Below are 72,089 nucleotides of genomic sequence, written 5' to 3' on the forward strand. Positions count from 1 at the left end.
ACCCAATTCCCATCTAATGCAATATTAGATGTTGAATTCAATGTGGAAAGCTTGATATTTGAAGATTGGAACACATTTTATGATCATCCCAAGGTATGTGTTAAGTACTGCAAGTTAAGGAGGTTGAAATTTTATTTCTTAATAGTTCTTTGAAAAATTGCATTTGCAGGTGCAAGAACAAAAGAACTACATATATAAGCATGAAGTTTAGCTGCTTCAAGAAGTTGAGACTTGGCTTGATATGCTTATTGAAGGATGGGACACAAGCTAGTAAAATATAATGTCAAGTTAGAACTTTGAGAATGAAAACTGTTGTGTATATTATCTTCATGTATTCACTTAGAATAGAAAGGGTTCAATCCTTAGTGACACCCTGATATTCGAATATTTGGAATGAATAATATACTAATGTGAAATTTAATCGTCACGATATTTCATTTATGCATAAGTTTGTTGTTGTTATGATTTTATTTTAAGTTAATCAAGATTACACTTAAATGGGGGAGGTTTGCTGGTGATTTTATATCACTGATATTATTTAAGTGTAATGGGGTTAATTTGTTGATCAATGTCACTTTGACAATAATCGAACAAATTAGTATGGTGCGAAATGCACATTTGTTTGATTTTGTCATTGTTGAAAGTATACTGCTATTTAGGGGCGAAGCCCCTGAACTAACGGGGGTCCGGGGGCAGCGCCCCTGGGAGCGGGGTCCAAGGGGCAGAGCCCCTGGCTGGGGTCGAGCTGGTAATATGAGTTATGTTACTATATAAAAAATGTCTCAGAATTCCCGTATTTTTGTAAAACACCCGGTTTTGTGATCCATTTATAAACCCGGTTTTATGTTAGTTTTGACAGGTAATATGACCGTTTTTTGGACAGGAAGTTGTTTTCCTGTAACTACCATATGACAGTTTTAGGACAGGAAGTTAGTTTCTGTTATATGATCAATTTCGGATTCATTTTGGGTACATATTTCATAACATATTCTTCATTCTCCCTTCTAGAAAAATAATGAGTTTCATCCGATTAGAGATTTCGAGTGTACCCTCAAAATGTTTTAATATGAAAGTGTTTCACAACTCTCACTGATCCAAGTATATCTATATCCCGTTTTTCTAACAGATGGGCCAAGGGTAGAAACATTTTTTTCTTTTGTTTCTTTCACAATCCGCCCAAACATAGCGTAAAGAAGCTAAACCTTTTTCCTTCTTCCCTTTCCCTCTCAATCCTCTCCTCTCCTCCCATTTCCTTTCTCTCTTAAAAAAACACCCTCTTCCCTCTCAATCCTCTGCTTTCCTCCCCTTTCTCTCCTAAAAAAAACTCAAGAACAAGGTGTAAAGGAGTCAGAGTGTCTCAGACTACATGTATTAAGATAATTAATTGTATCTAGTTTAGATGTTCGCTCTTAAATACAAGATAAACATAATCGGTATGTAGAATTATAGATAGCTTATTAACTAGGCTTTGCTCCTCTCATTTGGTGTTAACTTTAATATCATACTAGGTTATAACCCGTGGAACCACGGGTAAAATAATTGTAAACTTTTATTAAACTAATAAGAGTATATGAAGACGTTTAATATAATTATGATTTATAAAAAAGAATATAAATTTGAATAGTGTGTAAACAAAAACATAATTAATAGAAAGAAGTAACATTAAAGATTTTACAAAGTATACGTCGTTGTATTTGGCATTTACAATAACAATGTAAGTCCCCAATCTGCTTGAGTATCAATCAGATCCGTTTGATGGTGCGGAATCCCAATCAAACGGATGATGCCAGATCAAATGAAGAAGAAGGAGAAGAAGATGATGATGAATCTTGTATGATTTGCTTAGAATGAAGATCCAAATACAAGATTCACATACAAACACACATACTTAAGCTCCTTTCTTCTCTCTAACTTTCTCTCTCTACAATATGCTCTCGCTCTTAGCCTTACATCTATTTATATGATGGAAATGGGCCGTGAACAGGTTCACGGCCGTGAACCAGTTCACGGCCGTAAACACAACCGTAAACACATATACAACCGTAAACACCAAGCTGTTTACGGTCCTAGACATAAAAATACATTTTCCTAGAAAAGTAAAGTATAAACCATATTTTTGACCCAACAATCTCCCCCTTGGTTTATAGCTTTCTTTTCTAATTGACCCAACAATCTCCCCCTAAAAAAGTAGCTGGCCTTTCTTGTTAATCTTCATTTGGAGCTTGAGTTCAGCGTTTATCTTCGATTTCTTCACAGCTTCAAGATGAACTTGATGAATCTTCAATGAATGAATTCATCTTGAGCAGTTGGGATTTTCTTCAGAATTTGACATTGAACGCACATTGGGTGAGGAGGCTTTTTGTAGAGATTCTTGAAAGATAGCGCTTTCAGCTTGAGAATCTTCAGAGAGAATATCAGAGAGAACGAATCTTCTGGATCACTTTAGCAGGTACATAGATAGCAACAAATTGATTGAGGAGGCTTCAATGCAATTTGTCACATAATCTTCAAGAACAGCTTGACCTTGCTTCTAGGGTTGAAAGATTGAATGTTGAAAGAATAATCTTCATTTCTTGCTCCTTTGAATGAAAATTCTTCGACACTCACGGATGAAGTCTTGGCTCAGAAATTCTTGATACAGTCTCCACGAGTCTCATTTACATCTGAATTCACTTTTCAAGACAAACAAAGCTAAAAATAGAAACAAAACTAAAATAAAACTTAGCACACAATATTTTTGGATTTTTCATATTTTCTGAAAAAGAAATAAAACAGAAATAACACTATTTTTTGGATTTTTTTAATTTTCTGATTTTTGTTTGGTTTTTAATTTTTTTTTAATTCTCCCCCTAAATTTGTGCATAGAGGAAAACTTTGAACAAATTTAACAAAAACAAAAATATTTGGGATCAAAGTTGTGAGACATTCTTAACTTTGTTTATCAGTACCTTCACCTTCATGAATAAATCTGGTCAATTGCCGGTATTGTGGTCCACTTAAACACGAAGAATATTGACAAACTTTTCCAAATATACCATTCAGCTGACGACGACCACAGGTATTGTTGTCCACTTAAATTAAGCAGCGAGATGTACAGACAACCTCTAAATGGTTCAATTTTAGTTGCACTAGAACATGTTCCCCACTTCCCGATATACCCTGGTTATCAAGAACTTCCTAAGGACTCCTTACTTTAGGTGAGTAAACAATTATTAAGGAGGAAGTCAGATTTAGAAATAGGAGCATATGTTGTGTCCCAGGTCAGATCTCTTTCAATCACGTAGAGGGGACAACATATGGCTAACTAGGATAAAGGGATTGAGAGGTAGAATGTTGCATATGCTGTGTTCCAGGTCGGATCATTTCAATCACGCAGATGAGACAGTATATGACTAACAGATAGAAAGAATTTCATAGATAAGGAGGTGCGTAGAATTAGAGTTGCATATGTTTCAATCCAGGTCGGATCTCTTCCAATCACGCAGAGGAAGCAACATATGACTGACATATAGAAAGCAAGAAAATAATTTCCTACAAACCTACTTTATCAGAACCCCCCAGTTGCCCTATCAGAACCAGAATTAAGGACATAAGTTCGTACATCAAGGAAAAGTTGAATCATAGTTCTAGATGCATATTAATTTAGTGTATCCCGTGGGTTCCCATGTTTATCCCACTGCTCAATCTGTAACGCCCGTAGATCCGGGCTAGTCAATTTAGAGGCAATGAGTGTCGAAAACGAATTTTCGGCAAAAGATTATTTATAATAAATAATCTTAACCAAGGTGTAGAATATTTCTCAAGGTTTCCGTACATATAAAGAACTCCGAAATCCGAGTTATAACGAAGAAGTTATGGCCCGTCGAAGTTTTACGGCAAAACCGGCACGACAACGGGAAGCGTAAATAGTGAATTTACGATGGAGCGACTTTTAGCCTTAGTGATCTAAACAAAAGTCATAGAAAACGTTAAACCGAGAGCGTCCATAAAAAGAAACGCCTAAATCTGACTTCGTATGAGGAAGTTATGATTTTTCGAAGTTTCGGCTTAGTAGTGTACAGCCCGAAATTCGAATTTTAGATCGAGCTGTTTTTGGCCAACGGGACCTAAATGAGAATTGAAGATCTCATTAATAGGAACTAAACGGTAAAAAGACAGACAAAAACGGAGCTCGTATGCGAAAGTTATGGACGAAGCTTAGTCCCTACTTTTCAAGCGCGGCGAATTCGATACAGTTTTGTAAATCCGAGATAGAATGAGAATTAGCCAACGAGGTCTAAATGAGAGTTGAAGATCTCATTAATAGGAACTCAACGGTAAAAAGACAGACAAAAACGGAGCTCGTATACGAAAGTTATGGACGAAGCTTAGTCTCTACTTTTCGAGCGCGGCGAATTCGATACAGTTTTGTAAATCCGAGATAGAATGAGAATTAGCCAACGAGGTCTAAATGAGAGTTGAAGATCTCATTAATAGGAACTCAACGGTAAAAAGACAGACAAAAACGGAGCTCGTATGCGAAAGTTACGGACGAAGCTTGGAGACTACTTTACTATACAATTCCTATAAATAAGAGATGAACTCTTCATAATTTCCTCACACCTTCAAACCTTTCTTTCTCTCTCTAACTTCTCTCTAACCTCCCTAAACCCCTCCCAAGTCTAGGGAACCTCCCTAGCACGAGAAGAAAGCCCCGGAGCGCCCGACGGCTCCGAGAAGAAAAGCTTTCGGCTCGGAAACGCTGCTCCAGCGAAGCCCGGTTTTTAATAAAAACTCGTTGTAAGTGAGCTACGCCTACGCTATTTTTAATATAACTTCTAATTAATTATAGTAACATTATTAGGACCTTAAAACAATTATTTGGGATATTATTATGAGTTATATAAGAGTGTTGTTTAACGCTTATATAATAATAATAATAATAATAATAATAATAGCTAGACTATTAATTAGTCGCGGTTAACGTTAGACTAAACCCTAGTGGTATTGATACTAGGTTTTGTCGAAGGAAATTGTTTTAAGAGTAACGAAGCGCTGTCTGAGTTTGGAATCATCACTTTAACAAGTGAGTGCATGGTCCCTTTCATCTTACACATAGATATGAAGTATTTTATATAAATTACGTGCTATGTGTGCATATTATCTGAATACTTGCTGTCTATGATGGATGAATGATTTTATACATGTTTTAAATGATTTAAATATATATTTATTTTATATCTACAAATACGTTGGGATAAAACATGGGTAGATGAAATAGTTGGTGTGTGATGAAATAAAATGATGAGAGATAGGTGGTGATAGGAAGGTGATGATAATTAGGTGATGGATAGGTGATGTAGGATGAAAGATACTATAACCTTGTCCGACAATTTGGAGATGTAGTCATCTACTAGAGTATAGATGGCGACCACGGAATATTCTAGACAACCCGTGGAAACACCAGCAGACTTATAACCTGTAGGTGATGAATTACGAGTCCAGGTGATGTGGTGACTGTATATTCATGCGATGATACTCTAACCCTTACTATGAATTACGAGTTCAGGCGACGTTGTAACTACGTATTCATGCCTTAGGAACGAGCATATAAGGAAATGTGAGGTAGAAAGATGAGAGGTAAATATGATATAGGAGATGACCCTTAAGATAATTCTTTAAGGAATATTAAAGAAGATAACGGGGATGGGTAATCGGGTTGATTGTTTGATGTTTAAATATAATAATTATATTATTGTGGGTTGAAAACCCTATGTACTCACCAGGTTTCCCAACCTGACCCACTCCAGCTTATTTGTATCACAAGTGTCGATACGAAGCTACTTTGCACTGAGAGATTTAAAAGAGATGTAGATCACTAGTGTAAATGAATGTAAGTTCTGTTTATGCTTATGTTTCTATATTGACGATGACATCCCAAATGTTTTAAATGAATAAAAATACATTTCTTCGGAAATGCTTTGATAACGTATTTATCATGTTTTTCTAGGAACAAATTCCGCAACATTTTTATTAAAAGAAGTACTCTGATTTTTATAAAGCATAAACAAAAATCGGTCTTTTCTGGCCGTGAAAATGGGGATGTCACAGTTGGCATCAGAGCATTAGTTTAAGCGAACTAGGAATATGGATTTATTTCTAGACTTAAACTTAGAATGCTAAGCAATGATTGTGAGGAGTGTGTCTTAGGTAATACACCTGAATAGACACAAGCACTAGCTTATTTAGTGAAAATGCCTAACATGCTTTTATGTGATAAATGATTTATGATGCTAAATGTCTGAACGGATCTATGGTCTGTTGCCGACCGGATCTGGAAATTTTATGTGTTCAGATTTCTAAACGTTTAGATACGGTATTAGAACTGCCATGTAACTTTTCGGAATAATAGGAAGATTTACACGTCGATCGTAAATAAAATCTTTCCTATCTTAATTATCGTCATTATACACCAAACTTCTATAGATCGAATGTCTAGAACCCGAAGCGGAGTCGTGAACGCAAACGGAAATGGGAATCAACATCCCCCGGTGATTGAGCAAATACCTGTTGTAATGGGAGCTGCGCCTGAGCCAGTCACCATGGCTGGAGTACAAGCCATGATTCGGGCTATGTTAGCTGAACAAAGGGAGGAAATGAGACAGATATTGCATGAAAATAGGGACGAACCTACCATGCCCATCGAGCAAACCAAGCCGATTCCCGAGCAATCGGAGGAAGGGAACTATAGCCGCCAAGTGAGTCAAGTAGGGACTCAAGGTGAACAAAGGGATGACCCGGAGAGGGGAAACGACAAGGATGGGCGAAGGTATAAGAACTTCTTGAGTGAAAAACCACCAAGTCTTTCCGGAAGCCCGAAGCCGGTTGAGATTATGGACTGGATCTCCGAGATGGAGATGGTGTTTGAGAGTTGCGACTGTAGCAACAAGCAGAAAACCGTCTTTGCGGTCTGGCAACTGAAGAGCGGAGTCTTGAGCTGGTGGAAGATATTGGCAGATACGATGCCTAAGGGAGAAGCAAGTAAGATGTCTTGGGAAGATTTCCTGGTGCAACTGAAAATGCAGTACTGCTCTGAGTAGGATCTACTAGAGATCAACAACGAGTTTCAGAACCTAAAGAAAGGAAAAATGAGCATCACCGAGTACGCTGCAAGTTTTACGGAGAAGATGAAGCTTGTTCCTTATTTAGTTCCAACAGAACTTTCCAAGGTCAACAGGTTTGCCAATGGATTACCAGCGGACTTTGGTCCAATGGTCAAACAAGCAACCACTTTGAAAGCCGCCATCTGGGCAGCTAAGAATGTTGAGACCCAAATAAGAGAAAAGGGTCTGGAGAAAGTTGAAGTTGGCGAGAAGAGGAAGCTGGAAGGATCCTCAAGACCTGATAATAAGGGAAAGTTCTCGAAGTCTAACCTGGACGACCGAAGGAATGGAGCCAAGTGGTGTGAGAAGTGCAAGAAGAAGCTCTTCGGAAGATGCGATGGAGAAGTGACGTGCTATAAGTGTGGTAGGACCGGTCACTATTCCAGAGATTGTACATTCGACAACAAGAAGTGCTACGAATGTGGAAATGATGGGCATATTTCAAAGAACTGTCCAAAGAAAAACAAAGCTGCAAGACCAAATGCACCGCCGAAACCAAGGGCATTCCACATGATCCTCGATGAAGCAGACAACAACGCGAGGAATCAAGAATGAGGACTTCTTACCCGAAGATCGGATTATGCAGTAGCCATAGTTTCGTATGATGTAGCCTAGTAGAGGCATAGTCTAGGGTGAACTTGAACACCTATGTAATCGTTTCAAGAAATAATATAAAACCTTCGTTTTGTTATCTGATGTGTTAAGTTATTGTGTGGTTTTCTTGTATGGTGACTTGGAAAAACTGCGAGACAATACTTGGGACGAGTATGAATAGGTGTGAATGGTAGTAGAGGCCTATACTACCGGAAGCACATGACTCACGCTTGGATCAGGGAAAGTCACAAGGTTACCAAGAAGCTAGTAATTGATTTCGTTTTATTCGAGTATGTCGTTACCATCGAAGATGATTGTTATTCCGACCCTAGTGGTCATATCAAATTAAGTTCGACTACGATAAGTAGGTTACATGGTTCAGAGAACCAAGTTTGATGTAGCGTCCGACTTAAACCAAAAGATTGAAATCAAAGCGATCAATAGAAGTATCGCGATTGTCGCTAAAAAGGCTTGTAGCTAGAGATACTAAGTTTTAAGATGTGATTATGTCACATTAGAACATGAAGGAAGGTATAGTCTGTTCTGGAATTTAATTCTAAGAGATTTGAGTTTAAGCACACGATGAAAGGTCATTAGAATATGACACATCGGTACGTTGTAGTAACAGAGGAGCTTATCTTAAGCTTTCTAAGAAGAAGAAGGAGTCTCCATCAAGGATCGATATTGTGACTCGAATGTCATAGTTTGGAGTCTAACGAGCAGGTGCAAGTTCGAGCACCGCTTGCAGTCAAGAAGACCAAGAGTTAGATACACATTTGAAGGAACATAAAAGTTACGATTAATACCTAGGATGAAGAGATAACGTATAGAGTCATTATACAACCCTGTTTCGTTGATGATTCCGGGACGTAATCATCCTAAGGGGGAGATAATTGTAACGCCTGTAGATCCGGGCTAGTCAATTTAGAGGCAATGAGTGTCGAAAACGAATTTTCGGCAAAAGATTATTTATAATAAATAATCTTAACCAAGTTGTAGAATATTTCTCAAGGTTTCCGTACATATAAAGAACTCTGAAATCCGAGTTACAACGAAGAAGTTATGGCCCGTCGAAGTTTTACGGCAAAACCGGCACGACACCGGGAAGCGTAAATATTGAATTTACGATGGAGCGAATTTTAGCCTTAGTGATCTAAACAAAAGTCATAGAAAACGTTAAACCGAGAGCGTCCATAAAAAGAACGCCTAAATCTGACTTCGTATGAGGAAGTTATGATTTTTCGAAGTTTCGGCTTAGTAGTGTACAACCCGAAATTCGAATTTTAGATCGAGCGGTTTTTGGCCAACGCGACCAAAATGAGAATTGAAGATCTCATTAATAGGAACTCAACGGTAAAAAGACAGACAAAAACGGAGCTCGTATGCGAAAGTTATGGACGAAGCTTAGTCTTTACTTTTCAAGCGCGGCGAATTCGATACAGTTTTGTAAATCCGAGATAGAATGAGAATTAGCCAACGAGGTCTAAATGAGAGTTGAATATCTCATTAATAGGAACTCAATGGTAAAAAGACAGACAAAAACGGAGCTCGTATGCGAAAGTTATGGACGAAGCTTAGTCTCTACTTTTCAAGCGCGGCGAATTCGATACAGTTTTGTAAATCCGAGATAGAATGAGAATTAGCCAACGAGGTCTAAATGAGAGTTGAAGATCTCATTAATAGGAACTCAACGGTAAAAAGACAGACAAAAACGGAGCTCGTATGCGAAAATTATGGACGAAGCTTAGTCTCTACTTTTCGAGCGCGGCGAATTCGATACAGTTTTGTAAATCCGAGATAGAATGAGAATTAGCCAACGAGGGTTAAATGAGAGTTGAAGATCTCATTAATAGGAACTCAACGGTAAAAAGACAGACAAAAACGGAGCTCGTATGCGAAAGTTACGGACGAAGCTTGGAGACTACTTTACTATACAATTCCTATAAATAAGAGATGAACTCTTCATAATTTCCTCACACCTTCAAACCTTTCTTTCTCTCTCTAACTTCTTTCTAACCTCCCTAAACCCCTCCCAAGTCTAGGGAACCTCCCTAGCACGAGAAGAAAGCCCTGGAGCGCCCGACGGCTCCGAGAAGAAAAGCTTTCGGCTCGGAAACGCTGCTCCAGCGAAGCCCGGTTTTTAATAAAAACTCGCTGTAAGTGAGCTACGCCTACGCTATTTTTAATATAACTTCTAATTAATTATAGTAACATTATTAGGACCTTAAAACAATTATTTGGGATATTATTATGAGTTATATAAGAGTGTTGTTTAACGCTTATATAATAATAATAATAATAATAATAATAATAATAATAATAATAATAATAATAATAGCTAGACTATTAATTAGTCGCGGTTAACGTTAGACTAACCCTAGTGGTATTGATACTAGGTTTTGTCGAAGGAAATTGTTTTAAGAGTAACGAAGCGCTGTCTGAGTTTGGAATCATCACTTTAACAAGTGAGTGCATGGTCCCTTTCATCTTACACATAGATATGAAGTATTTTATATAAATTACGTGCTATGTGTGCATATTATCTGAATACTTGCTGTCTATGATGGATGAATGATTTTATACATGTTTTAAATGATTTAAATATATATTTATTTTATATCTACAAATACGTTGGGATAAAACATGGGTAGATGAAATAGTTGGTGTGTGATGAAATAAAATGATGAGAGATAGGTGATGATAATTAGGTGATGGATAGGTGATGATGAATCTGTGATGTAGGATGAAAGATATTATAACCTTGTCCGACAATTTGGAGATGTAGTCATCTACTAGAGTATAGATGGCGACCACGGAATATTCTAGACAACCCGTGAAAACACCAGCAGACTTATAACCTGTAGGTGATGAATTACGAGTCCAGGTGATGTGGTGACTGTATATTCATGCGATGATATTCTAACCCTTACTATGAATTACGAGTTCAGGCGACGTTGTAACTACGTATTCATGCCTTAGGAACGAGCATATAAGGAAATGTGAGGTAGAAAGATGAGAGGTAAATATGATATAGGAGATGACCCTTAAGATAATTCTTTAAGGAATATTAAAGAAGATAACGGGGATGGGTAATCGGGTTGATTGTTTGATGTTTAAATATAATAATTATATTATTGTGGGTTGAAAACCCTATGTACTCACCAGGTTTCCCAACCTGACCCACTCCAGCTTATTTGTATCACAGGTGTCGATACGAAGCTACTTTGCACTGAGAGATCTAAAAGAGATGTAGATCACTAGTGTAAATGAATGTAAGTTCTGTTTATGCTTATGTTTATGTATTGACGATGACATCCCAAATGTTTTAAATGAATAAAAATACATTTCTTCGGAAATGCTTTGATAACGTATTTATCATGTTTTTCTGGGAACAAATTCCGCAACATTTTTATTAAAAGAAGTACTCTGATTTTTATAAAGCATAAACAAAAATCGGTCTTTTCTGGCCGTGAAAATGGGGATGTCACACAATCTACCCGAGCGTCGTATGGTCAGTCCAAAAAAATCCTATCTAAATCCACACTGTCAAATCCTTCGTGCCTACCAGCACATTGAACACAGAGTCTAGACAATTCAGATTCAGTCCCTTACACAGGTTTAGACTGCCCGTTATCACTTTATAGATATCACTTCCCAACACATCACCTGCAAGCACATTCCATTAACAACTTATTTTTGGATTTTCTGATTTTCTAATGTTTTTGGATTTTTTTAAAACAAAAATTTGTCTTTGAAGCGAATCAACTTAAGAAAAACTCAAGAGTATCGAGAAGAAAAGTCAACTCGTAAGTCACCGATTGAATTTGCATCCAGAAGGTCTGAGAACAGCACGCATAATCTCAGAACAGATCCGAAAATTATTCATGTCATTAAGCACAACCCCCATGTGTGATCCTTTCCTTTCTTCCCTTCCCGCAAAGGACACATACTCTCAAACAAAGTTCTGAGTGTTGTACAGTTGAGAGATGTATCCGATCATGTGTCTGGAACAGCCACTACCAACAAACTGAAGTCTGATGATATGCCTCCATAGCTGCTCCAGCACAGAGCGGGATCAGTTGGTCTTTGGAACCCAGTCCATTTTGAAACTGGGTTGACCTTTGTCATCCTTACACGGTACTCTCTCCCATGACATATCCTGTTTATCACAAACAGAAGATGAAGAAATATTAGAGTCAGTGGGTGATTTGGGAGATTGAACCTTTGGTACCCATCTGTAGTTGGGTTTAACCCATTTCTTTTTCGATCCGATGGGTGCCTCGGTACTTGATTTTGAACTTGAAGCCGATCGTCGAGATGTCTTTGACCTAACCAGTCTTGATTTCACTGGAGCATCTCTTGGATTGGACTTTTTGGCCGACATTCCCTTCTTTCCTGTGGGAGTTGATTTCTTGGCCTTGGGAGTTGAACTCATGCTCTTCTAGGCATTCCAGTCGCCATTATCTGATCGTGACCTTGAGGGGTTTCTTTTGGAAAATCTCCCTCCTGGCGCGTTTTGCCAGCCTTGTGCGTAGTAGGGAATGTATGCGCGATTTGGACAATTTCTGGCAATGTGTCCAGGTGTTCCACAGTGAAAACATGTCTTTTTCTTCACTAGGAAGTTGTTTCTTCCTGCCCCTGGTGGCGTGTCCATGCCTTGTCTCTTGTTGTTCCCACAAGCACAATTACAACAAGCACTCTGCTTTGTTTGTTTTGGTGGCCTGTATTTCTCAACAGCAGGTTGATCAGAAGCAACTGAGTTCGAAGCAACAGATTCAGAGTTCAAGGAGACATTGGTTTCTTCAATAGTTTTCTCATTGTTCTCATCTTTCGTTACTTTACCTGCACAAGAAGTAGAAGCATTAGAATCGTTCAGCTCAACACTTTCTGGCACAACCACGACAGAATTATCAAAGATATCATCAAATATATCGAAAAAATTTAAGTCATCAGACTTTGACACAGAATCAGCACAAGACAAAGCATTAGTTTTAGAGTTAGAAACAAGAGTAGCATCGTTTGAAACAAAAACATCAGACTTTGAAACAATCTTATTATCAGACACACTCTCTTCAGCTGCTTGCTTGCAATGACTTAGTGGTTGGTCTGCATAAGAAGTAGAAACATTAGTACTTGCAACCTGAGGACCACATCCCGACACAAATACAACAGGTTTTCCATATTTGAGATGTGCCTCTCTGTCCATTTCCTCTTTTGTCAAAGGGTTATACTGATAGGTGTGATTAAAGTGAAGAGGCACTTTATCATACCCTAAACCCTTTGACTCATTCTTTTTAAATCTCAAACTATTTTCCATCATTGACTCAACTACTTCACTCGACACATCAAATTTTCTGAAATTAAAATCTGCATTTTCATACTTATTTTTCAATGTGTCAAGTTTGCAGTTAACTCTGCAAGTTGTTCTGTCACAAATCTATAGTTTGCACATTTATTGCTATACTCTTCCTGAAGTTTCCTATAATCTTTTGTTTTGGCTTCTAGTTGTGCTTTTAGAGGTTTCTGTCCTTTCCTGAGTTGATATCCTTCGTATTTTAGGTCCTCGTTCTCTCTACGTAATAATTCGATATGCTCAAGTAAATTTTTAACATTATCAATGCATGTTTGAGAACAAGAAATTTCATTGACTTTGGTGTTTGAAGAACTCATTGTTTACCAAAAATGCTCTTTGACTAAAAACTCAAAAGTCAACCTTAAAAGTCAAATTTAAAAAAGTCAAACCGAAAAGCTAAATTTGAAAATTTGAAGGTTAAACGAGAAAGTCAAAGTTTAAAGTCAAAAGTCAAACTTGAAAGTCAAAGTCAAATTTAAGGTCAAAAGTTAAAAATAAAAGTCAAAAAATAAAAGTTAAAAAACTTTGGGTAGAAAATGAAAATTAAAAATAAAAGAAATTGATTTTTGGGTTAAATGTGTTAAAAATGCGAAATTAGGAACCGAAGATATAATATTTGAATTAAAAAGGGAAGGAAAGAAACATCTAGCAAGCTAGATCAAGTGGAAAAGGCGCTGGGGTGTTGAAGCGAGGCACCAGGGTTCGATCCTTGGCAACCCCCAAAATCGATTCCTATTTTTGCTGATGCGCATGCGAGGTTGCTGAGTACTGAACGAAGTGGAAACCGCTGCTGAGCCTTAAACTCCGAAACCGGACACACGAGTCTGGCCGTACACCGAAGACCGCAAACCCCCGAGCCGTAAACGTCTGTGAACCGTACACGTGCGAGGATGCTGAGCCGTAAACCGAGGCTGTAAACTCACTTCGGGCCGTAAACCATTCTTGGGCCGTACACCCTTTAAGGGCCGTAAACCCTTCAACAGATGCGAAGAAAAACGACGTTTTCACCATTTTTGCTCCAAAACTCGATCAAAAACTCGTTTTTATCAAAAATGAAAAGAACAACCCCCCCTAATTTTCAGAGATCTATCCAAAAACGCAAAAATCCTTTAAAAATAAGATCAAATAAGCTCCAGATCTGGAAAAATTGATTGATACAATCCAAGCTCTGATACCACTTGTAAGTCCCCAATCTGCTTGAGTATCAATCAGATCCGTTTGATGGTGCGGAATCCCAATCAAACGGATGATGTCAGATCAAATGAAGAAGAAGGAGAAGAAGAAGATGATGAATCTTGTATGATTTGATTAGAATGAAGATCTAAATACAAGATTCACATACAAACACACACACTTAAGCTCCTTTCTTCTCTCTAACTTTCTCTCTCTACAATATGCTCTCACTCTTAGCCTTACATCTATTTATATGATGGACATGGGCTGTGAACAGGTTCACGGCCGTGAACCAGTTCACGGCCATAAACAAAACTGTAAACACATATACAGCCGTAAATACCAAGCTGTTTACGGTCCTAGACATAAAAATACATTTTCCTATAAAAGTAAAGTATAAACCATATTTTTGACCCAACAATCTACTTGTTTATATCATAAATCCAAATTTAACATTGAATTAAATCCCATAGCTAAAATCTATATATTAAAATAGATAGTTCTATGTAATTCTGGTGGTAGGAATGATTATCGGCCAAGCATCATCCTTAAAAGCCATCCGAGCCAAATAATAGATCGCTTAATCAACAAAATAAAATACCATAATCGTATATGATAATCCAGTTAGAACATCTTTTTCTAAAAAAAATCAAGAAAATGACAGTTTATTAGAATATTTATCACGTTGATAAAAGTCATAACAAAGTGCAATAGATTAAATAGATAGTTTAAAACAAATATAAAAAAACGAAGCCTTGATTTTGAGATTAACAAAAGGAAACAAAATTCAAAAGGATTGAGAAGTTTTAAAAGTAACATATCTAAAAAACAGTTGAATAAAATCTAAAAATAACAAAGTTTTAAAATTAACCCATGATTTTCGAAAGTTTGGATATAATTTTGCAAAACTTCTAAATTTACTGTTTATTTGCATTTTGCAAGTCAACCCTATAAAAAGAATATTCTTAATTTTATTTATTTATTTATTTATTATTATTATTATTATTATTTTGCATTTACATGATTTTTTTTTCAAACTGACTGACATTGTAACATCCCAAATTTCGAAGCCAAAAAGTTTCATTTTAAATTAAGCATTTCACAACTCAGTTTACCAAAACATTTCCCATGCCAAGTCGTTGTAAAAAGAAACATAACAAAGTGTCTGAAAATCATATCGTCAAAGTAAAATAAATCAGAGTTCATTCCCAGAAAACTCTATGTGGAAACCATGTGTGTGTGTGATGCGCTGCTACACCGCCGACTCCTTCACCTTGGATGAAGAGGTACCTGAAACCAAAACTGAAACTGTGAGCACAAAGCTTAGGGAGTTCCCCCATCATACCACATACCATACCAACACATAGCATACATACTATCGGGCAATTCTGGGGCGCCCGTCCTACCCATGTCAAGCCATTCTGGGGTGCTGACCTACCCATGTCAAGCCATTCTGGGGTGCTGACCTACCCATGTCAAGCCATTCTGGGGTGCCGACCTACCCTCCGGTCTATCTCAACCGAACACGGGGACTATTTCACCCCTACTACTAACACATAATATCATATCATAATCATGCTGTCAGACATATCTGGGGTATCCGACCTACCCTTCGGTCCTAAAAACCGAACTAGGGGACTATTCCCCTCCTACTACCACTATCACATATAACATATCATGCCAGCATATAAACATATCATCACATACTGTCAGACATATCTGGGGTGCCTGACCTACCCTTCGGTCCTAACAACCGAACTCTACTACTATCACATATACCATATCATGCTAGCACATCAACATATCAGGTAGTAGCAAACCTAGATGAATATCACATAAACAATCATCTAACATACAACTCCTACTGGTGAGCTGGCATTGTGGCCGTAGACCCACCACTACTGGAAGGTAACTCACATCGATGTCGTGTAGCGTCTGAACTGTCCTCGGCGTGAAGGTCGGCTCTCCTCGACTCCTCAATCCCTACACGACAACCTTCAAGTCATCAAACCGAACATACAATCCAACCAGGGTCAATACCAAAACCAGGCAAAGTCAACATTGGTCAAAGTCAACATCCAGTTGACCTGACTCGCCGAGTTGGTCTACCAACTTGTCGAGTCCATGCTCCAATAACCCGATCCAACCCCGACACCACTCGTCGAGTCTAGCGAGAACTCGTTGAGTTTTCCTTCATTCAAACCATCGGGACCATCTTCATCCGACTCGCCGAGTTCTTCCTTCAACTCGCCGAGTTCATCTCCCTCATAAAAACGTGTCCAGTCTATGACTCGCCGAGTTGTATGAACAACTCGTCGAGCTCATCTTCAAAAGTTGGGAGATTGCCTTGGACTCGCCGAGTCTGTTCATGCACTCGTCGAGTCCCATGATTCCCAGGTCCCTTTACGAGTCTAAACATTTACGACACTTCCTTCCCGAACCACTGGTCCAACCACAGAAGGGATTTAGTGGTCATTACACACCGACTCGCCGAGTTCCAAGAACAACTCGTCGAGTCCCTTCTTGACCCTTACTATACAGTCGATTTAAAAGGGTCTTAACACGTCAAAACCATAGATCTGGCCTCCTAATGACCATTTTATACGTAAAGTTCCAAACTTGGTGTACATGCATGGGGTTTTTGGCTCAAAAATCCATAAAAGGTGCTCTACAATGTGCATGGGGATCTCATGGCCATAGAGTTGGCACCTTTATGACATGAGACCCCTCCAATGACTCAGATCTGAAAGTAGAACCCCATGAATCACTTCCCAAATCCGAAAATGGCTTAGAAAGCCCTAAATGCACCCAAAATCTAAGCCCTAAAGATGAACAACCAAATGGAAGACTAAAACAGGGGGCATTTACCTTGATTGAGCTGAAGATGGAATAAGTGATGGGTTTTAGGTACAACAAATAAACTAGAAAAACAATTCCTAAGTTCACATGCAACCTACTTTGGATCTATGTTTTAACTATTGAACATATAACTTTGAATTGCAAAACAAGAACCCTAGAGGAGAGAGGCTAATTTCGAAATTAACAAACTAGGGTTTAGGGTTTACATACCTTTCAATTGTTATAGCAAACAATTGATAATCCTCTTGATCTTGATCTTGATCTTCTTGGAAGCTTAGCACCACAAATGTAATGCCTCTAATGGAATCACACCCAAGAACTAGCAAGAAGGAAACTTGGAGGAGAGAGGATGGAGAGAGTATGCAATTTCGGCCTTAGGGTTTCTTCCAAAGAAATCAGTCCCAAAAACATGAACCAGGAGGCTCCTTATATAGCTGAGGGATCTAGGGTTTAAGGGAAACCCTAGTTATCCTTTGCTTAGGGCCTAAGCAAACCCAAGGGCCTTATCCAAGCCCCTATGGACGAAATTATTAGGGTTTCCCCTAAAGATTTCGTCCACCCTCTTCCAAGGGGGTTCTAGAGCCTTCCACTCAACTATTAGATAATTGCAAACTAGTCCCTGCACCTTATAATTAATTCTTTTAACCCCAAAATCAATTCTGATTAATTTCTGGTTAACAATTAATTAAACATAATGATTTCTTATTAATATATTAATCTTTTAACATATTAATAAATCATTTATATTAATTCATTAATCTTATAAATTAATATCTCTCCTTTCATAATTTCCTTGTCCAGTTGCTAGGTTGAGGGCAACCCAAAAGGACTGTGCTGCTATCAATTCAAGTACATACCAATTATAGTTATGGGCTTAGACACCTAATCCAACAGTCTCCCACTTGGATAAGTCTGTAACTATAATTGCTAGTATGCCTTCTAAATTTGACCAGCAAATTGTAGCTTCCAAAAGCTGCTGCCGAACTCTGACCCAGTCAGTTACGTGTCCTAAGATAAGTGATCATATAACCCTTCGTTCTGCTTGATATCCCCAGACAAAAGACATGGAATGTAATCAATCTGTTTATCCAGAATCTATGTTTCCCGATTCCTGATTTGTGATGATGTAGGACTTCTAATCGAACACATCAATTTAGTCCTGGCTGGGCCCAGCACATAAGTCAACACCAAATCATCGAGGGGCCCACAGATATCGCTTTTCCTGTTAGGGCAAAAGGAACGAATAAACGTTGACTCATATGCTTGTATCTTTTACTCATCAAATTATGCATGACAATACGTTTTATAACACCAAGTTACTGATGCGTTTTCGTATCACCAATGCACAACCGACTTGTAAATTACAACTCATATATCTTCGTTTCAAGATTATAGGATATTATCGTCTCAGTATTACTCGTGATGAATTCCATGAAGTAATACTCTGAGCGAGGGTTTATCCAATACTCAAATCTCAATTTCTGAGTACTCATGAACGTTGCAGCAATTCTATTGCCATGTCTATCCTTAGACAATCTGCAATCCAATTCATGACAGTCTTAATTCACTACTTACTTCCAAGAGTACGAGCGACTGTGGAGTTTGAATAATCTCATTATTCAGGAAGTAAAACATGCAAAATATGAAACACAGTAATAAACAATTGACAAAAGGTAGTAGCCAAACTTATAAATAATACTTTATTATTTAATCACCAAAAGTCAATTACATTTACTTTGTTACAAGTTTCAAAAACTAATCTAACTACTAAAACTAATATCATCTTTCAGTCCTATGCTCCGAGCATGCTGAATATGCTTAGCCCTACTCAGACCCTTTGTGAGGGGATCTGCTGGGTTATCTTCAGATGACACCCTCTTTACTATAAGATGGCCTTCTTCAACTCTATGTCTAATGAAATGGTACTTTCTGTCGATATGTCTGGTCTTACCATGATCTCTCGGTTCCTTTGTCAAGGCAACTGCTCCTTCATTATCGCAGAAGAGTTCCATAGGCTCCTGGATGGTTGGAACAACTCCGAGATCCCCGATGAAGTTCCTCAACCAAGCTGCTTCTTTCGACGCTTCACTTGCTGCAATGTACTCTGATTCACAAGTAGAATCAGCCACCGTATTTTGCTTGGAACTCTTCCAAGTAACTGCTCCTCCATTCAGTAAAAATACCCAGCCCGACTGAGAACGGAAGTTATCTCTATCCGTCTGAAAGCTGGCATCACTGTAACCATCTACTCTCAAAGTATCACTGCCACCAAGCACAAGAACCCAGTCCTTTGTCCTTCGCAAATACTTGAGTATATTCTTAACTGCTATCCAATGAGCTCTACCTGGGTTTCCCTGATAGCGACTGACCATGCTCAAAGCAAATGCCACATCAGGGCGAGTACATGTCATAGCGTACATGATCGATCCGACAGCGGAAGCATAAGGTACACGACTCATGTCATCTATTTCAACATTTGTACTCGGGCATTGAGTCTTACTCAATTTGGTATTGCTCTGGATAGGTAGCTCTCCCTTCTTGGAATTTTCCATACTAAACCTCTTTAGTACCTTATCCAAGTATGTGCTCTGACTAAGTCCAATTAGTCTCTTCTTTCTATCTCTCAATATTCTAATCCCAAGAATATAGGCAGCTTCTCCAAGGTCTTTCATTGCAAAACACTTTCCAAGCCAAGACTTAACCTCTTTCAAGGTTGGAACGTCGTTACCAATGAGTAATATGTCATCGACATATAACACCAGAAAAGTTACTATACTCCCACTAGCCTTGATATACACACAAAACTCATCTTCACTTCTAGAGAAACCAAACTCTTTGACTTTCTCATGGAAGCAAAGATTCCAACTGCGAGATGCTTGTTTCAATCCATAAATGGATTTCTCAAGCTTGCACACTCTATTGGGAAACTTTGCATCAACAAAACCCTCTGGCTGACTCATGTAAACATCTTCAGCCAACTTCCCATTAAGGAAAGCAGTTTTGACATCCATCTGCCAGATTTCATAATCATGAAAGGCAGCTATGGCGAGCAATATCCTAATAGATTTAATCTTAGCCACTGGCGAAAAAGTCTCATCATAGTCAACCCCTGGGGTTTGAGTAAAACCTTTTGCAACCAGTCGAGCCTTGAATGTATGCACATTCCCATCCATGTCTGTCTTCTTCTTGAAGATCCATTTGCACCCAACTGTCTTGCGACCTGGTGCACTATCAACCAAATTCCAAACTTGGTTGTCATACATGGACTTAATCTCGCTGTCCATTGCCTCTTTCCACTTGGAAGCCTCTGGGCCTGCCATTGCTTCCTTATAAGTGACTGGTTCATCTAAGTTTACCAGTGTTCTGTCACTTATGAATGTGTCACCATCTGAAGTAATATGAAAACCATACAACTCAGGTGGCACACTCACCCTAGTGGATCTTCTAAGAGGTAATGAGTTATCAATTGGTTCAATAGGAACTGTTTCCTCTGGTTGAGTGCTAGTGTCATCTAAGGTTCCTTCATTGGCTGACTCTTGAATTTCTTCAAGGTCAATAGTGCTCCCACTGTCCTCTTTGAATATGAGCTCTCTTTCAAGAAAGACTCCTCTTCGTGCTACAAAGACCACGTTCTTACTAGGCCTGTAGAACAAATATCCAAAAGACTGCTTTGGGTAACCAATGAAAGCACATTTCTCACTTCTAGCTGCTAGCTTGTCGTGAGTCTCTCGTCTTACGAAAGCTTCACAACCCCAGACTTTAATATGTGCTAACGAGGGAACTTTCCCTGTCCACATTTCGTGAGGTGTTTTGGCAACCTTCTTTGTAGGGACAAGATTGAGGATGTGGGCGGCTGTCTCTAAGGCATACCCCCAGAAGTGAATAGGAAGCGAAGCCCGACTCATCATAGAACGAACCATGTCTAACAAGGTTCGATTGCGCCTCTCAGCTACACCATTTCACTGTGGTGTCCTAGGAGGAGTCAATTGTGAGACTATCCCACATTCTTTCAGATAGTCGTTAAACTCGATACTAAGATACTCCCCGCCTCTATCGGATCTAAGTATCTTTATCTTTCTGCCCAATTGATTTTCGACTTCATGTTTAAACTCTTTGAACTTTTCAAAAGTTTCTGACTTATGCTTGATCAAGTAGATATATCCATATCTGCTATAATCGTCAGTGAAAGTCACATAGAATCGATTAGCATCTCTTGTAGTTGATCTAAAGGGCCCACACACATCTGTGTGTATGAGATCCAACAGACCTTCACCTCTTTCACAAGACCCTGTGAATGGTGATTTTGTCATCTTTCCCAAAAGACAAGATTCACACATATCATCTGACTTTAGGTCAAATGATTCCAACACTCCATCCTTTTGGAGTTGGGCTATGCGTTTCTTGTTAATGTGTCCAAGACGACAATGCCACAGGCATGCCTTGTCTACACTATTAGACAAGTCAATATTAAGTACACTATTTCCTAAGCTATCAACACAAGTCACTGTTTCATACACACCATTACAAGGCAAAGCTTCAAACATAAAAACACCATTCTTATAAACAGAAATTGAACCATTCAAATCATTAAAAGAATATGTAAAACCTTGTCTGAACAATGCATGAAATGAAATAATGTTTCTCGTCATCTCAGACGAATAGCAACAATTTATTAAATCTAATCTAACATCATTACTAAGCAGAAGCTGATAAACTCCGATCTTGGTTACTGGTGAAGACTTTCTGTTTCCCATGATCAGGTTTATCCTTCCTCGCTCTATCTCCTCACTTCCCTTTAGACCCTGCAAATCAGAACAGATATGAAAACCACATCCTGTATCAAGGACCCATGAACGAGAAGATAATGAGTTATTAGCAGAAATAGTGTAAATACCTGCCGAAGATGGCTTCACTTTGCCATCCTTGATATCTTGCAGATATTGTGGGCAAGATCTCTTCCAATGCCCTTTTTGGTTGCAGTAAAAGCAAACTGCCTCTTTTGGATCAGAAACATGGGGAGTGGAACCATTGGGCTTAGCCTTTGGGCCATTACTAGATGACCCAGCTTGAGCCTTGCTCTTCCAGTTTTGCTTGGGAGGACCTTTCCTCTTTTTCCCCTTTCCCTGTCCAATAGCCAAAACAGGGGCACTAGCAGGTGTGGAGGGTATACTTTTACCCTTCATCCCTGCCTCAGCTGTCTGCAACAAGTTGTGCAACTGGGCCAAGGTCTGCTCAGTATTGTTCAAATGGTAAGTTAGAATAAACTGACCATAACATTCAGGAAGTGAGTTCAAGACCATGTCAATGGCCAATTCCTCATCAAAGTGAATATTGAGCTTGACCAAACGCTCTATGTAGCGTTGCATTCTTTGCACATGTGACACAACCGACTCCCCATCTTTCATCTTGCAAGCCATGAGTGACTTGACTACTTCGAACTTTTCTTGACGAGCTCGCTTATGGTACTTTTCCATAAGGTCCTTGTTCATCTCGAAAGGCCAGTAGTCCTCATAGTACCTCTGCAGTTCTGGGGACATAGTTGCCACCATGATGCATGCCACTTTGTTAGCATCATCGTAATGTTTCTTGTAGGCAGCAAGATCTTCAGGAGTAGCTTCATTCTCATCAAGCTCTTTGAGCTCCTTTTCAAGAACATATTCTTTGTTCTCGAAACGAAGAGCCATCTTGATGTTGCGCATCCAATCGTTATAGTTTGAGCCATCCATAACGACTTTGGAGCATATATTGAGCAAGGAGAAGTTCTGGTTGGAGGAGGATGAAGTAGAAGTGTTTCCAGGAGTAGACATCTGAAAAGAAAGAAAGTTTTAGTTAGATTTCAAGATACCTTAATAGAATAACCCAAAGATATAATATCAAGGTTAGGATCCAACTATGAAGATTCACAACTCAGAAATGGGATGCCGAGATCCAAGTGCAAATTTCATAAAGGTAGGCGAATGACGATTCACCAATTCCACCATTAGACGAAACAAACGAAGTGAAATTCCTAATTCTTTTGAGATACATTGAAACTATTCAATGGCATGTTTTAATCTCAGATTATGCTCTTCTATTTGTGACTGGGATGCCGAGGATCACAAACAAGATGTGAATAACCATGCAAATGTGCTTGGTAACCTCAATGTCTTTATCATTAACTATTGATGTGCTGGTAAACCACACACGCTCCATCAAAATGACAATTATGAGATACCCATTACTACTCTTTATTAGTGCCTTTTAGTGTGCTGGTTAACCACACACGCTCCACTAACGACCAATAAAGCATAATGTGCAATTTCATGGATTAGCATACTTTTCACATTTTTCCTAAAGTAACTAGAGTTGGGATTTTTGAAAATAATGTTCTAGTACTTTTAATATCATTATACTTTTAATGAGAAGTAGTTGTCCTATCAAATCCGTTCTGCTAACGACCCTCCACTAATCAAGGAAGCGGTGGGTGAGAGTGGACACCCATTCAACTACCATTTTATAGGCAGTTTCCTTATACCCCCCTTATAGATTAACTTCGTGAATGAGGCATACTAGCGATTTGACTGACCATATTCTTATACATATATAATATTAAACTTTTAATTATAATATATATATAAGGTGTGTTTTAAAACATTTTAAAACTTCAAGGGTTTATAAATTTCGAAATTTAAGCTATTAAATTTAAATTTAAATAAACCAATTAACTAGATTTAATATTTATCTTTTAATTAACTATTAATCAAATTATTAAATCTTGTAAGGATTATCTAATTAAATTAATCCATTAATTTAATCCTAATCCTTATCCCTCTAAATTTCGAAAAATAGGGTAAGGATAATTATCCAATTAATCTAATTAAGTAACAATTATCCAAAAACAAGAAACCCTAGTTATCCTCTAGCATATTTCGAAATTCATAAGGGAGGAGGCTAGGGTTTTCAAAACCCTAACCCTAATTTCGATTAGGGTTCTTTGGAGGCTAGGGTTTTCGAAAACCCTTCAATCCAAAACCCTAATTGCGAAAATTTGGCCTTTAGGGTTTAATGGCTATAAACCCTAATTTGCAATTCAACTATTATAGCAATTCAATTTAAAACAACAATGGCTCTGATACCACTGATGGGTTTTAGGTACAACAAATAAACTAGAAAAACAATTCCTAAGTTCACATGCAACCTACTTTGGATCTATGTTTTAACTATTGAACATATAACTTTGAATTGCAAAACAAGAACCCTAGAGGAGAGAGGCTAATTTCGAAATTAACAAACTAGGGTTTAGGGTTTACATACCTTTCAATTGTTATAGCAAACAATTGATAATCCTCTTGATCTTGATCTTGATCTTCTTGGAAGCTTAGCACCACAAATGTAATGCCTCTAATGGAATCACACCCAAGAACTAGCAAGAAGGAAACTTGGAGGAGAGAGGATGGAGAGAGTATGCAATTTCGGCCTTAGGGTTTCTTCCAAAGAAATCAGTCCCAAAAACATGAACCAGGAGGCTCCTTATATAGCTGAGGGATCTAGGGTTTAAGGGAAACCCTAGTTATCCTTTGCTTAGGGCCTAAGCAAACCCAAGGGCCTTATCCAAGCCCCTATGGACGAAATTATTAGGGTTTCCCCTAAAGATTTCGTCCACCCTCTTCCAAGGGGGTTCTAGAGCCTTCCACTCAACTATTAGATAATTGCAAACTAGTCCCTGCACCTTATAATTAATTCTTTTAACCCCAAAATCAATTCTGATTAATTTCTGGTTAACAATTAATTAAACATAATGATTTCTTATTAATATATTAATCTTTTAACATATTAATAAATCATTTATATTAATTCATTAATCTTATAAATTAATATCTCTCCTTTCATAATTTCCTTGTCCAGTTGCTAGGTTGAGGGCAACCCAAAAGGACTGTGCTGCTATCAATTCAAGTACATACCAATTATAGTTATGGGCTTAGACACCTAATCCAACAATAAGATCTCTGGATCTACAAGCCCCAACTCGAATTCCCAAGCTTCTTCCTTCCTTTCAAGCTTCAAAAACCACCCAAAAGCACCAAAAATGGCCTTAGATCACTCAAAGCGGCTAGGGTTTCGATGAGAGGTGTTCTGGGAGCATAAGGGACAATGGAGGCTGCAATAAGACGTTTAAATAGGGTGCAAACCCTCAAATTTAGGGTTTCACTCAAACAGCACCTACTCGCCGATTCAGTCTACCGACTCGTCGAGTAGGTCACTTAAAATGTCCGCGGGTCCCGACTCTACTCGACGAGTTGGGCCTCCAACTCGTCGAGTCCCAGAGAATACATAAGAATACTGGAATTAACTGCGTACCGGGAATCAGGTGTTACAAATCTCCCCTACTTATTCTAGACTTCGTCCTCGAAGTCTGCTGCTCGATCCTGAAAAAGCTCGGGGTAATGCTCCGTCATCTCGTCCTCCGGCTCCCAGGTCCATTCCGAGCCCTTTCGGTGCCGCCACCGCACCTTTACCAGCTCCACTCTCTTGTTCCTCAGATCCCTTGACTTCCTGTCAAGGATTGCCACTGGCCGCTCGATGTAGTTCAGGCTGTCATCAACCTGAATATCCTCCAAAGGCACCACCGCCGAATCGTCTACCAGGAATTTCCGCAACTGGGAGACGTGAAATGTGCTATGAATCTGACTGAGTTCGGCTGACAGATCCAACCTATATGCCACCTTGCCCACCCGGGCTACAACCCTGAAGGGTCCAATATACCTGGGGCCCAGCTTTCCCCGCTTCCTGAATCGAATGACGCCCTTCCAAGGCGACACCTTCAGGAGCACCATATCCCCGACCTGTAACTCCAGGTCCGATCGACGCTTGTCGGCATAACTTTTCTGCCGACTCTGAGCAGTCTGAAGTCTGCTCCGAACCTGCTGGGTCCTCTCCGTAGTCTTGAGTACTACTTCGGTACTCCCCATGACTCTCTGTCCGACCTCCCCCCAGCATATCGGGGTCCTGCACTTCCTCCCATACAACATCTCGAAAGGAGGACGGTCGATGCTCGCATGATAACTGTTACTATAAGAGAATTCCGCCAAAGGAAGGTAAGTATCCCAATTACCTCCGAATTCCATAACACATGCTCGCTCTGACCATCCGTCTGCGGGTGAAAGGCGGTACTAAAATGCAGACGAGTACCCAGTTCGTCGTGAAACTTCTTCTAAAACCTGGAAGTGAACCGCACATCCCTATCTGAGATCACCAAAACTGGCACCCCGTGCCGCGCCACTACCTCCCTAATATAGATGTCGGCCAACTTTTCGGCCGAAATACTCTCCTGAATCGGAATAAAATGGGCGCTCTTGGTCAATCGATCAACGATGACCCAAATCGAATCCACTCCTCGCGCGGTCCTGGGAAGCTTCGTAATGAAGTCCATAGTAATATCCTCCCACTTCCACAGCGGGATATCCAACGGCTGGACCTTGTCGTGAGGTCTCTGGTGCTCAGCCTTGACCTTCCTGCAGGTCAGGCACCTTTCCACAACCCAAGCTATGTCCCTCTTCATACAGGGCCACCAATAATCGAGACGAAGATCCCTGTACATCTTCGTCGCCCCGGGATGGATAGAGAACCTGGACTTATGCGCCTCTGCCATCAATACATGGTGCACACCCCCATGATAAGGGACCCACACCCTACGGTGAAGAGTCAACAATCCTCGGCTATCATAGTCGAAGGAGGAAACCTGGCCCATAATTCGCTCGCTCTTCTGATGTTCCTCCTTCATGGCCTCCTTCTGGGCCTCCCGAATCTGCTCCAACAGCGGAGTCACAACTGTCATTCTCAGAAAAATGTCCCTGATCGGCGCTGCCTTGCGGCTAAGCGCATCGGCCACGACATTGGCCTTCCCCGGGTGGTAGAGGATCTCGCAATCGTAATCCTTTACCATATCAAGCCACCGAAGCTGCCTCATATTCAGATTTGGCTGGCCCATGAGGTACCTCAGTCTCTTGTGGTCCGTGTAAATAGTACAACGAACCCCATAGAGGTAATGACGCCAAATCTTGAGGGCGAAAACAACAGCCCCCAACTCCAAATCATGTGTCGGATAATTCGCCTCGTGAGGCTTCAACTGCCTTGAATCGTAAGCGATAACATGCCCTCTCTGCATCAATACCACGCCCAAACCTGAGATGGACGCATCACAATATACAACAAAACCCTCCATGCCCTCCGGCAGGGCTAAGATTGACGCCTCGCACAATCTCTGTCTCAGGGTCTCAAACGCAGCCTGCTGCTCAGGCCCCCAGCGAAAGACCACGACCTTCCTCGTCAGCCGGGTCAGGGGCACGACTATCTTGGAGAAGTCCTGAATGAATCTCCGATGGTAGCCTGCCAATCCCAGAAAGCTCTGAATCTTGGATGGAGACCTCGGAACCTCCCATCTCATCACGGCTTCCACCTTGGCCGGGTCAACCGAAATCCCGTTCTGATTGACAAGGTGCCCCAAAAACTGCACCTCGCGCAACCAGAACTCGCACTTGGAGAACTTCGCATACAAGTTCTCCCTCCTCAAGGTGTCCAGGACCTCCCGTAAGTGCTCCTCATGCTGCTCTCGAGTCTTGGAATAAACCAAGATGTCGTCGATGAAAACTATCACAGACCGATCCAACATCGGTTTGCACACGCGGTTCATGAGGTCCATGAACGCGGCAGGAGCATTGGTGAGCCTGAAAGGCATCACCACGAACTCATAATGGCCATAACGCGTCCGAAACGCAGTCTTCTGCACATCCTCCTCTCTGACCCTCATCTGATGATATCCCGAACGCAGATCAATCTTGGAGAACCAAGATGCTCCCTGTAGTTGGTCAAAGAGGCCATCAATCCTCGAGAGTGGGTAACGGTTCTTCACCGTTACCTTATTCAGCTCCCGATAATCTATACACATCCGATGTGACCCGTCCTTCTTCCTCACAAACAGAATCGGGGCTCCCCAAGGTGAACTGCTCGGTCTAATGAATCCCTTGTCTAACAGCTCCTGCAGCTGTGTAGACAACTCCTACATCTCAGGAAGAGGCAACCGATACGGTGCCTTGGCTATCGGAGCCGCACCGGGGGCTAGCTCGATCCTGAACTCTACCTGCCTTTCCGGAGGTATCCCAGGCAACTCCTCGGGGAATACATCCGCAAACTCTCGTACTACTGGCACATCGCCCACTGTCGCCTTACCCGCCTCCCGGGTATCCATAACATAAGCGACAAATCCCGTGCAACTCTGCTGAAAGTAGCGCCTAGCTCTCGCTGCTGAACATAAAGCTAGCCCTCGATGTGGCCTCTCGCACTGAATCACCAGCTCTCCCCCACTTGGGGTCCTGATCCGCACCAACTGCTGCGCGCAGTCAATCACTCCCCCATTGGGGCTTAACCAATCCATACCAATAATAACATTGTTCCCCCGCAAAGGTATGGGAACCAGGTAACGTTCCTCGAACAGTCTCAAAACAAAATCTCGGTAGACCTCTGATGCCCGTACTGACCGGTCGTCCGCAATCTCGACCTCTAAAGGGCAATCTAACATGCCCGAAGACTCAGGAAACTTCTTGCTAAGCGTAAGAGAGACAAACGATCGGGTAGCACCCGAATCAAACAATACCTGAACTGGGATACCGTTCACATGGAACGATCATAAACAGAGCACATACATAGCATATCAAAATCACAGCGACATAACATAAAAGCATAAAAATAAATCGTACCCGTCACCACATCGGGTGCAACGCGTGCCTTCTCGGCTGTCAACTGAAATGCTCGGCTCCGCACCACTGGAGCCTCTACTTTGGCCTTCCGATCATCCATAACCCGCGTTGTCACTGGAGTCGGCGCCGCCGCTGGCGCTACTGACAATCTAGGGCAGTTGGGGTTCTTATGGCCCCTCTGATTGCAATGGAAGCAAATCAGGTCTGACATATGCACTGTGGGGGCGGGGGCAGTACAATCTCTGCCAAAGTGCCCCGTCTTGCCACACTTGTAGCAGCCGGTCGATCCCGCCCTACAAGCTCCCTCATCCGGCCTGCCGCATTTCCTGCAGCGGCTCTGGCCTGGCTGGCCCTTCGACCTAACGTCGGATCCCTTGGGTTTCTTCCCCGAAACCCCTGTCACCTGCTCAGTCTCTGCTTTCCTTTTCCTGATATGCTCCAAATCGAGCTCCCTCTCCCGCGCCCTGGCAATCATAGACTCTAGGGTCGGGCAGGCTGAATAGCTGACATGCTCTCGAATATCAGCCCTCAACATATCATGGTAGCGGGTCTTCCGCATCTCCTCATCTCCCGCATACTGGGGTACCAACAATGCTCTCTCCGGGAACTTGGCGGTGATCTCCGCCACAGTCTCCGTAGTCTGCCTCATATCCAAAAACTCTCTGGCCAGCTGCTGAAGCTCCACAGCCGGCGCAAACTCAGCCCTTAATCTGGTCACGAAATCTGACCACGTCATAACCTCGACGGCTGGAGCTCCCAACGAGTCACCAACCGACTCCCACCAGTCTCTAGCTCTGTCCCTCAAACATCCCGCAACAAAGCGGACCTTCGACCCTTCCGGGCAGAAGCTCGTCAACTGCGTAGACTCAATGTCTGTGATCCATCTCCTGGCAGCAATGGGGTCCTTCACCCCATGAAAATCCGACGCACCACTCCCTCTGAAGTCCTTAAAGGACAGTGTGCGCATACCCGCGTGGCCAGACGCCAAGTCACTCCTGAATGATCGGAGGCGATCCTCCATCAACTTGATAATCCCCTCCTTGATCGACCCGAAAATAACCGGGGTCGACTCAAGGATACCTCTCGTGATCTCAGACGCGATGAACTCGCGTAGCCCGTCGTCAACCTGCTCGAACCCTGCACCCGAGCTCGATCCTGATCCTGATCCAGAACCTCCTGCTCCATGTCGTGTAATCACCATACTGAAAATAAATACGCAATCGTCAGGATCATACATACTCTCGAGAGGTCTCACACACTCTCCAAGTTTCCTGGTTCCATCTCGGTCCTCCCTGACTCAAATACGGATCCTCTTCTTCCAGTAGTATGGGCCCATACTACCTTCCACATCTATCCGTACTTTCCTCAAGGATTGCCTCAACTTCGCCAAGTCCCTCAACCAATATCCCTTTCCAACTAATCTCATCCTAGGCTCTCCTAGGGCACTCTCCGACCTACTCTCCGCCATCAGCTGCACTAGGAGTCCCTACCACCCTTCCTAACTAGCTTGCGGATACTGTCACATATCCGCTCACTAGTTAGTTAAAGTTAGTCAGGACCCCTATAGCACAAAGCAAGCAGCATTCGTGCATTGAGTAACCACATCAAGCATAACCTAACCAGGCTATCCTACTGCTGACTAGACTGTCCTAGCATACAACTCATATAACAGGCATTCAAGGCATCCTCCTAGATCCTTAGCCCTAGTCTAGCATGCAGTTCTCAGAATCATATATCAGGCATACAAGGTATCCTCCTAGATCCTTAGCCCTAGTCTAGCATGCAATTCTCATAATCATATATCCCATGTCATAACATAATAAGTATGGGTATCTTGGGGAAAACTTACTTGAGCTCGGTCGGTCGCACGCATCACACACCTTGTTCTTTCTCAAATTCCTTAACTTGAATTTTAGAAAACCGTTTTCTTTGTGAAAAATATTTTAATCCCTCGGTTTGAGTCCAGACACCCCCGAGGGTGTGTCCGAATCCCTCAAACCAGGGCTCTGATACCAACTTGTAACATCCCAAATTTCGAGGCCAAAAAGTTTCATTTTAAATTAAGCATATCACAACTCAGTTTACCAAAACATTTCCCATGCCATGTCATTGTAAAAAGAAACATAACAAAGTGTCTGAAAATCATATCGTCAAAGTAAAATAAATCAGAGTTCATTCCCAGAAAACTCTATGCGGAAACCATGTGTGTGTGATGCGCTGCTACACCGCCGACTCATTCCCCTTGGATGAAGAGGTACCTGAAACCAAAACTGAAACTGTAAGCACAAAGCTTAGTGATTTACCCCCATCATACCACATACCATACCAACACATAGCATACATACTATCGGGCAATTCTGGGGCGCCCGTCCTACCCATGTCAAGCCATTCTGGGGTGCTGACCTACCCATGTCAAGCCATTCTGGGGTGCCGACCTACCCTCCGGTCTATCTCAACCGAACACGGGGACTATTTCACCCCTACTACTAACACATAATATCATATCATAATCATGCTGTCAGACATATCTGGGGTATCCGACCTACCCTTCGGTCCTAACAACCGAACTTAGGGACTATTCCCCTCCTACTACCACTATCACATATAACATATCATGCCAGCATATAAACATATCATAACATACTGTCAGACATATCTGGGGTGTCTGACCTACCCTTCGGTCCTAACAACCGAACTCTACTACTATCACATATACCATATCATGCTAGCACATCAACATATCAGGTAGTAGCAAACCTAGATGGATATCACATAGACAATCATCTAACATACAACTCCTACTGGTGAGCTGGCATTGTGGCCGTAGACCCACCACTACTGGAAGGTAACTCACCTCGATGTCGTGTAGCGTCTGAACTGTCCTCGGCGTGAAGGTCGGCTCTCCTCGACTCCTCAATCCCTACACGACAACCTTCAAGTCATCAAACCGAACATACAATCCAACCAGGGTTAATACCAAAACCAGGCAAAGTCAACATTGGTCAAAGTCAACATCCAGTTGACCTGACTCGCCGAGTTGGTCTACCAACTCGTCGAGTCCATGCTCCACTAACCCGATCCAACCCCGACACCACTCGTCGAGTCTAGCGAGAACTCGTCGAGTTTTCCTTCATTCAAACCATCGGGACCATCTTCATCCGACTCGCTGAGTTCTTCCTTCAACTCGGCGAGTTCATCTCCCTCATAAAAACTTGTCCAGTCTATGACTCGCCGAGTTGTATGAACAACTCGTCGAGCCCATCTTCAAAGGTTGGGAGATTGCCTTGGACTCGCCGAGTCTTTTCATTTACTCGTCGAGTCCCATGATTCCCAGGTCCCTTTAAGAGTCTAAACATTTACGACACTTCCTTCCCGAACCACTGGTCCAACCACAGAAGGGATTTAGTGGTCATTACACACCGACTCGCCGAGTTCCAAGAACAACTCGCCGAGTCCCTTCTTGACCCTTACTATACAGTCGATTTAAAAGGATCTTAACACGTCAAAACCATAGATCTGGCCTCCTAATGTCCATTTTATACGTAAAGTTCCAAACTTGGTGTACATGCATGGGGTTTTTGGCTCAAAAATCCATAAAAGGTGCTCTAGAATGTGCATGGGGCTCTCATGGCCATACAATTGGCACCTTTATGCCATGAGACCCCTCCAATGACTCAGATCTGAAAGTAGAACCCTATGAATCACTTCCCAAATCCGAAAATGCCTTAGAAATCCCTAAATGCACCCAAAATCTAAGCCCTAAAGATGAACAACCAAATGGAAGACCAAAACATGGGGCATTTACCTTGATTGAGCTAAAGATGGAATAAGATCTCTGGATCTACAAGACCCAACTCAAATTCCCACGCTTCTTCCTTCCTTTCAAGCTTCAAAAACCACCCAAAAGCACCAAAAATGGCCTTAGATCACTCAAAGCGGCTAGGGTTTCGATGAGAGGTGTTCTGGGAGCATAAGGGACAATGGAGGCTGCAATAAGACGTTTAAATAGGGTGCAAACCCTCAAATTTAGGGTTTCACTCAAACAACACCTACTCGCCGAGTCAGTCTACCGACTCGTCGAGTAGGTCACTTAAAATGTCCGCGGGTCCCGACTCTACTAGACGAGTTGGGCCTCCAACTCGTCGAGTCCCAGAGAAAACATAAGAATTCTTGAATTAACTGCGTATCGGGAATCAGGTGTTACAGACATTTGATGCATTTTGCAGGTAATTTCATAGTTAGGACTTGTATAATTTAAGACTATATTTGAAAACCCAACTTTTTGACTAAATCTTGGAAAAAAACCTACTTTTTTATCCGTTCTGTATCACATTTGTCATGTTTGGTGAATTATTTAAAACAAAATTTGTGATATACATGGATAGATAGTACAATACATAGTTCAATCCTAAAAGAAAAAAAATACATTTTGACATTTAAGATCAAATCTTAACAAACAAAGCATTCTATAGCAAACATGAAAACATAAATGTAGATAATCAAGAGAGAAGTGATGCAAAAACCAAAACTAATCGAAATCATGGCGTCTCTTCCCCTTACTTCTCCTGTGTCTCCTGTCATCATCATCATCACGCCTTTTCTCTCTCCTTTCATGCTTCCTCTCATCTCTCTTTGCATTTGCACTTTTAGGTACCTCCATTGTCACCACGAGATGCAATGAACTTGACTCTTCCCATGCTTTAGGTACCTTGTAGTATAATTTTAAACAAATGTTAAAACTTTACACCCTAAAAACATAAATAACATACTAATATTTGGTATTATGGATTAGAAACCTACTTGGAAAAACCAAGACCTTGAACATGAGCAGCCTCAGCATGACCTGCTCCCAAATCTTCAGCAACAAAACCTCTATTCACAAGTTCAGAAAATTCATGTTTATCAAGTCTATTAACTTGAGGTTTTGAAGAACGCTTAGGAGCTAAACCTAATGCCTCCCTCATAGCCAACTATTCTTATTCCTTGATCATTCTTATCTCTTCTTTTGCAGCTTCCATGTCTGCTTCTTTCGACTTTTTATCTCTAGAATACCAATGTAGATCCTTTCCTGTTGTTCAAGGTTACATGTATATATTAATGGAAACCCCTAAAAAGATCTATTTGTCTACTTTTCAATATTGCAACTAAAGAATGAATGACTAACCTTTCTGCCATCTCCCTACAGGAGCCTTGAGACTATGACCAATATAGTTTTCTCTATATTTATCAACCTTCGCATCATCCCGCTTAAATTCTGCACATTAGTAACATAAATCATGTTAATATGAGTTTTCAAATATTCTTATTCTATGTAATGATCATCTTGATCTTAGTGTACTACTTTCCCTTAAATCCATCCAAATATCAGCGTATTGGCTTATTTCACAAAACTGAGAAAAACAAATTTGTAATAATCCTTCTTTAAAGTGTTGAATGATTTCAAAAGATGAACAAATTCCCAAACATTCATCCTAATATATGTACCCTAGATACCAGATCGATTAACAAACATTCATCATGTAATCTCACAGAAGCAATTTATCAAATTTCCGGATATAAACACATAAACAGAAGACAGATATACTAAACTTAGGTCATAACTGATTTTAAAACCCTGAAAAGCAAAATGTGAGGCTGAACTTATGATCTCGACCACCACACACACCACCTCTAGAAGGATGATTAATAGTTGCTAAGAAATGTTGCAATTTAAGTTTAACAGAAGGAAAGGTATGATTCAATAGTGATGAACGATTATCCATAATCCCTGGGTAGGTTTTCGTTCAATTTAAGTTTGTATTCCTTTATAATATCAAAACCTAAAGTTTCATGAAATGGTCCTTTAGTTGATTCATGAAAAAATATGAAATATTTCGAACTGAAACATAGCTACAATCAAATGAAAGAATATAAAAACATACAAAACCCAAATTTAAAGACAAAGATAAACATAAACCCATTCGATGATGACCATCAGAAACAAATCGATGGAGAAATTGAAACCTAGATGATGAACATAAATCATCTCAATGGAAAAATTGTGTATGTAAACTATAGCAGAGAATCCAATTGAAAAACTTACAATCGTGAAACAATTTCAAGTATTTTTTTTAGATTGAGTCATCGAGATACCTGTGAAACCTGCAAACCAGTGAAATTAAAGAAGAAAGTGTGCAACCATAGTTTATAGGAATTGATTTGAAGATGATTTCGTTTTAGAACCCTAACTTCCTCCAAAACTATTGATTTGGAATTACTTGCGAGATTTGGGTATTTCAAATTTGAATTAATATCTGGTTTCCAAAATCAAGAAGGCCAAATTAGAGGAAACAAATACGTGATTTATGTGATTTGTAGAATAAGCAGATGGGAGCTGAATGGGCAAAATAAGTATTTCACTTTGTAAAAGAGAGGAGCTTAGAAGATGTCACATGCGGGGGCGGAACACAAACATCAAAACTAAAGGGGCCGAAACCATAACATAAAAAATCATTTACATAAGTTTTCCTTTTAAAACTTAGATTGATTTTCCATGTTAACATACACTATATACAATAGGTAGCTAACACTTAAAAACAATTTGATAAAATAACAATTTCATATACATTTTGCAATCAATTAATGTTTTTTTAAAATAGTGGCATTGCTTTTACAGCAATTGATTATACTAACTAGACGAACAATTGAACTTTTAACCAATATTAAAATTAAGTAATACATTAATAAACACATTTTTATCAAACAAAATCTAAAATTCTAATTAAATTGTGTTGGATGTCCTCGATTTAAAAAAATAAACGAAAAAAGAAACAGTAACGTCTTTTTAGATTATAAAAATAATAGGCTAAATAATAACATATAACAAAAGTTGTCAGACTACTTTTTTAGATTTTATGGTTTCAAAACAACTATTCATCTTCATAAGAGACGGAGGTAGAGGGAGCGTACAAGTATTTCTTCCATAGAGAGATCTACCAATGTGTTTGAAGGTCGTCGGTGGATGTGACAACGGTCATAGACCATATATATGGCTGAGGTGAGCATAAGAGGGTGAAGTGACGAACGGCGGCAGTGATATTTTCCGGTGAGCTTGACAACTCTTTTTCCGATGGCAACAAAGATTTTTTAGGGTTTTTTATCATCCCAAATATTAATAGCTTGTATATCTGAATGGTGATTTGTTTTTTTTTTATTTTTTTTATTGTTTTAGTTTCCTACATAAACGGTATCGGTTTGAATTCTTCAGTGATTTTCGTGTTTTTGGATAATTATTTATGTAGTTTCCCAACTTATAAATCTCCTAATAATGTAAGATTGGTTTTCTTATTATATTTTTGTTTTTTAAGAACATGAAAGCAAAAATCTAGGAGGGGCCATAAGATAAGTTATATGGTTTTTTGAAGTTGGTTAAGTGTATATACACTAATGACATGTCGAAAAACCAGGGGGGCCATGGCCGCCTCTGGCCCTCAAGAGCATCCGCCATTGGTCGCGTGGACAAAAAAAATCCGCCATTGGTCGCGTGGACAAAAAAAATCCGCCACTGGTCGCGTGGACAAAAAAAACCAGGGGGGCCATGGCCCCCTATGTGCAACTTCCTGCTAAGTAGTTAGTTTCCTAACCTGATTTTACTTCTCACATAATGAGCTTGGGACAATCCGTGAGCTGATTTAGGTTGCCTTTTGGGGTTTGGGACGATACTTTAATATCATATACAAACTTAACATCACATATCATCTTATGGGATTTTATTTAATGCACACAAGATCTAGCAACATCAATACTTGCTAAATTGCTAAAACTCAAACATGCATACCCATGGAATCATAATTTTACCAAATGTTTAACTATCTATTAAATGTTACAATTTCATTAATCGAATATGCTTTAATAAATCGACATCTTTTTGTTTTTATATATCAATTTAATTCAGTTAATTGTATATTTATATAGATATTTGACACCTTGGATACTCTTATTGATTTTATAAATCAGCAAAATATGATAACATAATGTAACGTAACAACTCATTCTCAATAACTTGTAACGATGTTATTTTATACATATCAAACAATATTTGTAAAGTTAACCTTTCATCGAATCAAAGACGTCCACGTGGTGGAAGTGCATTATAGCTTCAAGAGATTTTATTCCACCTGAACATTCCTCGTAAAATATATAAATTAAATATAAATTCTGGTTGATAGAAAATTTCCCGTCGTTCGAGTTTTCGGTTATAGCACCACCGTTTGGAAGAGTTCGTTGGATCTGTGATACCGGCGAATCGACGTATCTCGCCGGATCTCTAGGTTCGGCGTCGATGGTGTTCCATGGCGTAGGTCTCCGCCGTGCTCTGGAGCTAGCATTCTGTATCGCTGGTATTTGGTCGGCTTATATATATCAAGGCGTTCTTCAAGAGACCGTGTAAGCGTTAGTTTTTAGCTATGGATCTCTTAAATTCCTTTTGTTGATTTCATGTATTATGTTATTCATCTAATTGTTTCATACTTTTAGCATTTAGTGAATTTTGAATTTCTAACTTGTAATAATGGAATTTCTGATGATTGATGTTTGATTTCCATGAACTCGTCGAAGAAATTGAAAGTAACGCATACAGGAAGTTTTAACTTACTATCTATCAACATTGACGATAAATTTAGGTTAGTGCTGTTACTATTTTACAATTAAAGTATAGGATGATCATTACGTCAAAATGATGTCGATTTTAGATCCATTGGAAGTTTTTTTTGCAATCTACCCTCTCACATTAAACACATAGCTTAAGACTAACATTGCTGTCACCTTTTACTAATGGAAATGTAAGGTTCTATTAAGTTATGAGAATTGCAGAGTTTGGGTTTTTTTCAGGGGATGAACTCCACTAGATATTTTTGTTATTTGTAAAGCAGAAAGCGACTATGACTTTTGGATACAAAGTCTAATTTGGAATCATGGATCCAAGAACCCTATAGGCTTTTAGAGATGAAAGTCGTCGATAATGATGATTTGCTGCTCTCTTTTTGTTTGGATATTTCTTCTTCAAAGTTCAAACATATAGTGTTTTTTTCTTCATGCAACTTCAAAGGAAATTGAACAACCAATTGAAAGAATTAGCAATCCTATTTTAAGCAAAATTCTCAGCCATGTAATGTGTACTAATCTTCCTTTCTATGTTAATGTGATTGTGTGCAAGTGTGGTCATGATTCATGAATCCTACCAATAACTTGTTTCTATTTTCCTTTTTAGAGTAAAACATGTTTACAGTTCTTTGAAAACTTGGTAGATGTTTTTACTTTTTATCATCTTTTGCTTAAAACTTAGTTGTTGAATTTCCAGGTCTACTAAGAGATTTGGCCCTGAGAAGGAGAGGTTTGAACATTTGGCATTCTTAAACCTGGCACAAAGTGCTGTTTGTTTACAATGGTCCTTCGTTAGTGAGTCTTTCTTATGTTTCTTCATTTTCATTTCTTTTCACTATACTATTAAATATTAATACTAACAATTTCTGTTCATTACATTAGTGATAAAGCTTTGGGGCAAGGGTAAAGGTGTTCGTGCTCCATGGTGGAGTTATTGGAGTGCTGGAATTACAAACACAATTGGCCCTGCAATGGGGATTGAAGCTCTAAAATACATCAGTTATCCTGCTCAGGTATTTAAACAGTATAAAAGCAAGTGATTTTGTAACAAATGTATTTATTGTTTTTGACAATCTTATTCTTTTTTCATTATATCACTTACAGGTCCTTGCAAAATCTTCCAAAATGATTCCAGGTGTGTCATATGTTGTTCTTCATATCACTTATAAAACCTAGCTTCATAATCAATTAATCATACCATTTTTACGTAATATTAATAATCAAACTTAATCTTTTGCACAGTGATGTTGATGGGGTCCCTCGTTTATGGTATTCGATACACTTTTCAGGAGTATCTTTGCAGTCTCCTTGTTGCTGGTGGTGTTTCAATCTTTGCGTTGGCAAAGGTGAATTTATTAATATTCTACTCAAGACAATTATTTTAATTAGTTTATTTTTCTTATAAAAACTCAAAATTAATTAATTTCAATGACTTTATTTTACCCAGACTAGCTCAAAAACCATAAACAAACTTGCTAATCCAAATGCTCCACTCGGATATGGACTTTGCTTTCTCAACTTGGTGTTTGATGGTTTCACAAATGCGACACAAGATTCAATTTCCGCAAGGTACTTTATTTAAAAAAATATTATTTTCCTAATATATCATGTATGTAACAAGATTAGGGTTTTGTGATTATTAAATTAAAATATTAAGTGAAATAAATATAGTTGTTGCACCTTTAATTAAACAGGTTGAAAATAACTTTGCTAATTTTAGGTAGGGTTCAGTTCCAGTCCAATGCATGTGAAATACAGTATTTTGTAGGTACCCAAAAACAAATGCATGGGACATGATGTTAGGAATGAACTTATGGGGAACAGTATACAACACGGTTTTCATGTTTGGTTGGCCTGAAGCGAGTGGATATGAAGCAGTTCAATTTTGCAAACACAACCCTGAAGCAGCATGGGATATTTTATACTACTGCTTATGTGGCGCGATTGGTCAAAATTTTATATTTTTTACAATTAGTCGTTTTGGTTCGTTAACTAACACCACTATCACCACAACTCGCAAATTTGTGAGTATTGTGGTTTCGTCTGTGCTTAGTGGCAATCCTTTATCTCCAAAGCAATGGGGGAGTGTTGCTATGGTTTTTACTGGATTATCCTTTCAGATTTACCTCAAAAAGAAGAGACCCAAGAGAATGAAGAAAAAGAAGAAGCATGTTTGATGAAAATTCGGTCTAAACCACATTTTTTAGGTAAATCTTTTTTTTTTTCATTAGTTCATTGTTTAGTTCGAATACATAATCCATAAAAATTAATTTTTTTAGATTAGAATTTTCTTGAGTGTTACCATAGAGAAAAAGTTGTACTTATTTCACATAATTCTTTTTTCTCAAGTTATGTCAAGTATTTTCTCTCTTTTTTAATAGTCAAGTAGTTTAAGCTTTTGCTAGTTTGCTAAGTTGGTATTTTATCTAATTAGATGTGTTAAGTATGTGAAGCATGTATGCTGTAGTTATGCTCGAGTCAAGGTAACATGTGACAAAATGGCTTATTAGTTATTAACTTATTATTGCCAACTTAGAATTTATAGTAAATTACAAATTTGGTCCTCATGCTCTACCAAAAATCTCAAGTTCAGTCCAAATTCTAAATCTGTACTCTCAATGTGATCCTTGACTCATAAAATGACTTCATCTTTTGGACTAAACTTGTGCTTTTAAAGCACGGGGACCATATCCAGAATGAAATACAATTGACACAATTTTAAAATTTGGACTAAATTTGCAACTTTTAAGTAAATTATAGTGACCAAATTTGTAATTTACTCTAGAAATTATTTGTAGGTATCAGTACGCACCAAATTATTTAAAAAAAAAAAAAAAAAGTCTATTTCAGGTTAGTTTAGAAACTGACAAAAACAAAACTGGTCTAAAATGTCAAAAGTCATTTGAAGTTTTATTTAAAATGCTTACCACTGAATATAATTTTTAAAATCGTATTAATTACCTATAAATTAAAAAAATAAACAACGCGTACCAACTACCTAACAAGATTTGTTTTATTTAAAATGCTTACAACCCAACAACCAATCATTGATTTATATGCATTAATGCATATATGCGATTTAAAATTGGAGAAAAAGAAGAAAAGGTGGATGAAATGGGGCCTCCATAGAAACATGCTTTTAAAATTTGTACAGTTTTCCCTCTCTTCTCTCTTCACTTCCACATACCTTTTCTTTAAGAAATCATTTTCCCAAACCAACAGCCCCTATACCAACTTGTACCCAATGCTTTAAGAGTTGTACACATCTCTAAATTCACCAATTTCCACCCTGAAAAAAATAACCAAACCTTCTTTTTGCTCATCATTATCAGCAGAGCTGACCAACTTAAATACACCAACAGATCTGCACACTACAATCCCCACCTTCCCCACAACCCAAAACCACCATTTTTAACCAAATTTACACACTGACACACAGTGACAAACAGCATCAATCTTTCATCGTCTGCAAGTAAGTTTCTATATCCCTTTCTTTAACTACATTGTCTTCTTTGCATTCAAATTTATATAATAATTTACGAAACTTTGAAGGCAAAAAAATAAAAGGAATAAGCTTCTGCACACAAGAATCACATCCGCTAAAAACCAATCATTGTAGGTTTAATACATTACAATATCAAAAAATAAAAAAAAAAACTTATACCATAACCTTCTATTCTACACACACACACACACACTAAAAATGGAGTTCAACTGGGGTGGTTGAGCCTCCTCCTCACTCACTCACTTCTATGCTTCTAAAACTTCCCCCTTTTCCATTTAGGGATAATATTGTAAATATCAGCAACTCGCCGATGTATAATTACACTCTGTAAGAAAAAAAATATATATGTTCTGTGCATGATTTTGGCATATTTTGAGGCCAAATAATTATGAGGGGGAATACTAGCCATATTCGAAACCCTCCAAAAATGAAAAAACAAAAACAATGCATGTCAACTAGTAAAATGTAAATCCTTGATCTACTTGTGGTTGTGGAATGTACCGGAACATTCCAGATTTTGATGCAGATCTTGATGTTGATCAAACCTTTTTGTGTAAAAAATCAGGCTGATATGATATGAGACAACTGCAAAATCCTATGAAAAAACTCTACATTACATGGGAATAATCAAATCAAAGGCAATGGAGAAGAGCTCTTTTGCAAGGTGGAGGTTGTGAAGTTCTGATTCCTGGCTTTGGTGGTGGTGTTGATTCCATTCCAAGTGTTTTTAGTAGGAAGTTCCTTTCCTGAAAAAATGTATAAATTCAAAATCATAAAAAATGCTAGGGTAGTGTTCTGTATGGAGTAATCAAAGAGGGAATGGAAGATTCCATTTCATTCCATCTTAGCAAGAGAACTTACACTTTCTGAAAACTGTGGGCTTGGAATTCCTGCTGCCATTGATCTAAACAATGGAGTTACTTGAAGTGGGGAATTGAATTGGGAATTTGGCAAGGGACATATGCCTCCAACATCATTCTCACATTCATCACAAGAAGCTAAAATATCTGTGTAAACATAAGTTTCTTGTTAGGGGTAAAAAAGGTAACTCACACCAAATCTTCACCGCTGTATAGCAGCAAAATTTACCTAGGTTTGTTGTTGAATCAGGTGTTACTATATTTTTACCACAAATTTTCTCAATCACTTGGGAGAGAACAGTTGACCCTGTACTGTACTCTGAGCTTTCTGGGGATCCCTGATATAAATCAGGCTGTCTGCACGGCACAAATAAAAATACGATAAATATTAAATATTATGTCATGTCAGGTGAATTTCCAATTATGTCCTCATGAGTCGTGTCTACTACCTCCATGATTGTTGGCTGCCTTCATCACAGCTTCTTATGTCCATATCAGACATGTTATTGTTACCTCCAAGCACATTGGTTTTCTTTAAAAAATCTTCAACAGCCTGAAAATAATTAGTATTTGATAAAACGTAAGATTTTCACATGTTTTTCAACAAAGAAACAATAACAATATAGTTATCATGAAAAAAAAAAAGTTATTCACCTTGCAAGCATTTTCATAACTTTCCTCTGTTTTCTCCAGAGTAACTTTGAGTGCAAGTGAACTGAGAAGTTCTGCTTGTTGTAGCAATGCAATAATCTTCGGGTCATCTTTCTTCAGAAATGTTCCTTCAAGAATCGTATCATTAGTTTCTTTCTATCAATTTGAAATACTTTTTATTAATTTTATTATCCAATCAAAGCATTCGAATTTCAATAACTTGAGTTTTTATTATCTAAGAAATTGTTTTTTTTTTTTCATTAGGTGTTGTATGGTTAAAGTGCTGAATGGATAAACCAATAGTATTTTTTTCTGGACCGAATGAACAGTTTGAGTGTGAAAAAATGACCATTTTAACCTTCGGTTTTAAAGTGATACTGCTGGTTATAAATGATTGATAAAATGCAACAAAACCCGATTGTTCTTGGGGAAGAAAAGAAGACAAGTGGGTTTAAATAGGTTTAAAAAAAGAGTTTGGTTCAATGGATAAAGAATGAGGTTTAATGGATAAAGATATCCTCAATACAGTCAACTCAAGTAAGCTCATTGTTTATATTAAGTCAAAAAGAAACACCACTATATATCTGTCTGGATCTGGATTAAGTCATGTCCCCATTATGTTAAAAACAAACAAACAGCACATAAGAATCCTTTTGTGCATTAACTTTCCACCCACCATACAATCAACAACTTCAAGATTCCATTTTAATGGTGTATTACCATCTTTTGAGACCTCTTCACTTTTGGGATGAAGCTGTGTTGTTAAGGTGTTGATGTTATGGCTCTCTTCTGTTGTATCAGGAATATGTTTCCTCCTAAATCAATACATATACATCATACATTAATGTCAGAAATAGAATTTGATTTTAATACTCTATATCAAAAATCTATATCCAAAAATACCTCATTTTCGAAAGAGGCATTGAAGGTTCTAGAACTCTGTCTTCATTTTGTCCATTCTGAAATCTGGTCCTTTTGTTGTTTGGTGTGATGTAACAAGTGTTGTTCTCTTTTGCCATTGCTTCATTCTTTGCTCTCTTCTTACACAATGTGGAAAACCGATTCTTGACAGCATTATCCGTTCTTTTTTTAAAAATAAAAAAAATTATAGTCTTTTAGTTATTTTTTCAATAAAAACTTAGCAATCAAAAATCAATATAGAAGAGAAGAACATCATTTACCTGCCTGAAACCACTTTTGCTATTTCAGTCCATCTGTTACCAAAAATCTTTTGAGCCTCACATAAAAGCATGTCTTCTTCTTGTGACCATCCTCCTTTCTTGAAATCAGAATTCAAATAAGTGAACCATCTGTGTTTTATAACATTTATCCAAATCAAGAGTTAGTAGCAATAAAGGAATTTTTGGATCTTAAAAGATATAAGATTAAGTAAAGATACATGTTATTTTCCTTATGGTTACCTTCTTCTGCATTGCCTTGTAGTTTTATCCTTAAACTTTGATGCAACAATAGCCCAACTGAAAATGACAGTATGATACCCATCAATCTTATGAATCCAATAAGAAATAGCTTTTCAAACATGAGATTTGAAGAAAGGAAATCATACTTGTCGATTCCATGGATACCGATTTGTTCCCTTAATATATCATCTTCCTGAAGAAATACAAACAATGGAGATGTTGAACAAGATGATGATTATGAGAGAAAGATGAGTTATTATTTGAGTGATCATATTCATAATGAACCTCTTGACACCAGGAAACTATATGCCTCTCTTTCTGCTTCTGAGCTTCACCATCACCACTACTGTTGTTGTTATTAGAACTACTAGTAGAATCACAGGCTTTCTTCTTCATATTCTGCATCCTTCACCAACAAAACCGCTCTCTCCTTTATCCCAAAAACCTAGCTCTCGCATGCTATGGTAAAGGAACTCTTTTTGCGTTTATATGTGGGTGGATTTTGTTATTTGTGTTTATATAAAGAAGTAAATAAAAGATAAGCAAAAGGAACCCCAAATTTCCCTCTTTTTAGGGAGAAAACTTTACAGGCTACTGTTTACTTCAAACGGAACACCACATGTACACACACATATGGAGCAAAACGTCATACGTCGCATTTGCCTTGGATTCCAACCTTTTGTATTGAATCAAAAATCAGCCGCCTTTGATGCCCTAAAACCATACAAACAGAATCCAAATAAATGAGAACGAGAAAGTTGAAACTGAAAACAGATTGATTAAAATTCACAACTATAAGAAGCGAAACCAAACACGGATTGGATTATGGATTAAGGATTATATTGAAATCATATATACTACTACCTTTTGGTATCGTATATATCGCGAGAATCGAGAAAGAGGAGTCTCCGTAGATCTGAGGGAGTTTGCGGTTGATCTGGAAGTATAATACAAGTTAATACGATCGAATGAGGGCGGCGAAACTGTGGATATTGAAATTTATTTTGGAAGAAATGGAAAATATACCTGTAAATCGGTGTTTCGCTCTCTAAGAAAAGGTGTGGGTGGTGGGGCTTGAGAGCGCGGGCATGAGGAGGAGTTTGAAAAAACTGACGCTGAAATCCACGAAGGAGAGAGAAAATGTAATGTAATCTAATCAATTGAAATTCAGTAAAATCACCATTATTAATGGTGTGGTTATTGATTTTTACGCTCCGGGATGATGATGATGATGGGCCGGCGGTGGTGGTAGGGGTAGGGTTTTTGATTTCGCTGTCACTTTCCCTTTCTCTTCCATGTGATTTCTGTAAATGTTAATTTTTTTAAATATATACTTTTTTTTTTCAAATATGTAAATAACTTCAACGAATTAACGCATTAACGTATGAACAATCGATTCAATTTACACGTATTTAATTATGGTAATATTTCTTATAATTAATACTTCATTAAATGATTCTTATATGTGTCCTCAGGTCCCGTTTGGTGAGGAGAACACAGTGGGACAGAACAGGACTACAACTTTTGAGAGGGTGTTTGTCATACTTAGAACCGGAACAAAGTAAAAGTTTGACCAAGTCCAATGGGACAATTTAGTAAAAAAATAGTCCCACCCAAAAAGATGGAACTCAACGGAACACGTATTCATCTTTTCTCAATCTGGCGAAAATGTCCCTGGAACGAGTCTCACCTATATCAATTGCACACAGAATATCATCGTCTTCAATCTCATCTCTGTCTTCCAGGATATCTGCGCATTCGACTGTATCATCCCAGGTACTTTTTTTTTGTTAAACTTCATCTCTTTACTTACCTGATTGACTTCGAATTTTCTTCTACATTTCTTGATTTCTTGATAATCACCTTCATCTTGATCTGCTCTTTAGTTATCAATTGATTTCTTGATAATCAATTGATTTCTTGATAATCAATTAACCGAGTTCTGACGACTTCCTGCTTAAGTGTATAGTTTCTTGATTTCTTGACAAATGATTATGCAATTTCTTCTTTTCTCATTCCCTTATAATTAAATATGAGCAGTTTTGATTTAAAAAAAAAATATGAGCAGTTTTGATGTTATCAATCCGAGTAATTTCCATGCAAATGGAATGGTATAATCCATACCAATGATCACAAGGTAAATTTTAGACGAAAATGCCCTTGAATATAGTTATTATGAATATTTTTTGCAAAAGGGTAGTATGATCATTTTTACATCTTGTTATGTCCAGTTCTATTGTTATCAAACAGTTTCAGACAACTTGTTATGTGATGTTCAGTCTTACCAAACGCTATATAGATTATTTGTCCTGTCCTGTCCAGTCCAGTCCAGTTATGTTCTATCCAGTTCTTCTGCCAAACGGTACCTTAGGGCACATATTAGAAAATCCCTACATTTTATCATATTTTTGTCTTTCAACCTTATCAGTTTTTTTTTTAATATTTTAATAGAACGACACATTAACAGCGGAAGCGGAACCTGCTTTTGGAACCGGAACCATCTCAAAAATGTCGGTTCTAAAACTGGTTAAACGGTTCCGGTTCGGTTTCTAAAGTTTCGGAACTGCCTTAAGTGGTTTCGATTCCAATTCTCATTTTTACGAAATCGATACTCGTTGGACACCCGTTGGTTCTGGTTCCAATACCGGATATCCGGAACAGGGGGTTAACAGAACCGGTATCGACGGCTACCCACCTTTTTCTAAAAATATATATATTTAATTTTTATATTTTGTGACTTTTTTTATTATGAAAAATAGGGGAAAAGAACCTGGCCTTAGTTGTTTTTTGGGTTTATGTGATTCATTCTTACAAAAAAACGCAGACACACTACACTCTCTTCTCGCAATCGTAAGACGTCGACTATTTATCGTCTCTCACAGTCTCACTATTTCTCGTCTCTCAATTGTCTCTCACAGTCTAACTATTTCTCGTCTCTCAATTCGCTGGTTTTCTTGACTCATTCGATTTGATGGAGTAGAAAACGACGGTGGACTCCCTCAATTCGAGTTCTTATCTCGTAACCCTCCCTCAATCTCCCGCTCACGATGTTCTCCTTGTTCAATCAAATACCGGAGAAATCCAATCACCGACCATCGCTGCAACTACAAGTCTCCATCTTCAAGGTCAGATTCTCGAACTGTTACCTCCATCTGTTAATATCTCAATTTTTCTGTTGACTTACTATTACCTGAAACTTCGATTATTCCATATGTTAATATGTTGATTTTTTTTGTTGATTGTAACTTGGAATTTCGAAATTACATCTGTTGATTGTTACCTCCATGACCGTTCCCATATGTTCTGTTCATCTGTTATGTTCTATAGTATGTACTCTGTACTTAAGAGTCAAAGCAATCCATATCTGATATCTTGATTTTTTTTTGCATCTATTACTTCCCTCTGGTAACTGAGATCAGTTCGCTTGGTTTGTGCTTTGTTGTTTGTTAAAGATACAATAATCATAAGTTCATTGTTTTGTTATTGTATACTCAGAAGTTCATCGTAATCAGAAAAAGTAACCAGATATCATGGTTGTTATTGAATTATTTTTGTCGTCTCAAGACTTCATTGTTATATATTGGTTGTTATCGATTTATTTTCCTAAAATTTTAGGTTTAATAATGGAAAGTAGTCGAATTTATGTAGACTTGGATGGTGAAAGTGAGGTCGTTGAGCAAAACAAAATACCGGTAGTTGGGGACAAAAGGACATAAGATGCTTGGTGCAACTACACAGACGTTAGAGATCCAAACACGAGCAAGTTTGTAAAGGTGCAATGCAAACATTGTTCCAGCCTCTTGACAGTTACCACAAAGAATGGCAAATCATCTTTGGATAAACATAATGTTGTATGTTTACAAAATCCTAATAGTATAAATAAAAAAACAAAAGAAAATTAGCACTTTTAGAACAAGTCAAAGTGATGCCACCACCTTTTCTAATTGGAAAATTTAGCCAAAATACAATCATGCTTGCTTTAGCAAAAATGATTGTCATTGATGAGCAACAATTTACATACGTTGAATGTGACGGGTTCAGATATCTCTGTAGTGTTGTTCTATAGTTTTGTCTCCCGTCACGTTTCACAGTTGCTAGAGATGTTAGTAAAGTGTTTCTTAGTGAGATGAAGATATTGAGAGATACCTTTGAAAAGTTTGAATTCTAGGATTGCTCTTACTACCGATTGTTGGACTTATGTGCAAAATTTAACCTATATGTTTTTAACAGCTCATTTTATTCATGATAATTGGAAATTACATAAAAGAATTTTGAATTTCTATAATATCGATAGTCATAAAGGTAAAGAAATTGGGAAATAAGTAGAATCTTGTATTCTTTATTGGGGTATTGAAGAGAAGTTATATTGCATCATTGTAGGCGCAAGTGCTAATGATGTAGCTGTTGTTCGTATAAAAGATAAGCTAATGGATAAACTTTTCTTAGGATGTGAGTTTTTCCATATAAGATGTGTCGCCCATATCTTAAACTTGATTGTTAAAGATGGTCTCGAATTGATTAAAGATGTCATTGTTAGGATTAGGGGTGCAGTTAGATATGTTAGGAACTCTACGGAAAGATCTAAATTGTTTGATACTTGTGTTTTAAAATAAATTTTTTTAAGTAAAGTGTCGGTATCTCTTGATGTACCAACATAGTGGAATGCCACTTACATTATGTTGGAAACAACGCTTAAGTTTGAGAGAGATTTTAAAAGAATGAGACAAGCAGACCCCAAATTTGAGAAGGATCTTAAATATGGATTTCCATCCTAAAAAGATTGGGAAAGTGCTAGAAATTTATCTCTTTGTTTGAAGCAGTTTTTTGAAGCCACAAAAAGGATGTCGGGAACTTTGTATGTTACAGCTAATATGAATTATCATGAGGTATTAGTTGTACTTGCTTCCTTGTTGGAGTGGACACAGGATGATGATATCAATATTGTTCTTATGGGTGATCAAATGAGAAAAAAGTTTGACGAGTATTATGGAGACTTTGGAAAAACAAATGTGATGGTGTTAGTTGCGGTTGCTAGTGAGTCCACTTTTAGTACATCCAGTCATGTGGTGGATGACTTTCGTAGTAATTTGCTTCCAAAGACTATGGAAACTTTGATTTGTACTCAAGATTGGTTGAGGGCATCAAATGTTTGTATTGACCTTGAACAATTATTGGAAGATGTGGAAAAATACGAGGAAGGTAATATGAAAGATACACTTTGATTTATTATTTTATTTTATGTTTATTGTATAATATTTAATATTCTAATTTGACTTTTTATGCTTAATTTCATTGCAGAAATCAGTCGCAATATGGAAGATACACGTGGAGGAAATAAGTAGTTGTTGTTTTTGATGTTCGGATGTTGATTTGTTGTTGTAGTTGTTTCTGATGTTGTTGTTTTGTGTTGTTGTTGTTTGCCGTTTGCTGTTTTTTGTTGTTGTTTTGCTATCGTTGTTTTACTGTATTTATGTTGTTTTGAAACTTGCTTAAAATTGTTTGTTGTTTTGATGTTTTGTTGTTGTTATTTTGGCTTTTGTTATTGCTGAAAATTGTCATTTTGTCATATTACTTGCTAAATTCAACTTGTGTTGGCATGGTGTTTTGAGATCAAGTTTTTATAATTATTTTAGTTTTATATCTGGTACTCCTAGTCGGGTATTGTTTATAAAAGTTTATTTCAATGACATGTATAGTGTAAATAATCAAGAAACTGGGTATCCGGAACCGGAACCAATCATGGCGGTTCCGGGAGGGGTTCTAACTTTCTAGGAACCGGTGTAGGCGGTTCCGGTTATAATACTGATAAATTCAGAACCGCCGGTTCCGGGAGTGGTTCCGGTTCCACTTAAAATAGGCGGATACCCGTTTATGCTCATCCCTACTACAATATATTGCATATTTGCCCATTTAGTCTCTAAATTTATTTTTGTGCTTTATGAGGGAATAATCTTGTTTTTGTCGGGTCTATTTAGTCCTTTTTGAATAAATAAATGGGTAAGTCAGTAACTTCATTGTCACCTCATTAAAGTGCTTTTCCATCCCATTTAAGTTGTCGACGTGTATTTGCTGACTGTTTTTGTTAGGGTTTTTAATGAGACATACCGACAACACTTGAAGTCATCCTTTCTCTGTCCACTGCATCCATTTCCTTCCTCCAATTTCATTCTTCTAATACGGCAATATACATCGTTGTCGATGTGCACTTCCAAGGTATCTTTGACAAGTATCCCATACGATACACGGACGAAATTAATCAGAGGCTGTAGAACATTATTTTCGCAAGCATGGACAAGGACGAGTGTTACGCGTTCATGGAAAGATTACCGAGAGAAAAATGTGAGAAACCCTATTATTGTTTTCTAGGTTACAAACAAGAATAATTACACAACGGAATCATAATCATATAATGGGTACATGCAACCTATAAGTCTATGACATTTTCTCAAGTTATGCGTAGTTATTCTATGCAATCTTTTGTATATTAGCAAATGATATAAATAAATATAGAATAGATCACAGATCCGATATCTTTTTGATAAGATCGGCTCTTAGTATAGATTAGACGCAATCCATTGAATCATGGGATTGATATGTAATACTGAACAAGAAAGAACTAAACATGAGACAGCAACGATGGTTTGAGCTGCTGAACGACTATGAATGTGAGATCCGATACCATCCGGGTAAGGCCAATGTGGTGGCCGATGCCCTAAGCATAAAAGAATACTCGGGTCGCCAAGTGAGAACACTAACGATGACCATCCATTCCCACTTGTCTTCACAAATTAGGGAGGCCCAACTGGAAGCCTTGAAGCCGGAAAACATCGCAAACGAAGCGTTGCATGGGATGGACAAGAATATTACAATCAAGGATGACGGATCCTACTACCTCATGGACCGGATCTGGACACCGAAGTTCGGTGGATTCAGAGACGTGGTCATGAATGAAGCCCACAAGACAAGCTACTCCGTCCATCTGGGTTCTGACAAAATGTATTTAGACCTCAAACAACAATATTGGTGGCCGGATATGAAGGTAGAAATTCCTACCTACGTCGGCAAGTGCCTGACGTGTGCCAAGGTGAAGGTAGAGTATCAAAAGCCCTTGAGACTCCTTTAGCAACCAGGGATACCCGAGTGGAAATGGGAGCGAATAACAATGGATTTTATAACCAAATTGCCCAAGACGACAGACAGATTGGATGCCATCTGGGTGATTGTCGACCGATTGACCAAATCCGCCCATTTCCTGCCAATAAAGGAGACGTATAAAATGGAAAAGCTAACCCGAATCTACATAAAGGAGGTTGTGAGGATGCATGGCATGCCAAAATCTATTATCTCTAACCGAGATAACAGATTTACATCGCGATTTTGGCAATCACTCCAGAGGTCGTTGGGAACCCAACTAGATATGAGCACTACCTACCATCCCTAAATAGATGGCTAGAGTGAGAGGACCATCCAAACCTTGGAAGATATGCTTCGAGCCTGTGTGATAGACTTTGGAAAAGCATGGGATACCCATTTGTCCCTAATCGAATTCTCATACAGCAATAGCTATCACACAAGCATCAAGGTCGCCCCCTTCGAGGCCTTATACCGACGAAAATGCAGATCACCCCTCTGTTGGGCTGAGGTGGGGGATACTCAATTGGCAAAAGGGCAGGTACCAAACAATACTCTTACTTGGCCCGAGATTATCAGGGAAACAAATGAGAAGATCGTTCAGATCAGGGAGCGACTCCAGGCATCTCGAGACCGACAGAAGAGCTACGCTGACAGACGACGGAAGCCCCTAGAATTCCAAGTCGGTGATCGCTTAATGCTAAAGGTCTCTCCATGGAAAGGGATGATACACTTTGGAATGCGGGGAAAGTTGAATCCAAGATACCTCATACCATTCGAAATCTTTGCCAGGATTGGTCCGGTGGCTTACAATTTCCATGTTGTAACCTTGCAACATCCAATTAGTGAAATTCAAACTACAATGTTATTTAAGTTCATACGTACGTACATTGCAAATCAAGCTGAAAAAGCCTCGTACAAGCCCAAAAACTTGATCCAATAGCTAAGTCCAATCCATTTTGGGTTTTGGTCCAAGAATTCTCGGCCCAACACCCTATTGGGCAAGAGCCTTCCTTTGGGCCTTATTGGACCGAAATCCTTCCTTTTTTTATTGGACCGAAAGCCTTCCTTTGGGTCTTATAGGACCGAAAGCCTTCCTTGGGCCTTATTGGGCCGAAATCCTTTTCTTTGGGCCTTATTGGGCCGAAAACCCTTCATTGAGTCTTAGTGGGCCTAAAACTCCGACTGGGCCGAAAACTCTTTTGGGCCAAGCCAAAAACCAAAAACCATTTATTTTGGGCTTTCCTTTGGACCGAGTGTTGGATTAGTGTCTAAGTTCACAACTATATTTGGTATGTACTTGACCCGATTGGCATGGTCCATTTGGGTTGCATGACATCATGCAATGGGATAGACTAAAATGAGAGAAATAACACTTAAGGTTTATTAATATATTATAAGTTCTAATATATTAATAAGATTATTTAATTAGTATTGATCAAGAATTAATTTGGAATTAATTAAGTGATCAAAAGGAGACTAATTAAATATATGGGTTGATTGTGTAAATCATCCATACTTGTATAGTGGGCTAATGCTCCATGGATTATCAAGTTGGGCTAAAACCCATAGGATGCTCCATGGTGTTTTTGTACCCATGGATCATGGAAATGAAAGGCCATGACAATTAGGGTTTACATGGTGTAACCCTAATTGTGACAAACTATATAAGCATCTTATTCTTGACAAAATCGGCCACTATGAGTGTATGGTGAGGGCTATCCGACTTCATGAAGTGTATCATTTATCTCTAAGTTATTCCAAGTGCATTTGATGTTGTGTGAACCATTTGAGGTGTCACACTTGGGGCACTAGGCTCTTAAGCTCCATGGAATCAAGCTACACCAAAAGGTATGTCTTCTAACTTGTATTATTTCATATGAATCAATGTTTTGTATGCTTGTTAGGATAATACATTGGAATATTCATATTTGCATGTATAATATAGAAAACATAGATCCAAGGTATTTAGGGTTGCACGTACACTTAGGAGTGTTAGAATGCTCAAAACCCAATACCGAGAACCCTAGGGTTCGGTTAAGGTTGAACAAAAAAAAGAGAGAAAAGAAATGAATTAAGAGTGGTGACACCTCATTTTTGTTCACCAAATAACTAAGTCTTAGACCACCATGTATCCATGCTACTTTCACATCATCCATCAAAGGTCAAACAACCTCTCCTCCCCCCTCTTATGATCGGCCGACCCCTCCCCTCCCACACACCTCACAATCTCATTTTTCATCACTTAGTCTCAAGAATTTCCTCCCACTTCTTCTCTCAAAATCTCAAACTTCTCTCATTCTTCCTCTAAAGTTTGTAGGTGTGTGTGTTCCATTTGCAAGGATCCTTCTTTAAAAACTCTTAAACTTGGTAAGAACTTCATGTAACCCTTGTAATTCTAAAACATTTTTATGATACCAACTTCTTGTTTACACACTTTTGTTGTGTGTTAAACTCTTAGAAACACTTGAACATTTCGAGAATATCTTCAAGTGGTGCAAGGCTAGGCTCGAAATCTCCTCACTCTCCTTTCCTCCTACCACACGAAATCAACCAAGGTGAGCTTCATACCACACTATTTTTGTGTTTTTCATACTTTTTTTTGGGGGGTGGGGGTGGAATGCAAGTCAAGTTTCGTTTAACCGTTGGGTAATTGCATGGACCTACGTGTTATGTGTTTAACCTTTGGGTAATTGCATGAACATGGATTTTATCTTATGCATCTTCATAAAAATCATGAGAAATGAGTTTGTTAACATATATGTTGCATGAAATCTTGTGGATATGGGTTGCACACTCCAAAAATGGCAAAAAAAATGTTGTGCTCAAACATGCTTAACTTTTGGACATATGCATTTTTAACACTTATACTTACACCAATATTTTCATATAATAAACTTCATGGTCATATATGTATTTTGTAGAAATCGTGACTTGCTAGAGTCACAACAAATTAGAATATTTTGTGTTACAAACTCTCAAACTAATTTTGGTGTATTAAACAAACTACAAAACTTGATATTTTGCTAAAATTAATTTTATTTGTAAAATAGTCGTAATTATGTTGTCACTATTTTGATGGCTTAAAACCGGAAATATTATGCTATTTTCATAACTTATGTTACAATTAGATATTTTCACTAATGACTATTGATAAAAGTATTATAAATAATTTAACCAAAATGGTATACAAAACAGAATTCGTAACAGAAAGATTTTCGTGTCATGATCTATCTATCATAAAGTTGTTAAAGCACAAGTAATAAGCTGCATGCCATAAAGCTGTAAAACGTGTGTCATAAATTTACACTAGTATTGTCATTTTCATTAATCAATAATGGGAGTCAAAGTTTGCGTAAATCTGTTAAGGCTCTTGTGAGACTTTACTTCGCCGTACCTACCTAGCGTACACCATAAGTCCTGTAGTTATAACCAGAGTCTCCTAGAGGGAGAGCAAGGTAATTGTGTATAGATCTATATGAGGTTGACACCCCCACCTGAGCTGTTCGCTACAGCTAGACGAGGCCAGTCTAGGGTGACAAATATCTTACCGAAACTGACGCCTGAAGAACATCATGACAGACATATCAGTCACATCAAGCATGGTTATAATGACTAACATAGGGATTAACAACGTTATTTTGGATTTACGGAAAGTATACACTTCACTGGTTTTATAAAATACAAAACTACGCTTCATTTTTTTGTACACTATTATCACCACTCCAGTCTTAGGGTTTAAGACTACAATTTTTCATTTAACAGAAAGTATTGGACTTTCTGGGAACCTATACTTTACAAATACTAATAAAAACAAAGGACACGTATGCAATTATTCACAATTCTAGAACGATACTTACAAACCACTTTTCAATAGAAAATATCAGATTTTCTGGAGTTTTACAAATTATTACAAAGAAAGATGTTACAAAGTTTTTCGTACAAATAAGCTTATGAACTCACCAACATTCTATGTTGACGCTTGTCAAAACGACTTGTATTCTCAGGGACTTAGTGAGCATGTATTTGGACCATGGATCTCGGATATTTGCTACATTTTGAATTTAATTACTGTTATGTCACTTTTGTGTAATTAATGAACAAATACAACATGTAAACAATGTATGTTGGTATCATTTAATGTATGATGTTTGGTTGCTATGTTTCATTCATATTCAATTGTTTTGATACTACACAATGACGTCATCCGCCCCCAGACGTTTCAGCCGTCCTGGTTCGGGGGTTTGACACTTTACGTGTTATTTTGGTGTCTAGGACCTAGATCTCAGTTTTCATGCTTTGGTTTGGAGTGATAAGGCTTTTGGACAAAGATCTATGTCCTAAAGAACTAGGGTTTTAGTTAAACCCACTTAGAAGGATTATTAGCGGGTAAACTTGGAAACTTTACCCTTAAAAGGGCATTTCCAGCATGTAGATGAAGTAGGGACTTTGGATCTGGAGAGTAGAGGCTTAATCTGTTATGATGACCCAAACATACTGAAGAACTCGTCGAGTGCATAGAGGAACTCGACGAGTTAAATTGTGTTGTCCCGATTCTGTACTAAATAGAACTCGACGAGTCAGGGGGATGACTCGGCGAGTTGGATCGTGATTTCAGGATTTCTGAGTTATAGAACTCGGCGAGTTGATAGGTTAACTCGACGAGTTGAGTCAGTCAGAATGTTGACTTTGACCAGGGGTAAAATGGTCATTTTACCCTTAGAAGGATTATCAGTTTTTGACTAAGTGATCATTGTGATAATGATAGTTGGGGAGTCATTGGAGCAGCCATCAGAGATTCCTCACGAGACTTCAGCAGCTAGCTTGAGAGGTGAGTCTTCCTCCAGTAGGAACGTGTCTAAGGCACCAAGGCTTGCCCGATTATGTATGTTAGTATGTTCCGGATTAGGATCTGATGTCAGGTAGGGCCCGATGTAGGTTTATATGTTTTTTCGATTTCGATCCGATGTTGGGACGGTACCCGAAGGATGTTAGTATGCTTGATGTATTTGTGATTCTTGCATGTATATATATATATATATATATATATATATATATATATATATATATATTTGTATGTTTTCGGACCACGGTCCGATGCCGGGGCGGCTCCCGAGGAATGTTTGTATGTTTCTGGATTTCGGTCCGATGCCGGGTGTAACTCCCCGACTCCTATGTATAAGCTTTACAAGTTTAATGTTCATTTTGGAGGATCTACTCGACGAGTTGGATGCCCTAACTCGTCGAGTAGGGTCAGGTTTGATCGCGGGATTTAAGTGACCAACTCGACGAGTTGGAGCTGGAATGAGAAAACCCTAATTTCAGGGTTTGCACCCTATTTAAAGGACATTAAGTCCCTTCCTTTAGCCCCCTTATCACTTGTTGACAGCTAAAAGGAAACCCTAATCGATCTAGACCCTATTCTTGAGTATGTTAGGAGCTAAAGGGTGTTTTAGTGCTTTCATTAAGGGAACTCAAAGATTTAGAAGCTTGGATTGAAGAAGAGGAAGTAGATCTGCCATCTACATCGTTTTGGGAGCTAGCCTGAGGTAAAAAGCTTGTACCTTGGCCCTTTCATACTTAGATCTCTTCTTTGGACACTCAGGGTTTAAAGGAGCCACTTAGGGTTTGAGCTTGTCACAAGAACAAGGCTTCAGATCTGGACTTCTCCAGGCCCCAAATGCATAAAACACTCAACTTTAATTCATATGGACATCTCATCTTATCATAAATCTCATTCTAGGCTTGGTATTGGTGATTCTAAGCCTTTAAGATCTTGCATGCACGTAAAGTTTGCAACTTTACGTGGAATATGTGCCTTAGGAAGCTAGATCTACAATTTGGAGCTTTGGGGTGGCTTAAAATCGCCTGAATGGGTAAGGGACTGAAGGGACTCGACGAGTTGCATGGTCAAATCGACGAGTCGGATGAAAATTGCCTGAGGATGGTTTCTGCATGGACTCGGCGAGTCAGTGAGTCGACTCGACGAGTCAGATGGGGTTTTCCTGACTTTTGGACACGCTTGAACTTGACGAGTTGCCTAGAAACTCGGCGAGTTGACTAGGGTTTCATGACTCTGTGAGTTTTGGAGGAACTCGACGATTCAGTATATTGTACTTAACGAGTCGGGTCAACATGGACTGTTGACCTTGACCATTGACTTTGACATTGACCAAGGGTTGACCAGTTGACTACTGAGGGCATTTTGGTAATTTGGAATTTATGGAAAAGGATCGCTGGTGGTTGTAGGTGTTGGACATGGAGATGCATTTGGAGGAGTTTGACTTTATCACTTTGAGCTACTTGCGAGGTGAGTTGTCCTCACTATATCAACGGGGTCTAAGGCACCAATGTTGGCCCTTATCGGATTTGTATCCGGGTTTATTGCATGTTATGTTTACTGATTTACATCCTGGTAGTTAGGATGGTGATATGCTTAGTGACCTAGTAGGTCGGTATTCTGGTTATAGGATAATTGCTATGTTAGAGATCAGTTAGATCTGTATCCTGGTTACAGGATGGTTTCCATGTTAGTGATCTGTTAGATCTGTATGATTATCTGTACATGCTAGCTGGCGTATGATATTTACGTTCACATGTTTGTTGGTTTGGGGGATTGGGTTGAGGCAGGTCCTGTTGTGTGCTGTAGGCCAAGATACCCAGGGCAGACCAGATAGACTGCAGGCCCGGGCAGGGCAAACCTTCAAGTCGAAGGCCTGACGAGCAGTCCGGATAGGCTGAAGGCCTTGAGAGGGCGGTCCAAATGTGCCGATGGCTCGGAGAGCGGTCCATATAGACTGATGGCCCTGCGAGGCGGACCATTCAGGCTGATGGCTCATTATGCATGCTATGTTCGATTATATGATATGGTTATGATTGTATGGCGTTGGTATTTTGGGGGTAACTCACTAAGCCTTCGAGCTTACATTTATCGATTATTGTTTCAGGTACTTCTGATGATCGCGGGAAGGCGAAGGCGTGATCGTACAGCTCCTCATATTTCATGATTTTATGATTTGATTCTGGGGATACTCAGATGTTTAAACTATTTTGAAAACAAACTGTAATAACTTAATGGTTTTAAATATTTTAAAAAGTTTTAAATTGGCTTGAATTTTTATGGATGTTACACAGGGCGGGGCCCGAGGAAAATGCTTATATGACTATAGTTAAGTGATTATGCTTATGTTATATGTGTTAGTAGTTTATGCTCATATGTATGCCGAGCTGTGCTCGATGCCGGGCGGGGCCCAATGCCAAATGAGGTCTGATGCCGGGCGGGGCCCGATGCTAGACAAACCGATGCCAGGCAGTGCCCGATGTAGTAGGGCGGCCCCAATGTATGATATATGTGATTATGTGTATGGTATGTGTTAGTTTAGGGAGACTCACTAAGCTTCGTGCTTACAGTTTTCAGTTTTGGTTTCAGGTATGTTCGCTAGTAAGGGGAAGAGCTCGAGATGACTGCATGTCACACACCACAGTTTTTAGCCTGGGAGGATTCACTATGATGTTTTGACATATGATTTTGATACCTTGACATATATTATGATATTTTTGAGATACACGATCTATGACTTTTATATGATGGATGATATTTATGGTTTTTATTAATGAATTGAAATGAAAATTTTGGGCTATGTTTTAGGGATGTTTCATGTGATGTTAGACAGGTAGACTAGTGTAGAAAGTTGCATGTGTTTATGTTCTTGCTTGATTGTTTGTTTAATCTATATGTCGACATATTGGGTGGTGGGTTTGAGGCGATCCTGCTTTGTGCTGTAAGACAAGATACTCGGGCGGGACAATGGTTTGCTCTAGGCCAGGTGTGTATCGACTATATGCTCTGAGAGAGACAACGGTCTAGGTGTATTGTAGGCCTTACAAGGCGGTCCAGATAGACTGAAGGTTCATGTGTGCATGCATTGTATATGTATTGTGGGGTGTGGTATTTTGGGGGAACTCTATAACGACCTAAAAACCAGATAAAATTTTTCATTTTTAAAATGGGAATTACAATCATAATTTGTTTCCAAAAATCCCTTACATCAAGTCATGTCAAAAGATCAGAGTATCGAAATCATTAAGTGCAGAAATGCTGGAGAGTGAATGTTGCGGCATCAAGTCGGGCCCTTCCCCTTAGAACCGGAAGTACCTGAAATACCCAAATAAACTGTAAGCAAAAGCTTAGTGAGTTTCCCAAAATATACTGAAACATACAATCACAGAATAACATGAAACATACATATAATTGCCATGGGCTACCCCCATGATCTAATATCCAAGTGCCATGGGCTACTCTCATGGTCTTTACTTGGAATGCCACAGGCTACCCCCATGGTCTGATATCCAAGTGTCATGGGCTACCCCATGGTCTTTATCTGGAATACCACAGGCTACCCCCATGGTCTGATATCCAAGTGTCATGGGCTACGCCCATGGTCTTCATATAAGTAAACACATAACAACTATCAATCCTCATGTCATATGATGGGCCGGACTTAGTGCCTTCGACCCATTAATATATTGAAAAGACTCACCTAAGACTGCTGATAAAAATACTGCTCGACTACCGGTCCAGAAATCTCACATTGAATACACACAAGTTAACCTAATTAGAATTAAGTCACAAACTCAAGGCATAGGCCAAAACCCTAAGTCCAAAATTCTCAAATAAGGACCAAAAGTCTTTCTTCTTCAAAGGTCCAATACTTTAATAGATCCATGCCCAAGGTTACATAGGGCCCAAATGGCTCAAAAGCCCAATATAAGCCCAAAACTCATTGGGAGCGTACGCCCAACGTACATCATCAGTACACTTAGCGTACTAGGTCCTTTGGCGGTACCACAGCGTACAAACTAGTACGCCCAACGTACAAGCTGTTTTGCACATATAGCCATTAAGTGCTTAATTCATGTAGTCACTTCGTCCAATTCCAGATCTTGGTCATTTTAAAGTTCCTTGGGCTTAAAGTTGGCAACTTTATGCCTTTGTATGCCTCATGGGAACCCAACACCTCATTTTATCCATTAAGACTCCCTTTAAGATCTTAAACTCATGCATGGTGCCATAACACCCATCAAGTTAGCATTTTTATGCTTTTAACATGCCAAAGGAACTTAGATCTAACATTTCTAACCTTTGGAGTTGCTCAAACTCACAAAAGAGGATCCATGGACCAAAAATCGACTCATTACCAAACCCTAACACAAACTAGCAAAAGGATTAGCAAGGTATGAGCTTTTTACCTCCAAAATCTCCTCAAGATGTTCTAGATGCAAGATCTTGAAGCTCTCCCACGTCCAAGACTTGCTCACCTCCTCCTTCTTCTTACAAACACACCAAAAAGGGTTACTTTTGGCACCTTCAAGCTCAAGGATCACTCTCAATGGTAACTAGGGTTTTAGGGACATTTAAAAGCAGTGGAGGCAGGTAAGGAAAAGGGTCCAAGGTCATAAAGAGCTTAAATAGGGCTCAAGTTCGAGAATTAGGGTTTTACCCTTTGGCCTCGTACGCCCCGCGTACGAGCCTCGGCTACCCAATGCACACACTTGTGTACGCTAAGCGTACATACATGTACGCCCAGTGTACGGAGGGTCCTCTTTTGCCAACTTTAAATACATCAAGGGCTTAAAATGAAATACCTTGATTTGGATGTTACAAACTCATTAAGTTTTGACTTACATTTGTGGATTAAATGTTTTTCAGGTACCATTGGTGATTGTGAGAAGGCGAATGCGTGACTGTACACACTCATCAATAGTAATGGAGATTCCGCATTATTTATATTACTCTGATTTTCAGACAACTATATTTTGGAACAAATGGTTTTCATAACTTGGGTTTTATGTAAATGGTGACTTTACCTTATTTAAAAATGAAAAAAATTGCTTGTGAAAATGGGACGTTACATTCCTTCTCCTACTCCCTCCCATGTGCATTTCGGTAACGATTTCTACCGATGGTTGTATGGGTGGTTGTTTGTGTTTGGACATTTGGCATCGAAGAAAAAATACTGAAAAAGTTTTGTTGTAAATTTGGTTTTAGCCATAAAGATTTTGTTGAATGTAGGGTGAGGAGGGAAATTGGATTGGATGTGAGGTGGGAGTGAAATAAGTTCCTTGGAATGGTATTTGCGGCGAACTTTGAGAGTTTAATAGGTTTATATAAGTTTCATGTCCGACAAATCCGACCGGAGAGGTTGTGTTTGGTTTGGTGGAGGTGTGTTTGGGTTTTGCTCCATTTATTTGGTTGAAGAGGTATTGACTTGAATAAAATATAGAGAGAAAGAAAAGAATGGTGTGAAGAAAATATGGTACAATTGTATTTATAGGTAAAAAATTTTTTTTTTTTATAAACTTGGCTATTGTCAAAGGTCATATGACCGTTTGTGTTCAAAGTCTCCTGTTTCAAGATGTTATAACGCCAACAAAAATTACCACAACCAACAAAGGGGCGGTGTTTTCCGCATTATACCGCCGTTGTGGAGGTGCCACATCGGCCCTCCACAGCATTTTGAAACCCATACCACATCGTCTTATAAATTTAAGCAACTAACAAATCACTCCAACGGCCCGATACGGTCAACGGGTGGACCGGTCCTCCCATCCCAAGAGAACTAGTCATGAATCATTATGTTGGAGTTACGTTACAAACTCATATTATCATTGCTTCAACACCTTCAATGGACAGTTTTGACCATGCAACTGATCAATCCATCCACTCACATAACCGGTTTGGTCAATACCCTAGAGCATTCCTGATTGTTGTTGATGTCAGGCTTCTTTTACAAACTTGTTTCATAAGGAAAGTCTCGTAAGATTAGTTATGATTTTTTTTATATAAATGGCTATGCATTGGAGACATTATTATTGTGAGATTTACACAACAATTAGAGAGTTCAATATTACGCTTTCTAGTGAATTACTTAAGTGCTAGTTCTATGAAAATTATGATTTCAGTCCTATAACGCAGTCGTTGTAATCACATTTTTGTACGTATGAGACTAGTAGGTATGGGCAACGCCCATAGGCGTTATTCCAACGTGACATCCTAATAACGGTGCCATAACGCCTTGAACACCGCCCCGAGTGCGTGTTATTTGGTGTTATGTTAAGAAATGTTACAATGACCACGGAAAGTAACGTGTGAATTAACCAATCAAAAGTTATTATCTCTCTTTCTCTCTCTCTAACTCTCTTTGTATCTCTTAACATGTTATAACATGTTATAACATTTGCACACAATTTCCTATATAAATCAAATGGTGTTAAAGATGACATGACATGTAAGTTGGCAAATTTTGAGTATGATAACATGTCTTAACATGTTGCCCATACCCAATAGCCTAATATCATACCGATAGTCGAATCATATTAAATAGTTGATTTTATTTTACATGTATAACTAAATTAGATTCAAATTTTCATTTCTGTTTTGTTATTGGTTTGTTTACTCTGAAAACAAAATGTTTGTGTTACTAAATCCCAACATACACGTAGTTTAAGTGACGTTTTATGGAACATAATTTACAAAAGGAAAAGACAAAGAAGGAATCCAAGGTGGTGAAACCACTTCCACCCTCGGTCTTCACCTCCTTAAAGCTGCTAATAGTCCTACACCCACCCCATATCAATACTCATACAACTTTCTTTAGGAAAACTTTTTCATTATTATCTAACATTGGATATATAGGTTGAATTCATATAATCTAATATTTGTTGTAGAATCCAGTTAACACAGCCAATAATAAGACCATTAAGAAGTTTATTGCAGAATCTGAAAAATATTGGAGTTGTTTTATTGATTTTACTTCATTTAAAGGTTTTAATAAACCCGTTGATTAAATTAGTGCAAGTGTTTAGACTAATTGTTTTATTGGTGTTAAACACAAAAAGATAATAAACCCGTTGATTAAATTAGTGCAAGTGTTTAGACTAATTGTTTTATTGGTGTTAAACACAAAAAGATTATAATATGTGAGAATTTTGATTCTGAACATTTGTCTTTTTAAGAGAAATCACATATCCGGTTGTTTTTTTTTTGTTTTGAAACGGCAAATATAATATACTCCTAAACTACACCTTAAATTCACCTATGTCCACGACGAGACTTGAACCCTCGACCTCAAGGAGGGAGGACAACACCGGATACCGTTAGACTATAAGCCCTTTGGTATATATCCGATTGTTAGTCAACAACATATTTGTTTGTATGTTAACAAGTAAACTAATATACTATAATAAATGAAGATAATTTTGCCACATGTCAATCTCTAATGAGTTTTTGACACTTGTCATTTTATGATAATTTTTAAATAAATAATATCTACATGTCAATTTATGGTTTTTTCTAATTTTTAAAATTAAAAAACCATATAATACTTATAGTTATATATGTAAAGTATAAATGTAATAAATATTATACTAAATTGCAATTAATATGTTTCTTCATTTCTTATTTCAAAATTTTATTTTAAAATATATTTATTATTTACTTTTTAATATTTTATTTTTTTTAATCAACCCATGTGATACACGAGTTTACACCTAGTTAACTAACAATGTAACTGCAAATTGACAGAATTCACCTTTGAGTCCAATTTAACTTATGATCCCTTGTTACGATAAGCATGCATTTTTAGTCTATTTTTGTATATTAAATATGTAATAACCATTTCGAAATACAATTTTTTTTTGTTAAATATGATTAGTTAAAAAACACGTATTATTTGTTTTTAAATACAATATAATTATAACTCATTATATCTTTTGCAATTGATGTTTATTTTGATGGTCTCGTATATGATTCATTTGTTATAAAGTATTTATTTTTTAAATTATAATAACTTCAAGTAATTTGTGGGTTACATAGAATACATAAAAAAATTATAATCGTTGACAAATGGACGTATTTTACTGTATATCCATATCAAAATTTTGTAAAAAAATATAAAAGATCGCTATTTAATGCATAAAGTATATTCAATGCAATAACCACTTAAAATTGATGAATTACAAATTAGAAAGTATTTAAAATAATATAAGGTGTATATCTAGATAAAAGCTAAATAACCATTGATCAAATTTATATTATGGTTGTGAAAAATTTATAATCCCAATGTTCATATATTTAATTTGTTGGTTTCTGAAAAGAGAAAGGAAGGAGCGTTTAGTTATAAAGTAGAATTGCTCTTAGTTTTTTTCTTGGCCATGGCTCTCATGCTACTTCCCCACTTAAAAGTGTTGCTATCTTAAAGTTTTGAAACAATGCTGTAGAGGACAATATATATATTTTTTTATTTTTTTATTTTTTATTTATTATTATTATTATTATTATTATTATTATTGACGCATTTAAATATATAAAACTTTAAGCACGTAGTCTCTCTAAGTTATAATGACAAGCATCAACCATTTAAATAAGTTCAATTGTATTTTTCTTCAAGTCATTATTCGACTATCTTCACTAAACAAAACATATATGGAATTTTTTTATGGATAATAATGTTTTATGTTAGAAACTTAAGAAAAAACCGTGGGGACATGTTTGTGTGGAAACTTTAAATGAATATGTTTATTTTGTTTAGACCTAATGACCCGTCTATTCTTCTAGAGAGAAAATGGGTCTAGTATCACCAATGGTAATACTTTTCAAGCCGATGAAATATAGACTTACTTGTCACCTGAAAGGGAAATAGGTAAGCAATATTGAAAGAAGATTCTAGGAATACTCTTTCGATGTTTAAGTTAGTATAAGTTAGTATGAGGTCTTTGAGAAGATATATCAACAAGGTAGAGTTAGTTTTTTTTGTTACATGTCGATGCATGGTGTTGTATATAGTTGATGACGGATGTAAAAAGACGAAAAATGCACCCGCATTATGGAATCCATACAAAGCTTTCCTTGGGTCACCTTTTGACAAAGTAGTAATGTGCGGTGATTTTTTTTGGGGCATTAGACCTTATCAAGGACCAAAGGGAACAAGTATATGACTTATCCTATATCTTTTTAGTGTGACATGGCATTGTGGTGGATACCTAGTCGTGACATGGATTATGCCATATTATCTATTTGCTTTTTGGACATATCGCTCTAGAGTTTGGCTTGGTTTTTGTTGAACCCATGGGTTGGTCTTAGGGGAGAGGGGGCTACCCTATTAGGCTCCATGTTAGAATTGCAATATAGGAAATGATTTTGTTTTAGACTCTGTAGTTTATGAGCATACATGCACCTCCAACACGTTATACATGATAGTTAAGTATCTGACCGATTGATATGGTGGTGCTATCATTGTATGTCGCTTTATTTTAAATGCGATACAATAGGTTTTACTTTTTTTTTGACTCGTTTGTTAGAATTAATAAGGAGATGATTATCTTAGTACCGTCTCTCATTTTTTATTGCTTCATCTTTTGTTTTGTGCCTCCTGCGATTAACTATTGAGATCATTATTTTTAAGTTTTAGTGGCTTCCAACAATTATTTAGGCGTTGTGTCTTAGAAGATAACCCCTAAATGCTCGACAAATATATCAAAAGTTTGGAATGGTTCGATCGGTAGGTTATGAGGTTCTTGGACCTAATTTGTCTATTATACAACCTCATTCAGGTTAGGCGGATGTATATGTGTACAGTTTAAAGGAGGAAATTTGATTCCTTACCATTTATTGTTTTATGGATATTTTCTGATATGATAAGTTTCATACCATCTAACTTAAACCCAACACAACTTCTTGTATTTTGGGCTTTAAACTTCTTTGTCATAAATAATTGAGCCTCGAATGTATATTTTTGGTCATTTATATTATCTATCTAGCAGTTAAGGATGGAAGTACTTTGATCTTAAAGATTCCATAAAGAAATGGAAGTACTTTTGTCAATCATGATTTGGTGTCGATAAGAATCTACCTTGAGATTGTCATAATGGTTTATATTACTTTACTCAGATACTCATATGCAAAGATCTCAAACATGTTGTGGTTGGGATGAGTATTTCTTGTATGATGAATAAACAGATGACATCGATGTACATTGAGTTATGTAGTATGTATTTCATTTTAGTTTCCTTTATACTTACTTGTTTTCCATGAACTTTGCTTCTTTGTGTGTATTGGTTTGTTTCCTCCTCCCAATAGGATTTATCAAAATATGAATGTTAATTCCAGTAATGTCCACCCAAGCATACAAATAGTCTAACATGTCCAAAAGAGGTCAACCATAACATATGTGTTACAAGCATCAAGAAATAAACAAGAAGATATACTAGTGTGTATGTGTAATTCACATCCATGTCATGTAAGCATATCAAGCACCATTTTTTTCTATCAATTAATTTACCATGTAAAGCAACCAAACATGATGCAATGTTTCGCATTTACCAATCATAGGTATAAAACCATTTTAAGTGGTGCTTTATGTATCATATACATATCATATCATAAATAATGCTCATGTCATCAAATTACCATAATTTTGTAACATGTACCGAAAATAGCTGAAGTCCATATGTACTCACAATATGAGACTAAGCAAAAGTTAGTATCAACCTTTACCTTTCACTTGATTAGATCCTAGACTTGTCATTTATTATATGAAATGTCATATTGATTAATATGGGATTCTAATGACATAAATCTATCATTCTTAGGTACTTACTACCTTTTAACATTCACTTTGTACTTTTACTATAATTAATAGTTATTAATTATCCATATCAAAGCATTTTACTTTCAAGTTCCAATGCATACATCACACTACTATACTATAACACTGTCCAACTATCACCATTTCATCTAAACCATACACCAATTTTATACAAATATGTGTTTGTAAAATTATTTACCAGTAGCATAACACAGGACAAATAACGACAAAGGGAAAAATGGGACAAGATTAAGTACTATTGATGTTAAACTCTAGTGATAAAGAACATTATGTCTTACACCTAAATCATAAGGACCAAAGTTGTCAAAACTCAAAAGTGGGTCTATTTGCATGAAAACGGGCCTCAGCCCCAAAAGAAAGAATCCAAACCTTATCCCCTTATATCTCATATGTATAATAAGCCTTAGAATCTTCGTGGAACCATATAACCCAAAAGAGGAAAGGAAAAAAAGGAACATGTGACAACTGTCAAAATTCAAGTCAGTTCTAGATTTGATAAACTTAGTTGCATGTGTAGGCACGACACATACTAGACTTAGTAACTAGAAGCTAAGTTATAACCTAATAGAAACTTGGAAACAATTAGAAACAATGGATAGTGTACTTAGATTTCACATTGATATGTGAATTCTACAACTACTTGACTGTAGTGACTATCCATATTTGGGTCGCTCTTTGACTCGAACGCTTTTTTATGAATCATATACACACATCATGCATTTGACCTAGTAGTAGAAATTAGGTCAAAGTCTCATAGAAACTTAAGTCAAAGTTGAAGACTAGGACTAGTATATTTGATTCCTCAATTTCGCTTGAATCTCGGAATCACTACATAGAATGCCAATAAACCGATAAAAATAAATTGCAAACATTATTTATAACTATAAAAGAGTTATAATACCATAAGATAATTTGAGGTCTCAAAGATTCAATTTATTTTTATATTGAAAGTTTATTAAACTCCAAAACCCTAAAAGTCATAAAAACTCAAATTTATGAAGTTTTATATTAAAATCTTATAATTTTTTTTATAAACACTATAATATCAAATTAATATATTTAAAATGTTGAAATATAATCAAGGAAATTAATTTAATTCATTAATATTAATATTGACATTACATTTATAAGTTAAACATCCAAGAGTTATGAACAAATTTTATATAAAATGCATATTTTATATAAATTGAAAGAAAATTTATAAAAATTAAGTAATTAATATAAAATAAATAAGCAAAACAAGATAAAATCTCATCTCTCCACTCAAAGGTCGGCCTCATCCCTCCCAAGACCACTCTTCCCCAAAACTCAATGAGTTCACTCACTTATTCACTCTACCACTCCATCTTCTCTCTCACTCTACCCCTCATTCTCTCTCACACTCTTCATCACCACTACTCAATTTCTCTCTTTCTCTCTACACCCACGAAATTTTCCAAAAAATAAGTCCAAGAACACACCTCAAACTCAAAATCTTCATCATCTAGTGGTGTTCATTAACGTAGAACACGATTTCCTTTCATTTTCCTTCAAGTTTTCAAGGTTTTTCTTGCATTTCCTTCTTCTTCTACACCTTTCTCTTAGAAAATTTGTGTGCATGTTCATTCACTTCAGTTTTGATGATGATGGTGGTAGGATTTCACCCAAAAACAACATACATGTTGTAAATGGTGAAATCCAAGGACCAAAACCTAAGTCAAAATCAACAAAATGCACTTTGCTACACGTTTTTATGGAAAATCACCACATGCACCCTAAGTTTTCTTTCAAAAACGAATTTTAAACATTTCAAACTCATGAATGATCTTCAAACAAACATGCATGTGATGATCTTCAAGCTTAGAAGCTAGATCATCAAAGTATGTTGTTAAAAGCTTTCAAATATGTTCTTTAAGGATTTATTTCTAAATAAATATCTAAAACTCATTTTCTGACCAAATACGATTTTTACCAGATTCCCATCAACAAGATAAGATGATCTGTAAATTTCCAGAGAATAATTCATTTTTCTCGAATTATTATAATTAATGCAATAAAATAGAGCAATAGATCATATAAAATACTTTCTGGGGTCTATAAATCCTAGGTAAATTCTTGGATGACCCTTATGCTAAATAATAACCCATAATTAAAGTTCATCGATTTTTGTTACTGTTTAGTATAGTTTTGAATTTTCTTTTTGTTTAGCTCCAATAAATCATAAAACCACTTTAGAGAAGGTGAAATGGCTACCTAATAATTTTCGAAGCTTATACTCTATGTGGAGACTTAGAAAAGTATTTTCATAATTTTTCATAATGTATTTCTATTTTTCCCTGATTTTTGTATTTATATGGCCTAAAAATAGAAAAAATAGTTATGCTCATCCAAAGTTCATGAAAATTTACCAGAACTCCTTGTAGTACACTAGGATGCTACATAAATTTTTTGATGATTTCTCTATTCTGTATACTATTTTTCTTCTATTTTCCCAAGATTAAATACACTTAAACCCAATTTTTATTAGAATAAATGCACAAAAATCATAAAATCGGGTTAAACAGTTTAGAAATCTATTCTTATATTTTTCTCAGCTTAATAATGTTTAATAACAGTAATACAAAAAGTTTGGGTAATTTTGGAAACTGTTTTCTATTTATTTCAACTTTTATTAGAATAAATGCACAAAAATCATAAAATTGGGTTACACAGTTTAGAAATCAATTTTTATATTTTTACCAGCTTAATAATGTTTAATAATAGTAATAAAAAAAGTTTGGGTAATTTTGGAAACTTTTTTCTATTTATTTCAACTTTTATTAGAATAAATGCACACAAATCATAAAATTGGGTTAAACAATTTAGAAATCAATTTTTATATTTTTTCCAGCTTAATAATGTTTAATAACAGTAATACAAAAAGTTTGGGTAATTTTGGAAACTGTTTTCTACTTATTTCAATTTTTATTAGAATAAATGCACACAAATCATAAAATTGGGTTAAACAATTTAGAAGACCATTTTTATATTTTTCACAGCTCAAGTATGTCTAATGGCAGTATTACAAAATTTTTGGGAATTTTTATCCTTTTAATGCTATTTTTCATGAATTTATATTGTTTTGAAGGCTTAAAATTTTGGAAAAATAGTTAATTACATCAAAAAAATTAAAGGGAAAATTTCTGGAAAACCTCTACTGTATTTAGATTGAAAATCAAAAGTTTGACAATTTTTGGAAACTTTTTGGTAATATTTTAGATTTTTAGGAGTTTAAAACACCTTTAAATGTGTTGAAATACACTCAATTAATATTACAAAAATCTGGAAATTAATATCCAAAATTGTCTTAATCACATGAGCTATAAAATTTCACCATTTCAGAAAAATGTTTGTAACTTAACAATATTAAATTTTGTCACAATATCGGCATAATTCTATTGTAGTAGTAAGTATACTAGTGTTAGATTTCGATTAGAGACTCACTAGTGAATACCATTATTGTAGGAATCGATAGTGGTACGAGTGGAGCGTAGTCAAGGCACCATTTGCATCATCTCAATGCATTGTGAGTATTCACGCACTCCCCTATTTTCGGTTTTTATGTTTTGGGGTGGAAATGCATGTCCGAAAAACTAATTATTGTTCGTTTTATTTAAATTGATTTGTATCAAACTTGGTTGCTATATTTTGCATATTGTGAGTATTCACGACTTCCCTATTTTCGGTTTTTAAATGTTTTGGGGTGGAAAAGCATGTCCTAAACTTTTTATGTTCGTTGTATTTATTTTGACTCGTATGAAACTTGGTTGCTATATTTCGTATGTATGTGTATGTTACTTTAATTCATGAGGACTGTATCGCGGTTAAGTCCCTGGAATCTCTAGACACAACTCATTAACTCTTTTGAGCCTATGGTTATTATGGATAGCGCTATCAGGAGGTAGACAACTCCTCACTCGCACGATTCGCTTGAGTGCATTTTACCATTTTATACACTATGTTTGCGATACACATAGTAGTCAATAGGGCACGATTCGGTCATTAGGCTTGGGTTGTGAACTCATGAATGGAAACTTGAGGCACATACGAATCTTTATGCACATACGAAACTTGTATTCTCATGTTAGCAACGAAACTTGTATACTTATTTTAGCAACGAAACTTGTATACTTATTTTAGCGACGAAACCTGTATACTCATTTTAGCAACAAAACTTATATACTCATTTTAGCAACGAAACTTGATACTTATTATAGCAACACACTTGTTTATTAATTATAGCAATGAACTTTGTTTCTCATTACAACAATGAACTTTGTTTCTTATTACAACAACGAACTTTGTTTATGGAAACTTAATACTCATTTTTGCAATATATTTCTATTTATGGAAACTTTTATCAAAACTTTGATTTCGATTCATGAAACCAATATTATTATTATTTTTTTTTATCTGTGAGTACTCACCAACTATTTTTATAGTTGACGCTTGTTTTACATGCTTTTTCAGGAATCATCAAGTAAGTGGCAGTTAGGGACACATCACTTTTAGGAACATTCGCATGTGTTGTATTTCAATTTCAATTTACATTGTAATTTCTTTTAAAAGTTGTTCAAACCCATTGTAAATTTGTAATGATTTTTAATACTATGGTTGGTGTTGTCTTTTAACTTTTGCTATGAAACCCTTTATACTACCACGCTTCGTGTTTCCGCTTTAGCGGGGTGTGACAGAACGATTGTGGAGTTCGAGAGCAGAATCTATGAGTTACAAAAAGAGAGAATTAGTGGGATTAAGGTCTAGGTTTTCGAAATCCCCTAGCTTATTTCATACTTTATAAGCTCATCTATGTTTTTGTAGTTTTGGGAGGGAGATAGGTAGAGAAAAAACCCAAGAAGACGATGAGAGATACACGATATCTAGAAAGACGTTGAACAAAAAAAAAACAGAATTTTGGAGCTTTGCCCTAGTTTTCGACTTCAAACCAGTAAGTACTCTTCCTCACTAGTCTCTAGGTTGATTATACACATTTTGGAGTCGTTATGTAACCTCTATTTTCCCTCTAGTTAAAGGAAATCACCATAATGGTCCAAAACGTGGAATTGGTGGTGTATTGGTTATTTTGGATTGTTTCGTGCAATTGCTTATTCTATGCATTCACTAGCCGGTATTCCGCACGTTGCACAGTTATAATTAAAATTTTGATAAATATCGTTATTAAAATAAATATATTCTTGTTAGTAACTTTAAATTAATAATTCTTACACTAATTTATTATAAAACATTCTAAGTATTTTAAATAAATGATAAGCATTATCAAACTTGTGTGTACGAAATTAATTTTGTAATGGATTTATGAGTATAAAATAATAGATCTCATGTTT

The 72,089-nt window shown here is 37.5% G+C and overlaps 3 protein-coding genes across 4 annotated transcripts; 1 reads left to right on the forward strand and 2 right to left on the reverse strand.

Annotated features, from left to right (window-relative positions):
• Positions 1 to 33,203: 33,203 nt before the first annotated feature.
• Positions 33,204 to 34,210, reverse strand: LOC145104156 (uncharacterized). The gene is given in 4 exon segments (XM_079041437.1): positions 33,204 to 33,592; positions 33,654 to 33,921; positions 34,018 to 34,107; positions 34,195 to 34,210. Coding segments are annotated over 4 exon segments (585 nt in total). The 3' UTR covers positions 33,204 to 33,381.
• Positions 34,211 to 37,052: 2,842 nt separating this feature from the next.
• Positions 37,053 to 41,669, forward strand: LOC145169447 (UDP-galactose/UDP-glucose transporter 3-like). 2 transcript variants are annotated; one of them, XM_079087997.1, is made up of 8 exons: positions 37,053 to 37,277; positions 38,191 to 38,288; positions 38,376 to 38,506; positions 38,598 to 38,628; positions 38,736 to 38,839; positions 38,941 to 39,062; positions 39,262 to 39,700; positions 41,564 to 41,669. In XM_079087997.1, the coding sequence occupies exons 1-7, from the start codon at positions 37,174 to 37,176 to the stop codon at positions 39,668 to 39,670; spliced, it is 999 nt and encodes a 332-aa protein (XP_078944123.1). In that variant the 5' UTR covers positions 37,053 to 37,173; the 3' UTR covers positions 39,671 to 39,700; positions 41,564 to 41,669. The 2 variants fall into 2 exon arrangements, with proteins under 2 accessions (XP_078944123.1, XP_078944124.1); XM_079087998.1 differs by lacking the exon at positions 37,053 to 37,277 and adding an exon at positions 37,305 to 37,513.
• Positions 41,069 to 45,213, reverse strand: LOC145169446 (transcription factor MYB88-like). The gene is made up of 13 exons (XM_079087996.1): positions 44,957 to 45,213; positions 44,795 to 44,867; positions 44,216 to 44,644; positions 44,077 to 44,123; positions 43,931 to 43,987; positions 43,691 to 43,819; positions 43,413 to 43,592; positions 43,230 to 43,324; positions 42,513 to 42,637; positions 42,308 to 42,411; positions 42,088 to 42,215; positions 41,860 to 42,005; positions 41,069 to 41,744 (listed from the first exon to the last, which is right to left on the reverse strand). The coding sequence occupies exons 3-13, from the start codon at positions 44,333 to 44,335 to the stop codon at positions 41,631 to 41,633; spliced, it is 1,245 nt and encodes a 414-aa protein (XP_078944122.1). The 5' UTR covers positions 44,336 to 44,644; positions 44,795 to 44,867; positions 44,957 to 45,213; the 3' UTR covers positions 41,069 to 41,630.
• Positions 45,214 to 72,089: the final 26,876 nt, after the last annotated feature.

Source organism: Lactuca virosa, chromosome 4, assembly GCF_052849685.1.
Source record: "Lactuca virosa cultivar CGN04683 chromosome 4, Lactuca_virosa_CGN04683_v6, whole genome shotgun sequence".
Taxonomy (NCBI): Eukaryota; Viridiplantae; Streptophyta; class Magnoliopsida; order Asterales; family Asteraceae; genus Lactuca; species Lactuca virosa.

Excerpts from the sequence above, each read along its gene's own strand:
- LOC145169447 (XM_079087997.1), top strand. The coding sequence starts at position 37,174 with ATGGTGTTCCATGGCGTAGGTCTCCGCCGTGCTCTGGAGCTAGCATTC. Across the intron at positions 38,629-38,735 it reads ATCTTCCAAAATGATTCCAG|TGATGTTGATGGGGTCCCTC; the intron begins GTGTGTCATATG and ends TCTTTTGCACAG. Across the intron at positions 39,063-39,261 it reads CAAGATTCAATTTCCGCAAG|GTACCCAAAAACAAATGCAT; the intron begins GTACTTTATTTA and ends AGTATTTTGTAG.
- LOC145169446 (XM_079087996.1), bottom strand. The coding sequence starts at position 44,335 with ATGCAGAATATGAAGAAGAAAGCCTGTGATTCTACTAGTAGTTCTAAT. Across the intron at positions 43,820-43,930 it reads ACAAGGCAATGCAGAAGAAG|ATGGTTCACTTATTTGAATT; the intron begins GTAACCATAAGG and ends TATAAAACACAG. Across the intron at positions 42,638-43,229 it reads TGAAGAGGTCTCAAAAGATG|GAACATTTCTGAAGAAAGAT; the intron begins GTAATACACCAT and ends CGATTCTTGAAG.